This window comes from Amblyomma maculatum, chromosome 3, assembly GCF_055883805.1.
Source record: "Amblyomma maculatum isolate TAMU_Amacu chromosome 3, ASM5588380v1, whole genome shotgun sequence".
Taxonomy (NCBI): Eukaryota; Metazoa; Arthropoda; class Arachnida; order Ixodida; family Ixodidae; genus Amblyomma; species Amblyomma maculatum.
This window is the reverse complement of record NC_139346.1, coordinates 40,699,857-40,771,945: the sequence shown is the minus strand read 5'-3', so window position 1 is coordinate 40,771,945 and position 72,089 is coordinate 40,699,857. Positions and strand designations below refer to the sequence as shown.

The 72,089-nt window shown below is 46.8% G+C and overlaps 1 non-coding gene across 1 annotated transcript; it reads left to right on the top strand.

The window, feature by feature from the left end:
• Nucleotides 1-50,880: 50,880 nt before the first annotated feature.
• Nucleotides 50,881-50,953, top strand: TRNAK-CUU (transfer RNA lysine (anticodon CUU)). The gene has a single exon. It is a non-coding gene; the product is annotated as a tRNA-Lys (tRNA).
• The last annotated feature ends 21,136 nt before the right edge of the window (nt 50,954-72,089 follow it).

Here is a 72,089-nt window from a genome sequence, read left to right as displayed (position 1 = left end):
CATTTCAACAGGTCGGCATGGACTTACTGGGCCCATTTCCGAAGTCCTCCATGGGTAACAGGTATATAGCGGTTGCCACTGACTACCATAGCCGCTACTGTGAGACCAAGGCCATTCCCCGTGGTACCGCAGATGAAGTTGCGCATTTCTTCATTCACAACATTGTACTCCGTCATGGTGCGCCAACAGTCGTCTTAACTGACAGAGGAACCTCGTTTACGTCGGCACTCACGAGTGAGGTACTTCGACTCAGTGGCACCGCCCACCGCAAGACAACAGCCTATCATCCTCAAACTAATGGACTGACTGAGCGGCTTAACAAGACAATTGCCGATATCATTTCTATGTATGTAGACGACGATCATGGGAACTGGGACCGAATTCTGCCGTACATCACGTTCGCATACAACACTGCACTCCAGGAAACAACACGCTTCACTCCATTTCGTTTGGTTCATGGACGCGAACCCTTGACTATGCTGGATGCCATGCTTCTTCCATTTCTGCTCCCTCCACTGTCGTGGGGGCTGACGAATTTATTCGTGACGCAGAAGCTGCACGCCAGCTTGCCCGACAGCGAATTCGGCACCAACAAGTACACGACGCCCAGCGCTACAACCTGCGACACCGAGAGGTGACTTACACGCCCGGCGACCAAGTCTGGGTGAGGAGCCCAATACGGTTGCGAGGGCGCTCTGAAAAGCTTCTGCGGCGATGCTTTGGACCTTACGAGGTGCTCCGCCGCCTCAGCGCAGTGAACTACGAGGTGCTACCACAAGGCACTGTACGCTCCTCTCGGCAGCCGAAATCTGAAATAGTTCACGTTGCCAGAATGAAGCCATATTACAATCGTTAAAGCATTTCAGGGTCCAAACCAGAGCCAGAGACTTTCCCGTATAACTTGCCCCGCTTTTCGACTATTCCCCTACGATTGCGGCATCGGGTCGATGCCCCTTGGAAGGGGGGCAATGCCACACCGCTGACCATCTTCTGGCGCCACCAAGTGGCCGAATATCTTGGCACGTGGCTAAGCGTCATCCTCGTCTCTCTCGAGTTTTCGCTTGATTAAAAAGGGCCAGCTCGGCTGTTGTGCTGCTTGCTACGTGTGTTGGTGACAATATAATATGGGAGTGTTTGCATTGCCCAGACAGGGCAAACAAAATTGGTAGCAGGCAAGCCTGGGAGGATTTGCTGGAGAGCCCAACCACGGAACACCAGCTACTAGGGGTTCGACTGGCTGAAAAAGCCGCAGAGATCCAGGGGATTTTGGCCAGCATCTGAAGCAAATTTTCACCTACCCCCAGGCGCCTCTCCTCTAGACGAGAGCACCTTGGGTGGAAAAGAGCCTTTTTTGTCAGACAATAAAGTTGATTCCCACACTCACTCGTGAGCTTCTGGAGGAAGTTGGAATTCTCTCCTTTCCTCGCATAAGCCAAAGCCAGAATTATGTAGAGAGCGAAGGTGCCTGGCAGCGGTCTCTTAAAGGGTGCATGGCGGCTGACTCATTTCTGTGGTAGGATTGCTGCTGAGGTTGCTCATATAAGCCAATGGAAGCTTTAGCCTTTTGATGTTACTCACTGACGCCACGAACTGGCATGGTGGGGTCAAATTTGGTCGCGTGAAAGAATTGTCCACTCAAAAGCCCCTCAAAAGATGGATAATTTTTTCACGGCTTTGTCGACAATTCACGCAAGTACTACCGAATGATTGGCATTCGGAGTACCTGATACTGCCTGCCCTCTCTCACCAGCTCCATCTTTAGGCGGCCATGCTGCCTGAAATTATTTCCTTAATATTATCGCTTTGAGAATGAAATCTTTGCCGTTCATGGAGTACAGGTATCTTATTTAAATGCGGTTAAGTTTCAACATCGTAGTTTAGTAGTTTTAGCATTGATAGAAATCGCCTCATCCTGTCCTGTTTTTGTAGTGAGAGCTACAATGACCACAAAGTCGCGTTTTCGCTGTAGCGGTGGCCGCCCTTTGATCGCAACGGTCCTCTCGCCGTTGCCTAGGAACCGCTGCATCACATTCTGTCATGACGTCAGGGGAGAGCGCCGCGCCTCGCAATCCGGCAAGCTACATCAGTCGTGTAGTACTAATGACTAATTGCTAATTACACACCATCTAGTGCTTGGAATGGGAGCAGTTAGGGATAAGGGTAGATGGAGAATACCTCAGTAATCTGCGATTTGCTGATGACATTGCCTTGCTAAGCAACTCGGGAGATGAACTGCAAATAATGATTGATGACCTAGACAGGAAAAGTAGAAAGGTAGGCTTGAAAATCAATATGCAGAAGACTAAGGTAATGTTCAACAGCTTCGGGAAGGAACAGGAGTTTACATTAGGTAGCGAAATACTGGAAGTAGTTGGCGAATATATCTACTTAGGACAGGTAGTAACCGCAGATCCGGATCATGAAAAGGAAATAACAAGAAGAATAAGATTGGGATGGAGCGCATTTGGCAAGCACTCGCAGATTATGACTAGCAGCTTACCGGTATCGCTCAAGAGGAAAGTATACAACAGTTGCATCTTGCCTGTACTCACCTATGGGGCTGAAACGTGGAGGCTAACCAAGAGAGTTCTACTTAAGTTGAGGACAACCCAGAGGGCTATGGAACGAAAAATGGTAGGGGTAACATTAAGAGATAGAAAGCGTGCAGAGTGGGTCAGAGAAATAACTCAAGTTAACGACATTCTAGTGGAAATTAAGAAGAAGAAATGGACATGGGCAGGACATGTAGTGCGAAGAGAGGATAACCGATGGTCGCTGAGGGTAACAAACTGGATTCCAAGGGAAGGAAAGCGTAGCAGGGGGCGGCAGAAAGTTAGGTGGGTGGATGAGATTAAGAAGTTCGCAGGGGTCAAGTGGATGCAGCTAGCACAGAACCGGGTTAAGTGGAGAGATATGGGAGAGGCCTTCGCCCTGCAGTGGGTATAATCAGGCTGATGATGATGATGAGTGCTAATAATGGCAGAGTCGTTCCTAACCATGCAGTACTAATAACTTGTCGCTAACTAGTACTAATCAGTCATTAGTTGCCATTACTCTTGACAGCGTTGTTATTACTAATAGTCATGGGCAATGACAATGACTGGCTGTGATCATTACACGATGATGTCATTGGCTGTGACGGCATTATCGGATGTGTGGTCATCATGACGTAAAAACAAACCATGTTTAATGACTAGAAGCGGCGTCATGATGACGTCCGGACTGCTGATGATGTCACCAGGCGAAGCCGCGAAGTTGCCTACGTAGACGCTGCAAGCGGCCAATAAGGGGCGGCAGTCGCCGCGGCAGTCGATGGTAGCGGCGCACCAGTCTCCGCCACCATCCGAAGCAGAAACATAGACACGGCTGAAGAGGTCGCAATAGCGCTCGCTTGCGTCGGAACGAAGGCTAGATTGATCTTTAGCGACAGTAAAACTGCTCTCTGGAGTATCGGAAAAGGCAGGGTCTCGCAAGAAGCCGCCCGAATTCTAAAAGCTGCAGCTAAACTCGATCGCAAAATCACCCGAATTTGGCTCCCAGCACACACGTCCACCCCCGGCAACGAGGCGGCCCTTGATTTAGCCCGAGATCTCTACTTCCGGGCAAACGCGGAGCCGCCCGACTGCCAGGCGATGGACGAACGTTTTCAAACCTATAAAGAAATAATCGAAAATTATAGATTAGGAAAACGTCTGATGCCGCCACCGGATCCTAGCTTAAATAATAAAGAGGCCATAGCCTGGCGGCGATTAGAAGCCGGAAATTTCCCGAACCCTGTCTGGTTGTTTCACACCCAGATAGATGAGAGACAAAAGGATAAATGTAAAGCCTGCGAAGCGAGGGGCACCCTCGACCGTATACTTTGGGAATGCCCTAAGTCTCCGGGCGCTAGGGACAACATTAAAAGTAGAGAAGCCTGTGTAATCCTGCTGCGAAGCGACGTCCCCGCTGATCAGCAGAAAGCCGTCCGCCTGACGGCTGAGGCCGCGAATAACTAATGTATATTCGCCAGTCCTTAGTTGCGGAGGTTCCAGCCCCCGTTCCTCAGGCCTGCGTTCCAGGAGAGGGGAGTAGGGGGCCTCCTAAATCGGTGGAAATTAAAGTTTTAATAAATCAATCCATCCCCGAAGAACCAAGACCTACTTGCTTGGTTCTAATTGCGGAACGTCCAGCCCCGTCCCTTAGGCTTCAGTGCCGGGTGCGGAGACTAGGAGTCCTCCTTATCTGGTGGAAGAATAAAGTTATCATAACGCCAGGTGTTCATGCGGCGCAATTATTGTGGACTTCGTCGGACGCCTGACCACACACCATATACAAGCAGACTCAGTGCGGCAGGCATCAGTAGCGTTTGAAGTTAGTTAGAGGACCCCCGGCTACTAAGAAGGAGATCGAGATAAAACAGCAAGGACTGCCACCACTTCACAGCCAAAGAGGGGGACTTCCCAAGGCTGGAGGAAGGAGCCACCGCCAACTCTACGCGACGCCGCTCGAGCTCCGGTACCAGGAATCGTTCCAGCTCTGGACGAAGCCGCTCCAGTTCGAGGACCTTGGCCGACTCATCCACTGCCAGCAGCTCCGGGTGCTTTACACGGGACCCCAAGACGTCGTGGGGACCACCTGCACTCAGACGCAGTCCGAGCGAAGATCGAAAAACGGTAAGCTTCACGGTTAGCAGTTCCCAGGTAAATAGGGAGGCAGACGAGAGAACTAAAAAACTAGAAAAAGAGAATCGAGAGCTCAAGAGCATGCTCAGCACGCTCACTACAGAGATTCAAAATTTAAGAATGGAAAAGAGTACCCCCCCTCCTCCACCGAGGAACCAACTGGTACCCCAAAAACAGGTACAGAAACAGATGCCCTCTTCCCCGCCTACAAAGGTCGTAGTCGCGCGCCCTGAGCAGAGGGATAATGAAGAGGAGAAAATGATTACTGAAACAATCAGGCCACCCCCGCAAAAACGTAAAGGGAACGAGACGGATCCGCTGGTGGCATTAGAAAGGAGACTGGACGCTAAATACGAAGCAAGATTTGAAAGAATCGAGACCCTCCTCACCCAATTAATGGGTGCGGTAAATCAAATGCAGACGCAATTCACCGCGATGCAGAACGCCTTCACCGAGAGGCTAACTACATTTGAAAAGACTGTGACCCCAATTCAACAAAATGGACAGGCGCAGTAAAAATGAAGACTCTCTGGTGTGGCAGTGGAACTGCCGCGGTTTCCAACGAAAGCGAGCGCTCTTGCAACAGCACTTAGAGCAGAGCGCAGAAAAACCTTTAGCTATAGCCCTTCAGGAAACAGGAAAAGGTCTACCAAAATTATCTGGATATCAGGCGTTCCACGGTGACCGGGGAGAAATATCCCGCGTCTCCACGCTAGTTAAAAGACACATAGCGGTAGTCGAGCATGAGGTCAACTCACGAGACATCGAAGCTGTATTAATAGAAATTATCACTGGTCGCAAGGAAGAAGCTAGTCTCTTCATCTTAAATGTGTACAGCACCCCCCAGCAGAGAAAGGTACGTTTCCGCGCCTTCTTCCGCAAAGCGATCAAAACAGCAGGAAGCAATACTCTTATAATTCTAGGAGACTTCAATGCCGCCCACCAAGAATGGGGCTACAATAGACACGATCCCAAGGGTAGGCAACTGTGGGAGGACATACATGAGCTCGGCCTCACCCTGCTGACGGACCCTAGCTGTCCGTCCAGGATGGGAAACAGCGTCTGTGCAGACACCACCCCGGACCTTACCTTAGGAAAAAACACGGGAGACGCAGTCTGGAAAAACACAGCTCAAAATTTTGGCAGCGACCACTTTGTTCTGGCTCTCACCCTCAGCAAGGGCGTCAAAAAGCGTCGCCTCAAAAAACCCAAAATCACCGATTGGGACAGGTTTAGGCAAATCAGAGAAAACTGCGAATCGGGAGATGAAATCCAAAACATAGAGCAATGGGCAGAGACGCTTAAGAAACAAGTAGAGAAAGCAACCACGACCCTACGGGAGGACGATGCGCCGGTGACGGTTGATAGCAAACTCCTTCATATGTGGGAAGCAAAATGCGGCATGGAGAGGCAACTCCGGTCGCAAAGATGGAACAGGAACCTTAGGAGAAGGATAGCAAGATATAACAAAGAGATTGAAGATTACGCAGTCAAACTTTGCGAACAAAACTGGTGTAGTAGGTGTGACGAGATGGAAGGGAACATGAGCCTTGCTAATACGTGGAGCCTACTCAGACACCTACTTGATCCTGACAATTCGAAAACTCAATCGGGCATGAGACTGACGAAAGCCAGACACGCGTTCGAGGGCACGGACGGGGAACTCATGGCGAAACTAATTAACATGTACGTAGGCGACACGCAAACCTTAGCCCTGCCGGATTACGAAGGACCCTTAAACGAGGCCCTAGACGCGCCGATCACGGAGGCGGAGGTTCGCGCAGAAATATTAGGCCTAAAAACAAAATCGGCTCCCGGCCCAGACGGAATCACAAACAAGGTTCTCCGAAATTTGGACGATAATTCCATCCGCGCGCTCACCAAGTACATGAGAATCGTATGGGACAGAGGCCGCCTTCCACAACAGTGGAAGACGGCAAACGTAATTTTGATACCGAAGCCAGGCAAACCCCCTAAACTAGAGAACTTACGACCAATCTCTCTAACATCCTGTATAGGGAAATTGATGGAGCGGGTAGTCCAAACGCGACTAACGCGTTTCATGGAGCTTAACGACCTGTGGCCACACGAAATGGTTGGGTTCCGGCCCGGCCTGTGCACACAGGACGTAATGCTCCGCTTGAGACACGATATCATAGAAAGCGAAACCAGGGACGCGAGGGTACTACTAGGTCTAGACCTGACAAAGGCGTTCGATAACGTAAAACACGCGGCAATTCTTTCTGGTCTCCAAGAATTGGGGGTCGGAAAGAAAACGTACGACTACGTAAAAGACTTCCTGTCGGGTAGAACGATAAAGTTTCAGGATATTGAATCCTCCACCGTCAAACTAGGAAGCAGGGGTACGCCACAGGGTTCGGTGCTGTCCCCGTTCCTCTTTATTGTTGCCATGCTAAACCTCCCGGCAGAACTGAGGAAAGTGGAAAACTTGAAATTCAGTATGTACGCGGACGACGTCAACCTGTGGGCTACCCAGGGGAGTGACGCGAGCATCGAGGAGCGCTTGCAAGCGGCGGCGGACACCGTCCTGTCCTACGAGGCCGAAAGGGGCCTCTCGTGCTCTCCACAAAAATCGGAACTGTTTATCTACAACCCGAAGGCACTCAGGTGTAAACGCCAGATAAACATCAGCGTAACAGTAGACGGCCAAATAGTGCCAAAAGTCGAACAAATTCGGATCTTGGGGCTGTTTCTACAAGCAGATGGGTACAACGATACAACGGTAAAGAAACTGAACGCGTACGCCACGCAAGTCACGGGTCTGTTCAGGAGAATCGCACTAAAGGGTCGGGGCCTTAAGGAACGAAGCCTCCTGAAACTAATGCAGGTTTACATCACTAGCCGCATATGTTACGCCACACCATTCCTAAACATTAGATCAGACGAAAGGCAGAGAATAGACGCACTCATCAGACGACGCGCGAAGAGGGCTCTGGGACTACCCATCTCGAGCTCGACTGAACGCCTCCTCGAAATGGGGGTGCACAACAATTGGACGGAACTAGCGGAGGCTGTGCGCATGGCGCAACTAGAAAGATTGAGCAGAACCATCCTCGGCTGGGTGGGACTGCAGTCAGATAGAGGAACAAGCCACAAAGTACACATTCCACGAGAGTGTCGCGAATATATAATAGTGCCCCCCCCCCCCCCCCCTACCTAAAAACATGCACCCTACGTACAACAAGGAGAGGAGACAAAAGAGGGCCGAGACGCTCGCAAAGAAAGCGGGGAAAATGAAGCCGGGGGAGGTCGCCTACGTGGACGCGGCTAGCGGGAAGTCGGGGGCGGCGGTGGCTGTGGTCGTCAACGGCCGCGGCGTGCCCGCCGCCGCCGCGTCCGTTAGAAGCCGAAATGTGGACACGGCTGAAGAAGTTGCAATAGCGCTCGCTTGCTTTGGAACGGAAGCCAGCATAGTTATTAGTGACAGCAAAACAGCTGTCTGGAACTTTGGAAAAGGGAGGGTCTCGACGGAAGCAGCCAAAATTTTAGAGAAAGGAAAACTTGAAAGAAAGATTCGAATTATTTGGACCCCCGCGCACGAGTCCGTCCCCGGCAACGAGGCGGCGCACGAGCTAGCCCGAGCTCTCTACTTCCGGGCAGCCGTAGAGCCGCCTGATTGCGATGGGATGGACGAGAGGCTGCAAACTTATAGAAATTTTAGAACACTACAGACTTAGCAGAAGGTCCCTGCCACCACCGGACCGAACGCTAACTAACAAGGAGGCCGTCGCTTGGCGGCGCCTGCAAGGTGGTAATTTCCCAAGTCCTGTCTGGCTTTTCCACACGCAAGTGGAGGAAAAGGCGGACGATAAATGCGAAATCTGCGGAGAAAGGGGTACTCTTGATCACATAATCTGGCAATGCCCTGATTCCCCTGGCGCCAAGGAAAACATAAACAGTAGAGAAGCCTGGGAACTGCTACTGCGGAGCGAGTCCCCCGCCAACCAGCAGCAAGCTGTCCGCCTGGCGGCTGAAGCCGCGAAGAAACACTGTCACTTCGCCTGTCTTTAGTCGCGGAGGCCCCGGCCTCCGTCCCATAGGCCTGCGTGCCGGGGGCGGGGAGTAGGGGGCCTCCTACATCGGTGGAAAAATAAAGTTCGTAACAACAACAACAACGAAGTTAGTTTACAGGAAAGAAAAGGCGCAGTATGTGTCGCTGTTGTTGTGGCTAAAGGAAGAAGGAAAAGAAAATGCACGAGCCTGCTACTGGATCTGCAGCTAAGCCACTTTCTCCACCTCGTGCGGACAGAATAGAGAAAGTAGAAAAGGAAAGAAAAAGAAGAGGGAGACAAAGACCCGCGCCGCAACAACCGTCGTCCACTACCTAAGCGGTGGCGGTTGCAATGACGGCTACAACAGAAAGAAAATCGGTGGCTGGCTAGCCCCCGCCGCAAGCAGCACTGACCTACCAGTCCTAGCCCCGTAGGGCCAGGAACGGCCACCCTCATCCGCCTCCTCACAATTCTCCGCAGACTCTTTACCCGAGTCGTAAAGAAAAGGAGGAAGGTGGAAGTGAAAGTAGAGAGAAAGAATTGCCGTAGTGCAGGGCTTCAGACTAAAGCGCAAACGCGCCACTTCGCCTCATCGCAGTTTTGTTGTGCAAAGTGGCCCCTATAGCATAAATAAAGCTGTTTCTCATTGCTGAACATGTGTTAACACAACAAGCTCAGCCTGGGGAATGTACAGCCTTTGTCAAAAGTTTAGAGCCAGAGTGCTTGCTTTTGAGCCGTACGTTATAACTTCTTTAATAATCGCAGAAGTTCTAGCCATTGGAGAGGGTAGGAGGAAAACTATTCTTGTTTTCAGCAAGTTTAGAAGCCTAGGAATGCATTACGAGCCATATAGTATAGCTCAAACGTTCAGCCCCTGGGCTCTAAACAATTGACAAGGGCTGTACTTCTCGCTATGTATATCCTGACATAATTGAGCTAAGCCACACCTAAAAAATTGCAAGGGTTAAACGCTGCTGAACCAAATATTGAGCGAAAGGATTAGCTGCGGGTGACCGAGCGTTCGTCTTCTCTTTTTGATCTTCCTCTGCCCACATATAAAGCAAAGCTTTAACCAGAGCTGCTGAACGTGCCTTAGTGGCCTATAGGGGTAACGTGAATGTCAGGGTCTCAGCATGCTGATTTTGATATAACCGTCCCCTGTGAAACGAGAGACCCAAGTTGCAGAGACACATAAAGCTCCCTTTAATCAAGCCGTATGAAAGTGCCTAACGTCAGGTATCACGTGAACAACAGCTGCGCCTCTAGCGCGCCACACCGACCGCTTTTGTGTCACGTGGGGTGTGACGTCACGCGCTGCGCGTGGCTGCGACCGCGCTACGCTGATCGTTTGAGTTGGTAGGTCAGCTCTCACCCTAGTGTCACGTGATGTGTGACGTCACAGCGTCACGTGGATGAGTCCGCGCGAAGCTGCAGGCTAGAAATCTAGAGTAGTATTGATTTCGCAATAATATTTGATCTAAACATTTATGGGGGGCACTTATAGGCTCCATATACAGGGTGGCCAAGCTAACTTTAGCCAAGGGCTAAAATTTGAAGCATTTGAGAAAGGCCAGACAAACCACCTGTGTACAGCTACCAGCCATCTGACGCTCCATCGGCAATTTTTTGTTTTGCAATTAAGCAATTAGTAATTAAGATATATTTTCTAATTTAGTAACTATTGCCTTTAGACAACAGATGTGATTTGCAGAGTTAGCGAACATCTTCTAAACCCCCATTCTATCTATTTCCGATAAATATAGCCTCACGTGTATCGACAATGATAACATGATAGCCTCACGTGAGGCGCCACGATTGTGGTGCTTTCAATCGTGGCTCGAGTGAGCGAAATCAGTTGCGGCCGTGACTCGACAGCCCAATCCCAGCGTCAGGCTGATAAGTTGGCGTTGGTTGAAGCCGGCGCTGAGACCTCGTTGCGACTTGCATCGTCACGCGCGCCGACTGCGTGAATCGGACGAAGAACCACCGCAGACATATCTGCCTGCCGCTCAACGGGGTCGTGGCAATCTCTTTCTCTATGGTCGTGGATCCAATGCCGCCGCTGATTTCGTTCACTGAAAGCCAGGTTGAGAGCAGCGCAATCGTGGCGCACGAATGCGCCTGTCACGCGATATTTTTTGTATTTCGAGGGCTTTCGTTAAGGATTGGAAGAACGATACACGTGAGGCTTTCTTTGTCGGAAATAGATGGAATGGGGGTTTTAGAAGATGCTCTCAACTCTGCATATCACATTTGTTGTCTAAAAGCAATAATTATTAAATTAGAAAATTATCCTAATTATAATTATTAAATTGCAAAACAAAAAATTGCCTGCGGTGCACCAGATAGCTAGCAGCTGTATACAGGTAGTTTGGCCTATCTCAAATGTTTCATTATTTCGACCCATGACTAAAGTTAGCTTGGACACCTTGTATATACCACATGACACATAAAGCTCCGGTTTAACCAAACCAAATGAACGTGCCTGCATGGTCTGGCATGGTTTAGAGCCGTGTGGGCCAATACGTAGCTAACGTGTCTTATTTTTCGTAACCTATAGAAATGAATGTTTGAATCGACAATTATGACAAAAAAAACATGGCCGCATGGCTTAGAGGTAACATGAAACCAAGAATCCTGGCAGGATGATTCTGCCATTCTCGCATATGAAAGGAGAGGCCCGAGTGGACAGCTCCTGCCAAACTTGAGGTCAAGCAATACGCCTATTCTGTGCTCGTCTGATGATGATGATGTACTCAGTCACAGAAACAGACAAGGTCACTCGGGAAGACTGACTCCATCATTCTCACCTTCCTCATCCATCTGCTATCGGTGTGTGTGTGTGTGTGTGTGTGCGTGTGTGTGTGTGTGTGTGTGTGTGTGTGTGTGTGTGTGTGTGTGTGTGTGTGTGTGTGTGTGTGTGTGTGTGTGTGTGTGTGTGTGTGTGTGTGTGGGTGTGTGTGTATGTGTGTGTGTACGTGCGTGTATGCGTGTGTGTGTGTTTGTGCTTGTGTGTGTGTGTACGTGCGTGTGTGTGTGTGTGTGTCAGCTGTCAGCTATCTCTTGAAAGCGCCATGCTCATGATTTTTCGCCTACAACGCCGGAGCGTTTGGTACAGGACATTTAGGGCGATCGCGTTAAAAGCACTAGCGTGCGGGCGGCACATTGTAGAGACCTATAAGCTTACTATGTGTTACGTATAAGATATTTACTAAGGTAATCGCTAATCGAATCGGGATAACCTTAGTCTTCAATCAAGCAAGATCAAGCAGGCTTTCGGAACGTTTACTGTACTACCGGTCATATCCATATCATCAACCAGGAGATAGAAAAATGCTCTGAATGTAGCCATTCATTATACAAGGCATTAACTGATATCGAAAAATCATTTCACTGTATAGAAATTACGGCGGCCATGCAGGCTATGTAAAATCAAGGTGTAGACGAGCCGTATTTGAAAATACGGGAAGATATATATTTATAGAGGCTGGGAAGAGAACACTACTTCATGTATAAAAAAGTAACAAAGTTCTCACGAAGAAAGGTTGTAGGCAAGGAAACGCGATCTCCTCAGTATTATTCAAGCTTGCTTAGAGGAAGTATTCAGAGACTCGGAATGGTAGCAGTTAGCGATTATGGTAAACGGAGCATATCTGAGTAATCTGGAATTCGCAGAGGATATCGCCTTGCTAAGTAACTCGGGGGATGAACTGCAAATAATGATTAGTGACCCAGATAGGAAAACCAGAAAGGTAGGCTTGAAAATCAATATGCAGAAGACAATAGCCTCGGGAAGGGACTGCAGTGTAAGTTAGGTAGCGAAGCACGGGAAGTATTACGTGGATATGTCTTAAGCTGAAGACAACGCAGAGGGCTAAGAGAAGAAAAATAGTAGGGGTAAAATTAAGAGATAGGAAGCGTTTAGCGTGCGTCAGAAAAATAACTCAAGTTAGACATTCTAGTGGAAATCATCAATAATAAATGGACATGGACAGGACATGTAGTGCGAAGAGAAGAAAACAGATGATCGATTAGGATAACAAATTGGATTCCAAGGAAGGGAAGCGCAGCGGGGGCGGCAGAAAGTTAAGTGGGTGGATGAGGTTATTAAGTTCGCAGGGGTCAAGTGAGTGCAGCTGGCGGAGGACCGGGTGAACTGGAAGAATATGAGAGAGATCACCCTGCAGTGGGTGTAGTTGGGCTTATGATGATGACGACAACGATGATGATGATAATTGTCTATCGGTGATTGTTGGCCAATTTGTATGATGCTACAAGAACACGTGTGACGGTTGAGTGAGGAGCAGCGGACAACTTGGGTAGAACGTCCTTGTAGTTCAAATTAGGGTGAACTAGAATATGTTCAATATAGCTAGAATCCTACACTCCGACACTCCATGACGCTTGGATCCTGAGTTCACTCCACGCTATTCCTAGACCACGCAGGCACATGTGCACGGCTTTGTTAAAGCGGAAACTGATATCTTCGTCCGGTGCTTTTCACAAATTGTTATAACTTAAAACTGTATGCTAATGAATATGTGTGAAGTAAAACGAATGGTAGAAGTTGAAAGCATTTGCATTCAGTATGATACACGATGCTTTTGCTTGCAAATGGAAGTTGATGGACGCGAAACCTTGGAATGCTCAGCTCGAGTGTGTTGCAGTCTGCACGAGGGGTGACCGATTGTGGCGAAGATGCGACATTCTTTACTCGACTGCTATGAGAAATGCTTCGGTTTGAATCCTCTCCTCTCTGACGGCTTTATGGGAAGTGTGGAAGCAGTGCAAGCTTAAATACAAGCGTTAGATGATTTTGCTTAAGCTCTATCTCGTGCTCAAACCGGTCAAAATGATAATGCCGCGTGAAAGCACTCTTTGAATTACCCGCGCCTTGGCAAGCAGTCAGTGACGTCATGATGTAGCCGCTCAGTCAGGAGTCGGGCACACGCAAGATCGTTGCTCGGTCTGACTATCGTTTCAGTGCTTTTGCAGTTATAGATGCACGTGGTGAGTGAGTAGTGATTCAGCGATCATGGAAAGTCCATATAGTACGCCACGTAGGCTATGAAGGAGAGCCGCATACGCAATAAGTTCTTTTCTGCGCGTCATGCATCTAGATACGAAGCTTATGTGCATCTCAAACTATTCGCATCGCTGAACGTTCCTCTTTGTATTATCGTAAGAAAACGAGTGAGCACCATTTTGAGATACTTTTATATCTGATGTCCTCCGACTGAGTATTAGCGTATATTGAATCTTAAAAACCATTCAGACTGGAACAAGACGTTGGTGAATGTATTCTGGACATATTTATACGATGATGGTATTTAATTAAAGCTTAGGCACACCAAACTTTGTACACAAAGGTTAGGTGCCGCTCAAAAGAAAAAAAAAAAACACGACTGAATGTTACGCACAATTCCGGTGGAGGAGCTCGATTTTGACTGTGAAAATATATAATATGTGAGTGGAAACCTGCGAAGCTGTCCTTGGAAGAGAAAAAGCGAGCCTGCGAGCTTGAAAAAGTGTGGTTGGTGGTCTAGCAGGATACGTCGCCGGGCAAGTTGGTTCGTAACGATAGCAATCTATGTTGCTCAAAAAAAGACAATCACCAGTGAAGATACGACAGAACTGTCGCAGTGTTTTATTGTTTTATGCTGTGACTTGTCGGGTCACGCGCTAGAAAGGGGTCGGAACTGCTAATCTCCTAGCCACCGGGGAGTTCTAACCCAAATATTTATGTTGCAATTTCAGAGTGATTTATTGCTTTAGACGTTTATGTGTTAAAGGGGACAAATAAAAATTGGTAAGGTGTGAAACGTTAATTTTGTTTACAAAAGTGCTATTTCTGACAGTGCGTTTCTTCTGAAATGTAATCTTAACAGCAAACATAAAGTCGATATCCGCCTTTGGCAATGAGCGACATTTGGAATTGCAGGATTACAGGAAATAGGAAATGCATAGATAGCCAACCGAACCCGCATGGTACTTCCTTGCCACCTGTGATTTCACGCTAACAGGTGCTAGGTGGTTGGCCCCACTCCTTGACCTGTGTTAGTACAATAACTTTGAAACCATCTTTGACGTAAAGATTTGGTTTTGGCGATAAACCGTAAACGGTTATTATAAAGCCCTCCAGTCTCCCTTTATAGCGGGTGGTCTATTATGTTCTCGGCCCGCTTACTATGAGTCCCTTTTTCAGTAACTTAACTAAGGATATAAAACCATCTGTCACACTGGTCGGATGCACAGGTGCTATGAAAGCCTTACAGATACTTCCCTTCATTTCATGTCTGTTTGCTTTTTGCCGCAGGTGCCGTGTTCATAAAAGCAAAAATGTGGAACTTTGTCACACGCGCCTGAGTGGTCACAGGTGCCCAGTATCCTTTTCCATGATTTTTCCACTTGATAATTCACGTGTAAACATTGAATTTATACTTCCGGTACCAAAAACGCATTTTACACCCGATCACAGGCTCTTCACATTTGCCTCTTAAGGACGTATTTTGTGTCGGGTAGTAGAACTTAGGTGCGTCGATACTTATGGTCGCCGAATTGATGTAGATCGTAATCTTTACTATGCAAGGAGATACTTCCACAGCCGGTATGACTCAGGCAATTGATGCGCGAGCAGGTAGAAGATGAAGAAAAAGAGAAGCCGCTAAATTGAGCCCGATTTCATGGTGGGGCAGGTATTGCCTACGAATGTTTGGTTTGAGGTTTAACGTCCCGACGCGACTCGGGCTATGAGAGATGCGGTAGTAGAGGGCTCCGAAAATTTTGATCGCCCGGCGTTCTTTAACGTACGCTGGCATCGCGCAGCACACGGGCGCCTTGCTTTTCGCCGCCATTGAAAAGCGGTCGCCAAGGCCGGGATTTGATCCTGAGTAGTGGATCGCCCTAACAACTGCGGCACCCCAGCGGGGTTTGCCTAGGAATGTGGTACGCAAAATTCTGAGAAACGACCTTGTTGACAATGCTAAGTATTCACATGTCATGTAAGCTTGCCTCCTGTGTGGAAGTTGGCTATCAGGTTGCATGTGTGAGACAAAAAAAAATTGATTACTGCTGTCAGCAAACTAGAAGACAGAGCTCCTGCACCTTGCTTTGATATACTTTGGTTGGCATGGGTAGCTATTACTGCGCTTTTTATGAACAATTTGGTTCCCTAATTTTGATTTATGAGCCTTGCTATGCCGATACACTGCCTGCGTGTGGCTGGTCAGCCTATGTTCACTTTTCTTGAAACTTCTTTCTCTAGGGCGTCCTCGGAACTTCCTATACTTTCCACCCTCCGGAACGGATTTCAAGAACCGGCCTGGCTGATGTTTTCAGCTCCAAAATAAGGCGTTTTTCCTTATTGCAAACTCCGTTTTAATCTAGAAAGGCTGCTTGAAATTCCTCCCACTCAGAGATATCCGTAGTTTGTGCGAACCCGGAGGATGGTTAGCGTTTAGCGATACCCTATTGACAGGCCCACTTAAATGCTCTCACTCGCCAAATTAAACGGCTCGTAAATCTCCAGTTCTAGACTGAAAACATCTTATTCAACCCACATATCCATTTGCCTTTGCCAGCAGTTGGAGAAAAAGGTGTAAGGACAAAATAATTATTTTTATTGGGATGAGTAGCGACAGTGAGCGATCGACCAACAACTATTTATTGACGGCGACGAAGAATGTAGTTTTGGCCTCCTTCATTTGTTCATGAAGCGGTTCCACCAACTGTTGATGGCAGGTAGTCTGCAGCAGCACGGACAATACGCCGCTGACTGAGTGAGACGCACTTCGGTTCAAGTCCTAGTTTAGGGCCTTTGTTGCAGCGCACGATTCCGAGCCCGATCTATTCGGTCGTTCCAGCTGCTATTGGTGGCGCGGCGGCAGCACGACATGGCGGCTGAGTCGGTGATAACGCCGCTGCCATAGAGCGCACATTTTGACAAGCGGGCCTGCTTCTTGATGTTAAGGCATCGTTCGTGTGAGATATGGCATTTAAATAGGCAGCAGTATGTCATATCAGTCATAAATACGAAGTTATCTATGAGTTTGGATGCACTATAGTTTCAAAATGAACGTTCGTTGATACGAGTGCGCATGGATTCGCTAGCTCAGAAGTGAAAACTCCGTCGGTATTGCTGCGTGTACTAAACGTGCGCAATAAAGAGCGGCAGTTTTTCGGATACTCACATTTTATTTTATGGCATGTCTCAGAGCAGCCATTGAGCGTATATATTGTTCGCATGCTCAATACCGAGTTTATAACAGCATTTTTGTCTCCAGCGTATATCATTAGGCAGTCTGAGGTAAATGTATGCTACTGTTCTGAATAGTAGCAAAACGGCCATTTTAGCTTAATGAAACAGCCGAAATGAACACTCGAGGCGTGTTCTTTGCACTACCGAGAGAAAAGCGCATGATCATGCAGGTAGAAGGCTGTAAAGAAATGATTGCGTTTGTTCAGATCCAATGCTCCCCCCATCCGCAAAATGATAATGCGACTAAAAAGTGCATAATCATCATCATCATCATCATCATCCTGACTATACCCACTGCAGGGCGAAGGCCTCTCCCATATTTCTCCACTTAACCCGGTTCTGTGCTAGCTGCCTCCACTTGACCCCTGCGAACTTCTTAACCTCATCCGCCCACCTAACTTTCTGCCGCCCACTGCTACGCTTTCCTTGCCTTGGAATCCAGTTTGTTAACCTAAGCGACCATCGGTTATCCTCGTTTCGCACTACATGTCCTGCCCATGCCCATTTCTTCCTCTTAATTTCCACTAGTATGTCGGTAACCTGAGTTATTTCTCTGACACACTCTGCACGCTTCCTATCTCTTAATGTTACCCCTACCATTTTTCGTTCCATAGCCCTCTGGGTTATCCTCAACTTAAGTAGAGCTCTCTTGGTTAGCCTCCACGTTTCAGCCCCATAGGTGAGTACAGGTAAGATGCAACTGTTATATACTTTCCTCTTTAGCGATACCGGTAAGCTGCTAGTCATAATCTGTGAGTGCTTGCCAAATGCGCTCCATCCCAATCTTATTCTTCTTGTTATTTCCTTTTCATGGTCCGGATCTGCGGTTACTACCTGTCCTAAGTAGACATATTCGCCTATTACTTCCAGTACTTCGCTACCTAATGTAAACTGCTGTTCCTTTCTGAGGCTGTTGAACATTACCTTAGTCTTCTGCATATTGATTTTCAAGCCTACATTTCTACTTTTCCTGTCTAGGTCACCAATCATTATTTTGCAGTTCATCCCCCGAGTTGCTTAGCAAGGCAATGTCATCAGCAAATCGCAGATTACTGAGGTATTCTCCATCTACCCTTATCCCTAACTGCTCCCTAAAAAGTTAACGCATTTCAAATATATCGCTTCCATTTACTCCGTTGAAAAATGAAAATACATCTGAAAAATGTGCGCATTTCATATCGTTGTGTCAACGCGGTATGGCCAGGAAGTCACGTTTATACATCTTATCCTTCATTTTTACTTTTTTTTTCACTTAGCCTCGTGGTGATGAATCAGAATAAACTAAAGCATATATATATTGTAACGTAACGTTACACAGAAGGCGTTCTGGCACTCTGACACCGAAGGACACCAACAGCCAGTCAGGGCAGCACGAAAGCGGAGCACTGTTTCGCTTCGTCGTCTTCTCCGAATCGCCGGTTCAAATCTTCGTCGCCTATGAATGGCATGTGTCATTGCCCCCCTTCTTGGCAGCATCGCCTCGATGCTGCAAATGCTGCTTGATGCGATGAGCTGACAGATGTTATGCTAGGTTGGTGTGGGATACCACAACACAAAACGGGGCACCATCAGTCTCAAGAATAGTCAGCGGGGCGATCGTGGTAGGGTTTCATCCGGACGACGTGTACAACATCAGTGAACTTGCGTCGTCTGCGGCTCGAGGGATCTTGGGTCGCGGATTCAACTTCGTAAGTAACGTCGCTGAGGCGGCGGAGGACACGATATGGGCCGAAGTACCGGCGCAGCAATTTTTCAGACAGCCCACGATGACGAACGGGCGTCCAAATCCAGACATAGTCTCCAGGCTCGTAGGCAGCGAAGCGCCGTCCCTTGTTGTAACGGTCAGCGTCTAGTTGCTGTTGTAGGTATATGCGCTGCCTTGCCAGCTGCCGTGCTTCTTCCGCACGCTGGGTAAAACTAGCGATGTCCAGGTCAAGCTCATCTTCGTCGTCGGTGTATACGGGCAGCATTGTATCCAGTGGAGTGGTCACTCGACGGCCGAAGACAAGCTCGAAGGGTGTGAGCCGCGTCGTCTCCTGAAGTGCCGTATTATATGCGAACGTGGCATATGGGAGGATTTTATCCCAGGTCTTATGCTCTATATCCACTTACATAGACAGCATGTCAGCCAGAGTTCTGTTTAGCCTTTCCACCAAGCCATTAGTTTGTGGGTGGTATGCCGTGGCCCGTCTATGGCTAGTGTGTGTAAGGTTCAGTACAGCCTTAGTCAGGCGGGCCGTAAAAGCTGCCCCGCGATCGGTAATGATAACAGCCGGAGCGCCATGACGCAACACAATGTCGTGGACAAAAAACTCTGCGACTTCGGCGGCAGTTCCATTTGTGAGCGACGCGGTCTCAGCATATCGGGTCAAGTAGTCCGTCGCGACAACAATCCAACGCTTTCCATTACTTGACTTCGGGAAAGGACCAAGAAGATCCATCCCCACTTGTTGGAAAGGAGTTTTCGGTGGAGCGATCGGCTGAAGAAATCCAGCTGGTTTCACGAGTGGAGTCTTTCGGCGTTGACAATCACGGCAGGTTTTTACGTAAGATCGTACTGAAGGTAATAATTTCGGCCAATAGTATTTCTCCCGAATTCTTGCAAGCGTACGACTAACTCCCAAGTGGCCGGAGGACGGTTCGTCGTGACAAGCGCTTAAGATGTCAGGCCGTAGGTGCGTAGGCACTACGAGTAGAAATGTCTCTTTGGATGCCACATGCCATTCATAGGCGACGAAGATTTGAACCGGCGATTCGGAGAAGACGACGAAGCGAAACAGTGCTCCGCTTTCGTGCTGCCCTGACTGGCTGTTGGTGTCCTTCGGTGTCAGAGTGCCAGAACGCCTTCTGTGTAACGTTACGTTACAAATCTGGTGGAGGAATCGCCAGGTATTGATCCAGTCCTGCAGAATCAACCTGCCAATACGGAGCTTACCCCCGTACATCAACGCCTCGGCCGCCGCCTACGTGGAGAGCCCCCTGAATTCGGACCCCTTCCGGCTGCTACCAGAACGACGCATCCTCAGACGGCCGTCGAACCTGCTGCAATGACATCTGAGAGCAGGCTTCCCACCCACATCCTGTGTCATCAGCCGCGAACACCCCCCTCCTTTCATGGCGACGTGTTCGAGGACGCCGAGGACTGGCTTGAGAACTACGAGCGAGTTGCTCGTTACAACGGGTGGACTGATGAGCGCAAGCTCCACAACGTGTACTTCGCCCTTGAAGAGTCTGCACGGACATGGTTTGAAAACCATGAGGCTGCCTTCCCATCCTGGGCAGCCTTCTGTCGTGATTTCAAAGCCACCTTTCCTAGCGCCGACCGCCGGGAGCGAGCAGAAGCTGCGCTACACTCGCGCAATCAGCGCCCGAACGAGAGCGTGCGTATGTTCTTTGAGGACATGACACGCCTTTTCAAGCGTGCAGACCCACAAATGCCTGAAGATAAGAAACTGCGTCACCTGATGCGGGGCGTTAAACAAGAACTTTTCGCCGGACTGGTGCGCAGTCCACCGCGCACTGTGGCGGAGTTTCTCAGCGAGGCAGCGACCATGGAGACAACGCTGCAACACCGAGCCCGTCAGTACAACCGTGACGTGAACATCATTGGGTCCGACGCACCTCCTGTGCATATCGGCAGCGACATGGACGCGCTACGAAATCTCATCCGTTCTGTCGTGCGGGAGAAACTGCAAGCGCTCCGGCTGGCTGAAGTCGTCCGGGACGAGGTGCGTATGGCAGCTCAGCAAGTTGCTGACATTCCCCAGCAGCGCGTTCCCCACCAGACGATCGACGCGAGGCCCACCTACGCGTCCGTATTACGTAGGGCTCCCCCGCCGGATCATAGTATCAACGCCGCAGCTCCAGCAATGGAGCCGCAGGGTCCTCGCATGGAGGGACTCGCATGGAGCCGCATGGGGCCTCACTACTCCCCTCCGCCAATCTACCAGCGACCCCGTCAAGTATGGCGGCCCCGGGACCGTCGCCCCCTGTGCTATCATTGCGGGGAAGCCAGTCACCTTTACCGGGCGTGCCCGTACCGCCGCGTCAACATGCAGGGTTTCGCCTCGGAGGAACTGCACCCTCGGAATGACGAACGGCCTACTGAAATTGCAAGCGACCTTGCAGCGCGACAGTATCCAGTAACGTCCGGTTACCAAGAGCGTCGGTCTACGTCCCCGACGAGCTACCGCTCTACAAGTCCCCATACTTCCCGACGCCGCTCCTCTCCCAGCCCTAGCCGGGAAAACTAATACCAGCGGCCTTCGGAGGCAGGGTCGCTGATGTCGGGAAATGTGAAGATCCTCCGTCATCGTCAGGCCGACCCGACGAGATTTCGCTTGTGTCAGGTAGCGACAGCATCCGGCATACTACCTCCGATTTATGTGTAACGATTGATGGAGTGGATGTCACCGCGTTACTCGAGACTGGTGCCGATTATTCAGTAATGAGCCGTATTCTCGCCCGAGAATTGAAGAAAGTTTTGACACATTGGTCCGGCCCGAAAATTCGCACGGCGGGAAGTCACTTGATCGAACCTGCAGGCAAGTGCACAGCGCGGGTCGGCATCCGTGGTTTTGTGTATGTCGGAGAATTTATCGTGCTTCCTGAGTGTTCGAAAGACTTGATCCTCGGTCTAGACTTCCTGCAGACCAACGGCGCTGTCATTGACCTGAAAGAAGCGCGTGTTCCCTTTTCGACGAAACGAGCCGTGGCGCGCATTGAAAACGAAGATCCGGGTCTGAACGTTTTGCGTATAGTCGACGATGACGTGAGGGTTCCGGCACGTTCTAGTGTGTTGGTTCTTGTAAAGCATGACTTATTCCACGATTACGAGGGCATCGCGGATGGGCACCTTCCGCTACTACTCGAGAAGGAATTAGCCGTTGCTCGAGGACTCGTACAACTCCAGAACAGTTGTGCTACTGTCCTCCTGACAAATTTTGCTAAGGAGATGCGGCATCTCGCCAAGGACACGGCTGTTGCCGTCCTTCACGATGTTACTGCCTTGCCCCATTTATGCACCACCGGAGCGAACCCTAAAGAGGAGGCCGCACCTTGTCATGCTCTGCAGACCGTTAAAATTAACCCCGACTTGAGGCCCGATCAGAGGAATCTTCTTTCGGCTCTTCTGAGCGATTTCGCAGACTGCTTCGCCACAGGCTCTAAGGTTGGTCGTACTCCTGTCGCCAAGCACCGAATCATCACCGATGAGACCACGTTACCGGTATGCCAGCGCCCGTACCGGGTTTCTCCTAAAGAACGTGACGCCATTAAAATGCAAGTGGATGAAATGCTTGCGGACGACGTGATCCAGCCTTCGACGAGCCCATGGGCATCGCCAGTGGTCCTTGTCAAAAAGAAAGATGGCACCTTGAGATTCTGTGTCGATTACCGAAAGTTAAATAACGTGACTAAAAAGGACGTCTATCCGCTGCCCAGGATTGATGATGCCCTCGACCGACTACGCGACGCCAGGTACTTCTCCTCATTAGACCTCAAAAGCGGAGCACTGTTTCGCTTCGTCGTCTTCTCCGAATCGCCGGTTCAAATCTTCGTCGCCTATGAATGGCATGTGTCAATATATATATATATATATATATATATATATATATATATATATATATATATATATATATATATATATATATATATATATATATTTATATATATATATATATTGTTACGGGGATGTACTTGATGTAACAGCACTGCGATGGGCTGAACTCGACGCTGAGACTTCAGTAGCCGTGCAGTGTCCACTCCTTCAGAGTCGTCCTCTTTCTCAACGCTTTGTCGTGCCAGTGTTCCAGGGTCGTCGTCTTCGTCAGCGAGCACATCACTTTGGTATCGCGTTTCCAGGCGCAGCTGGTTGGAATGGCGCGAGTGATCACGTACCGCGTGGCATAATCGGTGGCCACAGCGATCCATTTGTTTCCCGACAAGGACTCGGGGAAGGGCCCTAGGAGGTCAAGGCCAGCACGAGAAAATGGCTCAGTCGGAATAGCAATCGGCTGCAGGTGTCCAGGTGGTAGCACAGGGGGTTTCTTGCGGCGTTGAGAGAGGTCGCAAGCGGCTACATAACGTTGGACAGAGCGGTAGAGTCCAGGCCAGAAGAAACGTCGGCGCACGTGGTCGTACGTGCGTGAGAGGCCAAGATGACCAGCTGTAGGGGCGTCGTGCATTTGTTCGAGAACGGCAGAGCGTAGGTGTTGGGGAACGACCAGCAAGTGCTCAGCGCCATCAGGTCGCATGTTGCGGCGGTATAGCGTATTCCCATGAAGGAAGAACAGGGCGAGGGAAGAGTCACGGCTGTGTGTGCGGAGGCGGTCGATAAGAGAACTGAGGGTTGGGTCCAACCGCTGTTCGTTGGTTACGTGGGAAAAGTGCGATATAGAGAAGACACAAGGGTCCGACTCATGGTCAGTACAGGAAGGGGGATCGACGGGATAACGGGACAGACAGTGCATCCTGGTGAAGCCGACCGGATTTGTATACAACGGAAAAGGTATACTCCTGCAAGCGCAGTGCCCAGTGGCCGAGGCGGCCAGCAGGATCCTTGAGGGAAGAGGGCCAACATAAGGCGTGGTGATCGGTAATTACAGTGAAGGGTCGGCCAAACAAGTAGGGTCTGAATTTTCCAACGGCCCAAACGAGAGCCAGGCACTCCCGTTCCGTAATGGAATAGCTCAGTTCTGCTGATGACAGGAGACGACTGGCGTAGGCAATAACGCAGTGTTGGTCGCGTTGTCGCTGTGCAAGAATGGCACCAATCCCGTGGCCACTGGCGTCGGTGCGAAGTTCCGTCGGGGCAGACGGGTCGAAATGGGCCAACACAGGAGGATTGGTGAGAATAGCGATGAGGGTGGAGAATGCGTTAGCCGGCTCTGGTCCCCATGAGAAAGGAACGCCTTTCTTCAGCAGATTGGTGAGAGGACGAGCAACAGCGGCAAAGTTCTGGACGAACCGGCGAAAATAAGAACACAGTCCTATAAAGCTGCGGACATCACGGGGTGAACGGGTACATGGAAACGACTGACAGCGTGAACTTTGTCAGGATCGGGTTGCACGCCGGTGGCATTCACCAAATGGCTAAGCACTTTAAGTTCGCGGCGACCAAAACTGCACTTTTTTGAGTTCGGTTGAAGTCCGGCACGGCGGAAAAGTGCCAAGATGGAAGGAAGGCGACGAAGATGGCTTTCTAACGAGGGCGAGAAGACAATCACATCATCCAAGTAACATAGACAAGTCGTCCATTTGAAGCCGCGTAGTAAGGAATCCATCATTCGTTCAAACGTAGCAGGGGCGTTGAAAAGTCCAAAAGGCATAACCTTAAATTGGTAAAGTCCATCGGGTGTGACAAAAGCTGTCTTCTCGCGGTCTTGTTCGTCAACAGAGATCTGCCAGTAGCCGCTACGAAGGTCGATGGAGGAAAAGTAGCGGGCTCCATGTAAACAGTCCAAGGCATCGTCTATTCGCGGCAGCGGGTAAACATCTTTCCTAGTAATCTTGTTCAGATGTCGATAGTCAACACAAAAGCGCCAGCTGTTGTCTTTCTTTCTAACGAGCACGACAGGAGATGCCCAGGGGCTGTTCGAAGGTTCGATTATATCGTTGCCCAACATCTTGTCGACCTCCTGCTGGATGACTTGGCGCTCAGAAAGGCACACACGATAAGGCCTCCGATGTACAGGCTTTGCATCGCCGGTGTCAATGCGGTGAGTCACAACTGATGTTTGGCCCAGAGAACCGGCAGCAAAGTCAAAAATGTCGGAGAAGGATAACAAAAGGTTGCGCAGGTCCTGAGCGTGTTCGGGGCTGAGGTCAGAGGCAATCATTGCGGAAATAGGGTCGGTAATTGTGGTGGAGAGTACGGGTGTTGGAAGGACGCTTGAATGGGGGCCAGGAGTGAGTGCACAAATGATACAGTCTGTGAGAGGGGACAAGGTAGCAAGGGATATTCCTTCGGGGAGAACTTGGGGTGACAGACTGAAGTTCAGGATAGGAAGGTAGGTGCTGTTCTGTGTAACGCGTACGATGAGATGAGGAAGAACGACGTTGCGGTCAAGAAAGACCTCTGTGATAGGGCAAGCAAGATAGTCACCGTCAGGCACAGGCGGGAAAGGTGACAGAGGTAGGCAAACAGCAGAGTCAGGGGGCAGGCGAGCGAACTCAGTGGAGCGAAGGCGGGGTGCAGATGGAGGATGTTCTGAGCAGGCAGGTAGGTCCAAACGGAGAAGGCCGGTGGAACAGTCGATAAGGGCAGAGTGGGCCGTAAAAAAGTCAAGGCCGAGGATCACATTGTGAGGGCACTGGTTGAGGACAGTGAACAAAACAGGGATGTGATGACCGGCAAGGGTGACTCGGGCAGTGCACTGCCCAGTGACGGCAGCAGTACTGCCATCGGCAACACGAACGGTGGGGGAAGCGGCGGGGGTCTGTACTTTCTTGAGGCGGCGGAAAAACGATGAGCTCATGATCGAGACTTGGGCACCAGTGTCAATGAGGGAAGAAACGGGAACACCATCCACGAACAGGGACAGGAGGTTATAGGGCGAAGAAATGGGCAGTAGAGGATTTCCAGGTCGGGGTACCATGGCAGCGTCACCTCCGGGAGCTGCATTGGCTAGTTTCCCGTGAAGCGGCCGGCAGAGGACGGCGAGGAACTGCAGCCAGGAAGAGGTGAACGGGAACGGCGGGCTGGCGGGGAAGGAGACCGACTGGACACAGGAGGAAGCGGAGTAGTATCGGTGCGGGGCGGCTTATAACGAGGCGTGAAACGGGGGTGACCGTAATTGGAGTAGCGGTCAACGTAAGGAAAACGTCGAGGTGGGGATGTCCAGCGGCTGCGGCAGTGGCGAGCGATGTGGCCAATACGCGAGCACGTGAAACAGATCGGCCTGTCGTCAGGGGTGCGCCACTCATCAGGATTGCGGTATTGGTAGCGTGGCGCGTAGGTGTTGCGGGGTGTAGCGGTGGCGACCATGGGAGGGACGGGGCTCGAACTGTGGTGTTCCACGGTATGGCTACAGGGGACGCCCAAGTTGACAACCTCTTGACGAACGACGGCTTGTATGAGGGATATCGTCGCTAGGTTGCTGTCCGAGGAGGGCGGGTTGGATGCAGCAGGAGCGAGCGCTTCTAGTTCACGACGCACAATGCGTGTCACATTTTCAGTGTTGGAAGGTTTGCCTTAGGGTCGGCAGATCCTCGCAAGTGGAGGTAGGGGCAGTGTTGGGGAGCCGATCGAAGCGATGTGCAATGCGTCTGTGTTTGGCCTTCTCGAAATGTCGACAAACCTGCAAAACGGAGTCAACCGTAGCACAGTCCCGACAGAGTAGAAAATTGAAGGCATCGTCGGCTATGCCTTTGAGGATGTGCCCCACCTCATCAGGTTCTGGCATGTCTTTATCAACTTTTCGGCAGAGGGCCAGAACGTCTTGTATATACGTAATATAAGGCTCCGTAGATGTCTGGGCACGTTTGGCGAGGTCCCTCTTGGCGGCGAGTTGACGGCCAACCGGTTTTCCGAACAGGTCACGCAGTTTTTGTTTGCAAATATCCCAGGAGGGTATTTCTGCTTCATGCGTTTCGAACCAAACGCCTGCCGTGCCAGTAAGGTAGAAGATGACATTGGCCAGCATCAGCGTGGCGTCCCACATGTTGTGCTGGCTAACACGCTCATAAAGCGAAAGCCAGTCCTCGGCATCGACCTCATCTGTACCGCAGAATGAGCCAGGGTCACGGGGGTGGGCTACGACGAATGTTGGAGTTGCGGAGGTAGATGGAGCCGCGTCGGTTGTCTTCGTGACGGTTCCCAGGTGACGGCCACTGCGGAGATCCAGCGTCAGATTGTGTCGAACCCGCGACCTCCCCCAAGATGTTACGGGGATGTACTTGATGTAACAGCACTGCGATGGGCTGAACTCGACGCTGAGACTTCAGTAGCCGTGCAGTGTCCACTCTGTCAGAGTCGTCCTCTTTCTGAACGCTTTATCGTGCACTGTTCCAGGGTCGTCGTCTTCGTCAGTGAGCACATCACTTTGGTATCGCGTTTCCAGGTAACAATATATATATATATATATATATATATATATATATATATATATATATATATATATATATATATATATATATATATATATATATATAATAAAGAAAATAATGAACGAACAGCTGCACGCGGAGAAATATAGAGATATAAGAGAAAGGGCTCCCTCTTTTGCACGTCCACCTTAAAAGATATCACCCCACGTTTCATATCAGCTTGGTATTTAAACAATGCAGCACTTTCGTGCAGCTGCGATGGCATGATATTAAGCCCAAATTTAATGCGATTCGTGAGCATGAATGCACTGATGACGCGGCTTTTGTCCTCAACAAAATATGTCGCTCAGAATCCGCATGGGTCCAGTCAAAACGTCGTACAAACCGGCCCAGCGAACCAAAACGTTGCTTTTCACACATTTGCTCCGTTGAAAGAACAACATATATTTGCTTCGTCAAACAGTTTACTGATTTGTACATCTCGGAATCGCAAAAATATTCGTTTTCTGCTCGCATCTCCACGCTATAAACCAATGCGGTCGCCCGCTCCGCGAAGAGCTACCACCGGCTCACTGGTTCAAAAACAGGCCGCGTGGTACCGTCACCGTCGCTGAAACGACCGAATGGCCCGTGCCTCGCGTCGCTCTTGGTCTCCGAGTTTAATTAAAAAGTTATGCATAAGCATTTATTCTAGTGAGGCGAAAGTTAAAACCTAGTCCGATCCTTGAACGTGCATTTTCTCATTCCTTATAACTTTGTTGCATTAGCTATCCACAAGAGTTTCCGTACCAAGCATTAACCATGACGGCTGGAACAACGTCGGCTTATAAGGAAACGGCCACTCTCTGCACAACCGAGAAAGTAACTCGTTAATCTTAAAGACCGTTAACTTACACGGTCTTTAAGGTCAACTGACGTGTTGCTCGCTCAAGGAAGGAAATTGGGGATCGAAATACGGATACGAAAGATGTAGTAGAGTGGGAAAAAAACTAAAATAACAAGGTCATCAAATGTAAGTGGAAATGCATTGAAATGGCAGGTTCGAAAATAAGAGCAGTCCTAAAACACGGCTGGTAACGACTAATGCCTACAGATTGTGCACTGGCAAGCGTTTTAAATGTATAAAAGTTTGTCTGGGAAGCGAACATTATATAGACAGGAAAGTACAATTGCGTTGTGAATTTATGCAGGCTATGGGACCAAATAAACTATAACCTCTCGGCGGCACTTGAGTGAGCGTCTTTATCAAACGTTCGTACTCTGCACGTTCGCCGGCATACTCTAAGCACTTGAACAGAAGAGGCTGCATTGTTGCCTCTAATCTATAGTAGTGACAAAAGAAAGCATTTACGTCGAAATGGAGCCCGACGAGTTTTGTGAACAGAGCCTTTCAATAAACTTCACAGTAATCAAGTTTCGAGATTGCCAGGATGACAGTAATAAAAAAGAAGAACCGAACAAGGGTAAATAGGGTACGCCTCAGGTCGCAGATGAGCCAACGTTTCGACAAGTGGACTTGTCTTCGAAGACAAGTCCACTTGTCGAAACGTTGGCTCATCTGCGACCTGAGGCGTACCCTATTTACCCTTGTTCGGTTCCAAGTCCACTTGTCGAAACGTAGACAAGTCCACTTGTCGAAACGTTGGCTCATCTGCGACCTGAGGCGTACCCTATTTACCCTTGTTCGGTTCTTCTTTTTTATACCGTGCAAACCATCTTCTTCCTTTCGTTCTACCAGGATGACAGTAAGGAAGACTAGATCAGAGGTGTGACACAATAGAAATAATTAATGGGCAATATTTTGCCACCAAGTTCCCACCATGTTCACCGTTGATTGCGTGTCGACGCAGGCGTTAAATTTCAGCCCATCGCTGCATTCCTAAAATATTGCGGATTTACCCTCAATTTCTGTAGCCTCTACTGAGGGCCACACGCCTTAATCTTTTGGCACGTTGGCTGGTTAGATCATCAGGCGTACAGGAGGTACAAACCCCCGCTTTCTGCCACAGCGTGTTTGCTCTGAAGAACTAGGGGCGCGTAACGCTATGTAGCTCCTTGGCAAGAAAATTGCCACCTTTGACAAAGCCTTCATCGTCATCTATTTTAACGCTTGCCATTTGCAGTCCGCATGGCGCTAGTTGAGCACGCGGGCTGTCAATAGAGCAGATGGACGTCTACTGCTTTCCGGCTTCCTTTGGCACACTTTCTAGAAACCGCGACCTCCAGTTACCTATTACCTGTCGTGTGGACATGCACTGCCTCCGGAAAGAGCCAGGGGTGGCTTAACTGGCAAGAAACCCAAGAAAACGAGGTACAAAAAACTTTGGATGAAGCCTTGCCGGTGACAAGCACCGGTCTTTATCACTTGGCATATAAAAATTCAAAATAATGTTTATCCCAGGTTGACTGATATATATCCAATATTCAGTCTGTTAATGTGTCCTTGCTTTGAAGATACTAGCCGTCGTAGGATTTACCATCCGGAATATAGTGACGTCTGTGCGGGATGGTAACCACAGGAAGAAAGTCAAGCTTCTCTGTGGAACTTTCGGAGAACGCACGGAATTGTTTCTTGCTGAAGAACAAAAATAACAATTACTGTGATAACATTGGCTGGCAGTGTTTGGCATGGCTTTGATTATCGGCTTTCCCCTGTGACTCTGGTATAAAGCTTGGCAAAATGTTAAATCTCTTTAGTTGGTTTGTATTTTGGGAAAATCAAAGACTCTCTAACTGTCCCACTTTTCACTCGGTAGTTATCGTTACAAATTACCTTGTAAATTATTAGTAACCAGGCAGCAAGCATGAGGCAAGATTCTTGAGTTCATTCTGTGGTCCCATAACCCAGCACAACCGAGAATAGGTATATGAAATAAACATAAACGCCATCTATTGACTACAAACTGTAAAACCGGATGGAGAACGGGAATAAGGTTCGTAATGGTCAATAACATTAGCAGAGGTTTAGCCTAATTAAAATGGTAAGCTTCGCAGCATTGTTACGCTTAGTGGAACTCTTTAGAAGCCTGATTTAACTGCCGTCGCTCCGACGTGCTAAGCGGAACACCATCGCCACAGCGTCCATGGCTGGCTCTTCGTTCGTATACCCATCGATTGACGTCATGGCTGTTTCATTACACATCGAGGAAGATGAGAGACAAGAACCTAAATGCAAATATTGTGAAGAGAGAGGGACCCTAAACCACGTAATTTTGGAATGTGCTAGCTCCCCAGGGGTTAAGACAAAAATAGATAGTAGAGAATCCTGAGAAACCCTCTCTGAGGAGCGACGTCCCAACTCTGCAGAAGCCGCGATTAGCCAAGATCTCTTTGCATGCCCCTAATTGCGAAGGTCGCAGTTCCCGTCCCTGTGCCGGGGGCAGGGGATAGGGGGTCTCCATTCTGGTGGAAACAAAAGTAGTTCACACGCGCGCACACGCACACACACACAGACACACACATCGCGTTATAATGCGACAGGATGTCACCCACGCGATTAATTCCGTGCTCTACACCTTCCACTCTTACTTCCCCTCCAAATATGAACGGTCAAAAGTCAAGAGTAACCAAAAGCTGAAAGGTAACCCAACTATCAAAAGTTCAAGGTCAAGGTAGACAATAAGGCTAGACTTCCAGCTGTCAGATATTTTGACAAGGGAAGCTGCAGTATTTCTGGCCCCACTTTGTCCTATGGCCCCTTGGAAAGTCAATGGCTAGCCCCCGCCGACATTGTATCGGTTTAAGTGCTCTGCCCTTGATGGATTAAACGCATAGCAGTCAAGCGCAGAGGAATTAAAGAAATCTCATGAAAGTAGTACAAGCGTACGTCTTTAGCAGAATTAGCTACGCGACGCATTACTTGAATATAAAAGCGGCGGAGTAAAACACGATAGACGCTCTCATACGCAAATGCATCAAGAGAGCACTAGGGCTACTTATGTGTATTTCAACGGAGCAACTGCTCGCTTTGGCAGTACATAATATGCGGATGAGTTAGCAGAGGAGGTTAAAGTATATCGGCTCTACCGCGCAGTTAAGCGGCGGTAAGCAGCAGCTTTCACCGAAGCACGTCATGACGAGAGCACGCAGCTTATCGTATAGCCGGCAATTCGAGGCAGGGCGCGCGGTTCGGCACAGGAGGCCGGGTGGTAAGGTTTCAGAGAGGACTGCATGCTTGAACTGTTGGATGCTTGAACTACACCGTGGACTGACCAAGTTATTAACCTTATTCTGAAATGTTCTCGCACGATTGGCTGCGTTGCCAGAATTCATCTTGTTTAATTTTGAATAAACATATTATTGTAAAATTAGCTGTTTCCGTCGCGCTCAGTTTTGGACGCTGCTCTGGGCCACGGCAAGGCACGGAAGTATTAAGAAACTCTAACGTTTAAAGTACCACGAAGTTTACATAACAGGTATAGTCACTCCTTTTTTGCCCACTGCGCAGTTGTTGAGAACAACATTACAGCCTGCAGTCTTCATGCTCTTATATACGGGTATACGGATCTTGCATAACAGGTAAGAAATTACTAAAAAGCATAAACCATTAGTTGAAGCAGTGAAAGTTGCAACAGATCGCATTGTCTAGAGTAAGTGAAAATCCCAGATGATTTATACCGTATAAATTACGGGCAATAATGAAATTTCTCTATCCAGCTGTGCTGAAATTAGGAGATAAGATATTGCTGATCTATCACTCGGAGCATAAAGCCGTATATTTTCATAGGGTAAACAACACTGCGGTGTATTTTAACAATGCATGTAATCCCACTCCTGCCTAAGGCCTTCTGTGAAGGCTGGCAGTATTTCTGAAATAAATAAATAATGTGCATGCTAATACAGTTGGCTTTTTCAGCTTTTGCATGTAGTAGTAGAAGTATTCTCATTTCGCTCTGAGCTCGCACAATATACTTCCTGTACACATCACAGAGTGCGCATTTCGTATTTTACTGTGCTTCGTCGTCCTTAATTTAATTTCGCCGCCAGTGTGACGGGGCTGGAAATGAACTCTGTAAATATTTTCATTCCGGTTTGTTCCCGATAAGCGGGGTCTGCTGGCCTCGTTTTATGACATCTTTTTTATTCACAACACGTGCCTTAGTTTTCCGGGTGTTTACCAACATCCGTTCGCTTCAATGCCTAGAAAACAAATACACGGAAAGTGCGTAGTGTGCAAAACGAAACTCATTCAGCACCACAGCTGTGCGACCTAGCAGCTTGACGTTCGAATGCTTTGCAGCAAGCTTGGACCGTTTCAGCTATCATGAAGCGCATGCTTTGCATCTACCGAAATACCTTCCGCACCTTTTCCAGCATGGCTTGTTCGTTGAGAGCTTTTGAAGCTGCATAGAAACGGGGATGTGTTGGTCTTTAATTCTATTTACTTACGCCGAGATGCTTACACTGAGTTCTTTCGTTAACATTTAACGGCATATTAGCTGCAAAAATCGCATGCTATTTCCAGGGACTCGCACAACAAGAATTCAAGCATATTCACAATCGGCAGGCTGGATAACATGGCACGCTTTCAGGAGAGATCCTTGGCTGGAAGTAATGAACAGCAAGACGATCTTCTTGCAGAATGAACAGATGGCAATCAAGCAATCGAAGACGAGTCCACTTGTCGAAAAGTTGGCTAGACCTGCCAACTGAGGCTTCCCCCTTCTATTCTTGTTCAGTGCCTTCTTTTATATAGTGTAGTCATCTCCTTCTTCTAGTTCTACCGTAGCAATCAGTGGTAAGACTCCACTGCTCAATATTAACATCCAATAGTGTCTTGTACACAGTACTCATCATCCACGCAATAGGGGTCGCTTGATACGAACGGTTGAATAACCGGCCGGCCGCTGTGGAAGACCAATGGGATATACACTGGGAAGTTACTAGAGCATATCACCTTTTAGTTGTTCTCAGTGCACCAATCCTCATATCATAAGACGCCTCTTCACGATTTTGTATTATAACTTTGTATTTTTGTGATGTTTGCATTGGCTCCTCCAAACGCTATTCACAGTTTCAAAGTGACGCACTGTATAAAAAATAAGGCATCCGTACACAGTGCAATGTCAGTGAATGCCGAAAAAATCTAGGTGGTTTCTAGGTAGTCCAAACATCCTTAGAGGGACACTGCAGTGGTTTTCAAATGTGCCAATAGTATAGATTTTTTAAGTAGGTTATTTTTTTATCATGCCTGCGAAGTTATTTTTTCGATTATGTATAAAACACCTACGCAATCGCCGACTGAAAGCGCGCAATTCAAATTTCCCGCGCACCGCACGACTGCTACAGAGGAAGGAAAATGGAGAGAGAAACCTTGCTTCTCCGTCCGTCGTCACGTCACCGTGAAGAGACGGAGGCATTCAGAGTCAACGGAGGGTGGTTTCGGCGTGCACTGTTCCTCGTCTTGCGTGCGTTGCGGATGTACAAAACACATCGCCTTAGTGCTGTGCACCTGATACAACACAGATTTGCATGTGTTTGGATGCACTAATAGCTGTGGACGCGACGATTAATCTTCCATTGTGTTGAAAGCTCGCGACCCAATGCGACATTGCTGAGAAGAGAGATAAATTCAAGCGGAGCAAAGGAAACATTATACTCCAAGCATTTTTGTGACTGTGACTACATGCAGTTTGTTCCTAATGTGATTTCTATAGGACTTTCACAAAAAGGCATGACTGAACCATGACGCAGTTCCTTCTATTTTCTTGCACAAAAACGTCGAGACCGTCATCATCACCTAGAACCCGGTTATTGAAGGAAGAAAAGGGAGGCAAGGCTTGTACTTCGTAGTTCCATTACTTTCTGACTATTCAGGTTTCATTTGTATGTGAACCGTTACGTTTAGCGTTGACTGCGATGCGTTGACGGAGTGGAAACTCGCGATGGGAGGGGCAGACAGCATCGGGGCATGATTGAATTCGCGTCTCGTTTTTGTTTTGTTCTTTGCGCAGCGGCTTCTGTGCTAGACATGAGCAACTTATCAGCACGTGCAGCTGCGAACTAGCATATGATTAAGAAAAGCATACTGCTGTGTCGCAGCTAGGTTGTGAAGGCTCTGCGGGATCCTTTCCAGCACAGCACGGGCCTGATAGGTTCGTGGAACCCTTACAGGAGCATTACTAGAAGATAAGGAGTGTGCCGCTCAGCTGGCTGCGGGTGCATTCAGGTATGCAGCGCACGCACAGAGCGAAGTTTCCTTCGATGCGTCCAAGCAAGCAATCATCGAAGTCTCATATGCATATGTCTCATATGTCTCATATGCAAGCAATCATCATATGGCCTTGCGATTTGGCACCAGTCGCCATAGTCCTGTCTTGTTTGAGGATGCAAATTAAGTTGGAAATGAAAAGGACGAGACTTGTGAAAACACATTTCGGAACATGGTTTTCCCTTGAAGGTATGGGTGAGGAGGAGCTGCAACGTGGTTTTCAACATACGTCAGCCGTCAATTTACTAAACGTGTATTCTGAGAGTACGATAAAAACGGAAATAGTCTCCACGTCTGCTAAATCGCGTATGACTCAGGCAGCATTCTGCGTGAATTTGACTTTGTCTACAATGGCCCCGTCAATGCCTCGCATGCATTGCAGAGCTCGGCAACCGCGTTTCGCTTATTGTTCATTTGTCTGGTGGCAGCTGCGTAATGATTCACCTTTTCTATAACATTGTTCTTTTCCGCACGGTAGGGCGACTGGCACTTTGGGCAGGATTTGGTACACCAAGCCCTGGCTTCACTTTTCACAACAATGACCTTTCGTGTGCGGCGAGAGGCAAATTGGGACGGAGGTAGTCGGCTAGGGTTCGCTGCCCTTCCTCTCCAGGAATATACGCGCCGTGGTTTTGCTGAGGGCCGTATAGTTTCTGCTAAGAATAACACGCACAACTTTTCAAAATGTCTTACTCTAATCGAGGCAAGTTTTCATTCCAAACCTACGCTCCCCACAACGGAAGTACTGCATCGTTTGTGTACGCATCTAGTACGGGTATATGCGGTGAAAATCCCGATGGTGATTAGTGTGAAAATGGCATGCCATAGTGACATTCACAAAGCCGCAGAGAGCTGCGATCAGCACACATCGGAGCGAAGGAGCCGCATCGGCAGCTTCCCCGGTCCTCCAAATGTCGTCACTCGACGTCTTGGCCAATCAGAGGCGGCGGCGCGACCCGCGGTGAGCCCCGTCGAGCGGGCTGCGTATTCCTGCTGAAAAAAGGCTATTACTGCTTTCTTCTGCCTAATATCAGCCTGATATTCGAGTTCGCAGCACGAAAAACTGTGGGTTTCTGCTGAAAGCCGAATTTTCGCAAAAAGTGCTGCAGTGTTCCTTTAGACCTCCACCATGGCATTGATTATAGCCAGAGTCAATTTGGTACCTAAATCCTATAAATCAGAGCAAACATTTCTCAAAACTGTATTTGTGTATAAGCCATTATACATCTGTGCTAGAACAAAGACAAATGTAATGTGACTTACAGCTACAGCCCAGTGATAAATTCAAAATGCAGTGCGAATATACCCTTGGAACTTTATTCATGTTTTGTCACACCTGTTAAATCAAGCTTTACTTTTCAGCCACTACAGATTTGCTGCCTCCTGCAGTTTGTGTGGTAGGTCTACCTACGACTTGGAAAGCGCAACAGAGTAATGCCAAGCGATGTGGTAAAAGCGCCATGGGGCAGATTCCGTAAAGAGAATACACAGCATTTAGGCATCCCCGGTTTTATTAAACAAATCTCGCACAATAAAGGTATCTTTATTTCAAGTTGCCGTTTTTCTAGAAGACATTAAAAAGTGAAAAATATGAGTGGCATCAACAAAGGTACAGAGCAAACTATTATGAGGCATGCACAAAAAAGTATGCTCCACAAAGCACATCATATACTCAAGACATGTGAGGCTATGAAGGAACCAATGTCATAAAGCTAATATGAGTTAAATTGCATTCTTTGGCAAGGGAACCACCGCACAAGCAGACAGGCACGTAAAGTGTTAACCTGCCTGAAATTACTGAGCGCTGAAAAATCTCATTCTCTAGAATTTGTATTAGATAATGTTTGGTTAATGTACCGGCCAACTTCCCACTCGAGCGGACGTCCTACATTGCAGGGAAGGAAGTAAAGGGTAGCAATAAACCTCGCTCGTAACTTCTTGGTGCAGATGATTCCTTGTAGCCTTTTTCGTAACAGTATTCTCATTTTGGTGGCAAGAATGCGATGAAAAATTGCAAATGACTTTTTGTTCTTGCCTTTGTGATCTCCAGTGCTAAGTAGTTCGACCAAATACACCTTACTGTTTGTAGTACCGCGACTGAAGAAAAAATCCCTCTGTAGGCTGTCGTGTAGAAAACCAAAGTAGGCCGAATAAGTGCTGACACATACCAAATGGGTGCTGACAGACCGTAACTGTCCATGGGATCCGGGCTGTCGCTGAAATTACGCCACTGAGCCATAAGACACTACCAAGGCAAATATAAATGATCCCTCTAGGTGCATCAAGCTACATTACAATATTTCACACATAACAACCAAAATAATGTGCTTTTTTGCCGTTATAATTTTATTTTAATTTCACTGGTCACAACAAAGCACAGCAGCAGACCTTTATTAGCATTTTTTTTCTGAAACTCTTCGTCGAGATTTGATGTTGTAAACAACTCACTTTTTGGAAAGGTTTGCTCCGGAACCAATATGCCAATTAACAAGCTCATCACAGCAGGCGTTTGAAATGTAACTGCTGCAGTAGGATACACTAATTCATTACAATGATGCAAGCACAGCACAAAAATGCTAGGCATCATATTTCTGCACACAAGATAAGCTTTTAAATGGAATGACTAACAATATTAGCTATCTTCAGTGTTAGCAAAAAATGTATGCTGCCGAGTGTAGTAGTACAAAGGAAAAGGCACCACTCTCAGCCTGCAAAGTGCTTGGAACTTCATTGTGACTTTTATATATATACAAACATACACATGGTTAGTAGGGCCACTACATCCCTTTCTCCCAAACATCAATGCCTTGTCAAAAGTTTACAAATTCACTCTTCAGTGGGACGCTCCACCTTCTAGACCCCGGGGTCTTTATTGGGAGTTTGTTGGCCAAGGCTCTGGCGCTGCCCTTCAATGCTGCTCCTCCACAGCAAGTAGCCGGGGACATCCACCTTAGCGTTCCAAAACATAGCGCCGTCCATACAGGAACTGTTACTGGCCCGAAGAAATCTAAAGCAAAAGCATAGAAGACATCTACCTTAGCGTTCCAGAACATAGCGGCGTCCACACAAGAACTGTTACTGGCGCGAAGAAATCGAAAACGACAGCATGGAAGCAGGACAGGTTCCTTCTCAAAAAGCACCAGCTTCCACTGTTTGCGTGTAATAATACTAACACACCTGTGTGTCTCCACAATGAAAGATTGCAGCCACTGCGCTCTGCTGAGGTACTTAGCTTGCTTTTTCTTCGCAGTGCTGTCGTTTTGGAACATAACGCCTAATGGTGGAAGTTCTGGCGGCAGCTTGTCTGCAGTCCTGAGTACATGTGTTTGCAACACTACCACATCTCTTCAGCTATTCCATCAGTGCTTTCTGCTCTTGCTTCGAGACCGAACGGAACAAAACAGTATTCTGATACGAATGATTTCCATGTTGTAAATTGTGTGACAGCAACTGCCTTACAGACATGAAACCCAGATCGAGGCAGCATTGCCTTGCCAAGTAAATGCAAAGTACCTGTGACTGATTCTGTCTACACATATAATGCGTGACGGCATGCTCCATTATGGCACTCCCTGTCAACTGGTTTCAGACAGTAGCCACTGCTTTTTCGCCACAGTGGCTAATCAAAAATCTTCACAGATGGTGCATGCAATGTCTTAACCATATGCTCCTAAATATCCTCTTTATATACATAACCCCCCAAAACATGGGAATGAGATGTTAGCATACAAATTTTGAACTTCACCCACAATACTTGTATAGATGATTCTGCAGGTACTCTTACTTTTATCCGCACGGGACCCATTACTGTCCTTTATTCATGATGAAATAGTCATAGGCGTGCGCAGGGCTCTGCACTAGGAGGAGCGACGTTTCACCGCAGCGGCTTCACGCAACCCTGCGCCCACCTGCAGCAGGCCAAAGCGCAAACGAAATATGAGGATTTGTTATCAAAATTTTATTTTGATGTGGTGCAATTGAAACATAAAAAGAATTGTGTGCGCTTAAAATTAAAACAAGATACGCCATGGACACAGCATTGAAAAGTATGCGACGACGTGCTCTTACGACGGTTTGTTGAGTCCTCAGCTTTCCAGGGGTAGAGGTGGCAAGCCAGAAGTTCTTGTAATGCAACATGATGGGTCATCAACCCTCCCTATCGTGAAAACAACTGCATGCTATAAACTTCCACGTTGACAACTTGACGACACAAGTACGACAGAGTAAAAGTATGGGCGCCCTCTGAGAGGATTAAGGGGGCGTTCGCTCTCCCTGCCTCCCTGATTGGCCGCCTATGGCCATAGGCCAACTCAATGCCGGCCGAAGATTACCTGCTCTCAATTTCCGAATATTATCAGCAATGCTCTTACAACAGTGACCAACACGGTGTTCTCCAAAATTCCTTGTCTGAATCCCCTGGCATCTACCGCGCCGAGCAGGCATGAGTGAAAATATTTTGCCATGTCACACGAGCCCTTCGTTACCAATGACCAGCATCACATACAAGATTGAAACCCCACCTCCCTAATTCCTGTTCATCACACTGCCTTCAAAAATAGTGCCTGCGACTTGTCTCAAGCCTAAATTATTACTACACACCGCCTGCCTAGTACGCGTGATGGTTACTATGAAGGGAGGTATATAGATACCACTCCCTAACAAAGTGTATTGTGATGTTGAAGGTCTGTTTACTGACAGTGTGTGCTCATGAGCGGTCTTAGAATACTTGACAATGAGCGCCACCCAGCACAACACAGTTATTAGTAGAGCCCTCCCAATTAATTCAAATAAATATGATTTACAAAGATATACTAAACAATAAAATATAAATACCTGCTTCACATCAGGCATCGGCACTAATTTCTAGATGCGGTCGTACATCCACTTGGTGGAGCAGCTGATTCCAGCTTTCTCCAGCCACCGCAGAGACTGTGTGAAGATGCACGCAATAAATAAGGTGGCAGCAGCAATCTCAGTGTTGTTGAGAAGAAACTCTCTTCTCTTAGGCTGGCTATGCCACGTGTGTATGTACCCATCCTGAAAAGAGGATATTACCATGACAAGGTTATCACACCTGGAAAAGCAGATTTCGTGGAATACGCTGCCAGCTATGCTGCCAAACCCCACTTGACAGGGTGCGTCATAGGCAGCCTTCATATCCCCCTAAGGCACAACATTCACATTTGCGCATGCAGCGCAAATACAGTCACGTTACTGTGCAGCAGGTGAAACATGCCCTAATTATAAGTGTGTGAAAAGCCTGAATTGTACACAATCTTTGGTACATGAGTGTATTTAATACAGAAAATCGGTTTCACATTAAACCCATGTGCGTTTTATGGCAGTACTTTTACACCGGTGGACAGCCCGTCGCATTTTAGTTGGCAATCTTTTTCCCGAGATTAGTGCTTTAAATTGCTTGTGAGAGAAAATTCATGTGAAAGAAATTAACAAAAACGAAACAACAGACTTTGAGAGTTGCGCTAAGACACAAGATGAGGATATGACGACTTGACAGCGCACAATTACCCACATGGAAGGATGTAAAAGTTTGCCGTGCAATCATTATTTCATGCTCTCGCATAAAATATGAAGCTTTTAACGTTTTTTCCGATTGAATAATAGTTTTCTTCTGAAGAGAATACAAAAGATCTAATACATGTTCAAATAAGTGCATTGCCACAACTCGTAAAGGCAAATATGCACAAATGAAACAGTTGACGTGACAAGCTAGGGCCACCAGGATTGCAAAAACAAAGATCTCTTGAGCACCTCCACTGATGATTCTGCAGGAAGGTGACAGATTCGGCAATATTTTGTCAGCTCCAGTAAGCTCTGTGCACACACAATGAACTGGTGGAGGAAGGTTCACCTGACGACCTGCGAAGACAAAATATGTTGTAACCTTGCAGGCAAACCATAGCCTCACTGTGCGCTCCGAAATTTGTTTTGGAACCCTTCAAACATCTAACTTCCTGAAACCTAGTTTTGTCCCCATCTGGCTTCATGTTTACGCATCAATTGTTTTCAACTACATTCATAGATTCTATGGAGGGCGAGACACTTGTTACGTTATCAGCAAGCGAAATGTTCTCATGATGTGTTATATCAGGGTTCTTACCTCATGGTGGGCGGCAGTTGGGTCGCTGACCATCTCTCTGGTAAACCACTCACCTGTACAACCCCCTACCCACCACTGCCCACCTAAAGTTTAATTTCTATACTCGGGGGGAGGGGGGGGAGGGCACCTCCTTTTGTGAATTTATGTGGCCAGCCATGTCGCTTCAGACACTGCAGCGCACGCCAATGGCCTTTTATTAAGGACTGCATCAGGCCGTGAAAATTTTCGCATGCACATGGTTCCTCCGCTTGTGCGTAATCAAATTTCAGAGAAACCATTGTGTTTTTAGGATGCGTCACCACACAAGATCCTCAAAATGGAACAGGGCCATTTTTTTGTCGACGCATCATTGCTACTGGGTCACACTGCGAAAAGGGCTATGGTAGAAATTGAAACTTTTCATGAATTCTTCAATACTCTGAAGAGTGCGCGGAAAACAAAGCACTTCACAAAACCATGAAAAGCGTAGTTGTCACTCAGCTTTCATCTCAAATATATAGACAACCATGTTCCAGGTGTTTAATTAAAATTGCTGCAATGCAAACTGTTTTTGGTTCTGCTTCAAGGCCATCAATACCTTGAATGAATAATTCAATTATTTTCCTTGAAAGTAAAATTAACGATATTTTAGTTTATTGCAATGTTGCCTTCACTTTCGTTGTTTTACTTGACCTCAATATTGTTTGTTTCTGAAAAGCTGCATTTTCCTCTACGTAATACTGCTACTAGTGAAGTGCCTAATTACGTTCCACATATACACTTTCAAATGTTTTTTTTTTCCTAGTGGTGTGGTACTTAAAGTCAGTGCTTGGAAATGGCCAGTGTAAACCTCATAATCTCTTACAAGGCATTGATCTGCAAACAAAGCAAACACATTAGGTACATCACAGTGAACTGGAGATGGGTCCAAAAAGAACAGCTATGCAGCCATCTGTGCTGTTTTTAAGATGTCTGGTGGATGGTTATTCGGTAGGACCCCCCCCTCCCAGGGAACCCTGGTTATAATGGCATACAAAGACTTTCACGATAAAAGCAAAATATGCATTTAGGTCCCCCTTTATTGTTGTTGGTGACCTTCAAACAAGCAGCTTTAAGGCAATCAGGCAAAACTGTGGTATGTACTCTGTGGTTCTTATTGCCTTCAAGCCTTCTGTTGCATGCCAACGGCAGCAAATTATCCTGCTTCTAGGTCAGCTTACTGAGGAACAAAGCTTTTGTTGCAAAAACTGTTATAAGGTTGTCCACAAGCATGCCATAAATGTATGAGCATTACTCTGAAGAAACGTGCTGCCTATTTAAAGCTGAAGCCTAATCCAATTTAACTCAGTGCTGAGTATGGTACGGCAACAGGATTTGTAGTTGGAATAATGTTCAAAGGTTACTTACCAGGCAGAACTGTTCAGTGAAAGATGGTATGAAATATCACGAGGGTCATCCTGAAAATAAAACTCCATGAGCTGCAGTGTAGCCCTGTCATGAGGGACGCTTGCAGCAGCACAATGGTGGACAGATTACCAGTTTGGCATTCTGAAAATGCAGTCACATTATCAGTTTAGACGACACTCAAAGCATGACTTGTAAAAAACGGTTTACAGACTTAAGAAGTTAGGCGGCTCGGTGAGCTGGTTGCTTGTTGATGTGATATAAATGTTTTAATCAAAACATATTATCGAAAGCTGAGGCACAGCTTGCGGTACAGTCTAGCAAAAAATACACTACTCTTTTAATACAAAAACATGGGAAAATCTGTGCAACCATGCTTTTAGCAGAAATATACCAATGCTTAAAATGAGCCCCTTTAAAGTGAAATGCTGTCTTGCGTACCAGCATCATCCCACCGAAACTGCCTATGAACAACTACCTATTGCGATGTCGCTTTCACCTTTTTCGTATGAATGTATAGGCCATAAGAAAAAGAATTTCTCCTGTTCATTATTTTATTTTGCTGATGTTTTTGCCTAATGTTTACGCTTTTTGAAGTTTCTGCGGTTTTTCATGGTTAGTAGTTTTGACTCTGCTTTTATGGTAATTCAGAACTGCTGGTTACCTAAAATTTTTATTTCCCCTGAGGCATATAAGCTTGTTGACTGCCTCTGACATTCCATAGGTTGATAAGATAACTATGCTACTGGCAGTTATTGCAACTGTGGTTCGTGTTTTCTGATTACTGATGTTTCATTTCGAGTATAAAATATGGCCTGTCTTTCAAAAACTTCAGTTCGTAGCCTGCGCTAAGCCTGCGTTTCCTTGTTTCCTTTGCGCTGCTCTTCTCCATGTTTCCTAAGTTATTTGACTAGTCTTCGTAGTTACCCCAGACAAATGTCTGACGCCGCCCGATTCGACTCACAGCCGCAGCATAAGCTGTTTACCGAAAATTGTAGAATCCGTAACCAACAGGTTCCACGGCCCAATGAGAAAATTGAGTAAAGTGAACGGTCCGTTTAGGCCGAGTGGCAGATGCATACGCCGAGTCGTATACACCTGCAGCGAACAGCGCTTGAAACGCACAGCGCTCAGAGTTGAATCCAGCACAGGGCATTCAACCTAGGCTACCTCCTACCGTTGTGGCTACTCTGGCCTGGACGGGCACCAGCCGCCAGGTTGCTCCCCTGATTTTCACCGGCCTTCCAATTGACGATGTTGATGATCGGCTTGATAATTGCACCAGAGTCAGTGCGTTCGACCGCTGGGATGACTCCCAGAAGCTACTCAACGTCCAGTTCTATTTCACTGACACCGAAAAAAACATTATTCAGCGCTGTAGAATCTCCATTTGAATAACTCGAAAGAACGAATTTTGCTGTTGCTTGCTTCTCGTTGCATCTAGTTGATGCTAGTTGCTTAATTCACTGCTTGATTACCCATTTTAGGGTTTGGTACTTTTAAACTGAGCGCCAATCCCTTCCTATGCTCCTTTTTGGCTCTACTTCAGGTTTCGTAACGTCACGTCCACTGCGTCACATAAATTCACATCTTGTTTACCCATTTCAATCTTTGGTACTTTCTAGTTGCATGCAAATACCTTCCTATGCCCTTTTTGGCACTACTTCCTGTTGCTTGTTGTCACATCATTGACGTCACATTAATTCACATCTTGTTTACAGTATTTGGTACTTTCAAATTACGCGCCACTTCCTTCATATGCCCTTTTTCGGCTGTATTTCCAAATAAGGCACGTCACCTCCTTGACGTCACCCTGATTGATTGACTTAATTAACTAATTTATTCTTTGGTAGTTTCGAATTCCACTCCAATCCCCTGCTATGCCCTTTTTTGGCTCTAGAACAGGTTGCTTGAAGTCACACCTTGACGTCACCTTAATTGGCTGATTTATTTCTCTATTTTAGTATTTGATACATGCAGAGGCGGCACCAAGTCATTGGCTAATGAGAACATTTTTGAGTTTGCCTTTACATTGTTGCATAATTATTTACCCAATTACTGATTGGCCTGATCATTTCTGAACACAATATTACTTAAGCTTTTATCGACTGACACCGCACTTCTCAATTACTCAAAACTGCTGCGGACACGATTTTGCTTGTTTTCACTCTAATTAATTACGTACCTAACTTATCGGCCTATTTATTTTTTTCTGACACAAGTTACGTCACCCCCTATCCATTGACAAAACTCATTAACCTCTACCGCTTCTCAATTACTACATGTACATCTACGACTACATGTACGACTCGATCATAGACACCATCATCCCCATTCAAACAAGCAGAGCAGGCTTCAATTCCCCCGCAACCGATTGCGAACCCAACACATCCTAGGCACATGTAAGGGATAGTCGTAGGATATCTGAAGCCTTTGCATCAGTTCGTTTTACTAACATCAGAAGTGTTCTTAACAAATATAACTCCTTATCATAAGCTATAGACACGTGTTCTTCAAACATCATTGCTTTAATTGAAACTGGCTAACTGCATATGTTCGGGACATTGATATCTTTCTTAAAGCTCATCGTTTTTCATTCTTTCGCTGTTATCGTGGAACAAAGAAGGGCGGAGGAGCGCTGCTAGTAATTCCAAATGATATCACCTCATGTATACAGGTTCACACTGATTTAGAAATGGTATGGGCAACAGCTACGCTTAATTACCAGAAAGTTATAAAAGGAGTTTGTTGTCGCCCTCCATCTTCCTCTCCCACATTCTGCAATGAACGTTATGATGCAATTAATTCAGTTTCTGTATGCTTTCCGGCATCTCCAATATTTCTGCTCGGTGTTTCGATTTTACTAAGATTAAGCGGAGCTCTAATTTTCCGATTTTGTTATCGTTCTCGTCTCTAGCTAATGAATTTTTAGATACATGCTTAGGTTTCTCATTTCAGCAAATGTGCACGCAATTACAAGACTAGCTGCTAACGTTGCCAATACTCTTAATCTGATCCTGACTACTCGACTCGAGATAGTTTCACCTGTAGCTTATCTGCCAGGCCTCAATGATCACGTTCTCTTCAATTTTTCCATTAAGTTATCTAGTCGAAAGTGTAACAAAAAGCGTACTGTGATATGCGATTATAAACGAGCACATTTTCAGGCTATAACTCCGAACTGACTGTTTTTGTTGACAATTTTCTTGATGGCTTTGACGACCGCACTATTCAAAATAACTGGAACATATTTGCGGCCAAAGTAAATCTTCTTACTGGTGAGTTCATTCCTCAGCGCAACCACACTAGTGCTTTCTGGTACAGCAATCATATCAAGCGCTTATCTAACTAAAAGAAGCGACTCTATCATCGCTAAACTATCCCCTACAAGCGGACTTGGGGCATCCTACTCGACTGCATCCGAAGCCTACATACAGGCAATAAAAGACTGAAAGAAACACTTTCATTCACATACTCTTGCGTCATTGTTAACAACAAATATTAGACAATTCTGGCGCGTTATTAATCCGACGACTGATTAAAATATAACCTTAACCGACACTTCTAGTGACCCCATTTCTTCAGACTATGTTGCTTGACTTCTCAACCGTTCCTTTGCCGCGAACTTTTCAGTCATTTCTGATGCACACATGCCTATTACGCATAACCACAGCTGTGCAACTATGTCTCCATTAATATTTCATAGATTTGGTGTCATCAAACTCATTGATAATTTTAGTCTTCATTCCGCCCCAAGTTGTGATCGTATTCACTTTAGGTTTCTGAAAAACACTTCGGACTATGTTTCCAATATGATGACTAAACTTTTCAGCAATCATACGAACAATCTATACTGCCAAAATAATGGAAAATGGGGAAGTTTATTCGAGTGTGCAAGTGCGGTAGCAGAAAATCTCCATTGAACTATCGCACCATATCTCTTACTAGCACATGTTGTAAAATGATAGAACATATTTTTTCAAACCTTGTTAGTTTTCTTGAATCAAATGCTTTCTTCTGATCCGCACAAAACGGTTTTCGGAAATCATACTCATGTGAAACTCAACTAAAACATTTTGCACATGCTTTAGACCATATCCTTGACCAATCATCACTGCTATCGGAGTGCACATGCCTTCATTTTAGTAAAGCTTTTGACAAGGTATCTTATAGACTCCTATTATAAACACTCAGTAGTCTAAACCTTCACCCTAGTCCACTGAAATGGATTCAGTGCTTTCTTCTTAACAGATCGCAGTTTGTTACCGCCAACGGTTTTAATTCAGGTTTTACAGAAGTGAATTCAGGCATTCCCCAAGGTTCAGTCCTTCGGCCGCTTTTGTTCTTAGTCTACATCAATGATCTCCCTTCTCTTGTTAACTCTCATATTCTCCTTTTCGCGGTTCATTGCGTTATTTTTGGAGAAATAACAGATACTAACGATAGTTGTCTTCTTCAGTCTGACCTTACCACTATAGCTAACTGGTGCAAAAAATTGTTTATGCAACTAAATATTAACAAATTAAACTAATCTGTGTTTCAAGAAAATCTACTACCGCGCTTGCGTACCACATTGATAACATATCTGGAATCTGTAACATCATGTAAATATACTGGCTCTAAATTGCTGCTAACATAAATTGTATCTGCATATTGAGAACATAATCAACAACGCTAATCGCATGCTAGGTTATTTACGTCGAAACTTTTTCAACGTTCCTTTTTATTTGAAACTGCAGCTCTATAAACCACTAAATCGCTCCAAACTGGAGTATGCAACTCCAGTCTGGGATGCTTCTTATGACAGTCATATAACTGCTCTTGAGGTGGTCCAGAATACCTCGGTACGTCTCATTCTAACTAATTATAACCGCACAGCAAGCATAAGTAGTGTGAAATCTAGTCTTTCTCTTCCATCGCAGTCACTTCGTCGAAAACCATCTAGTATCGCATTGTTTCACAAATTGTACCATTATCACGTACTGCGCAATCACCTTATCCCTCAACCATTACATGTATCCCATCGTATTGACCATCCTCATAAACTAGGCTTTGATTCATTTAACATAAATCGTTTTTAATCATTCGCGCCACGTACCTCACGTGACTGGAATCACCTTCCAGCAGATATGCCATCATTATTATTTATGATATTTTTTGCGAAGCTATAGCTAGCACTGTATGCTCATGTGTTATTTAAAATTGGCTCTGTGTTGTATTTCCCAATTTATGTATCTCTGTGTTTTTCCCCTCCCCCTCGGTAATGCCTCTGGCCCTGAGGGTACAATAAATATATATATATATATATATATATATATATATATATATATATATATATATATATATATATATATATATATATATATATATATATATATATATATATATATATATATATACATATATATATATATATATTGGCCCTGAGGGTACAATAAATATATATATATATATATATATATATATATATATATATATATATATTGGCCCTGAGGGTACAATAAATATATATATATATATATATATATATATATATATATATATATATATATATATATATATATATTTATTTATTTATTTATTGTACCCTCAGGGCCAGAGGCATTACCGAGGGGGAGGGGAAAAACACAGAGATACATAAATTGGGAAATACAACACAGACCCAATTTTAAATAACACATGAGCATACAGTGCTAGCTATAGCTTCGCAAAAAATATCATAAATAATAATGCTGGCATATCTGCTGGAAGGTGATTCCAGTCACGTGAGGTACGTGGCGCGAATGATTAAAAACGATTTATGTTAAATAAATCAAAGCCTAGTTTATGAGGATGGTCAATACGATGGGATACAAGTAAACATAAAAAAAAGACATAAAGTACCATCCCCAACGCTTTCCTTGGCCTCGCCGACTGTTGGCTTCTTTCCTTCATGTATTATAACGAGCACCCTCATTTCCCCTTGATTGATCTGCTTGTAGCTTATGGGGGTCTCGTTTCTGGCAGTCTTGAAGCCATAGGTAGCTTAAGAGGGTTCTAGCACAGCTTTCGCCCTCGCTCTTGATCACGTTCTACGTGACGCAGGCGGTAACAAAGGACGTCCCACGTCCGCCGCTATGGCTGAGGGTGGCGCTGGTGAACACTCTCAAGGTTCGTATACAGACAACATAAATACCCAAGAAAGTAGCAGGGGGGACAGCGGCCGATGTAGCTCAGTTGGAAGAGCACCGGACGCGTTATTCGGAGGTCGTGGGTTCGGATCCCACCGTCGGCACGTTGTTTTTTCTTCTACTTTCTGTCTAATTATCTTCTCCCTTAACAGATTACATTACTAATTTCTGTGATTATCCAAGTAAACATAAAGAAAAAGACATAAAGTACCATCCCCAACGCTTTCCTTGGCCTCGCCGACTGTTGGCTTCTTTCCTTCATGTATTATAACGAGCACCCTCATTTCCCCTTGATTGATCTGCTTGTAGCTTACGGGGGTCTCGTTTCTGGCAGTCTTGAAACCATAGGTAGCGTAAGAGGGTTCTAGCACAGCTTTCGCCCTCGCTCTTGATCACGTTCTACGTGACGCAGGCGGTAACAAAGGACGTCCCACGTCCGCCGCTATGGCTGAGGGTGGCGCTGGTGAACACTATCAAGGTTCGTATACAGACAACATAAATACCCAAGAAAGTAGCAGGGGGGACAGCGGCCAATGTAGCTCAGTTGGAAGAGCACCGGACGCGTTATTCGGAGGTCGTGGGTTCGAATCCCACCGTCGGCACGTTGTTTTTTCTACTTTCTGTCTAATTATCTTCTCCCTTAACAGATTACATTACTAATTTCTGTGATTATCCAAGTAAACATAAAAAAAAAGACATAAAGTACCATCCCCAACGCTTTCCTTGGCCTCGCCGACTGTTGGCTTCTTTCCTTCATGTATTATAACGAGCACCCTCATTTCCCCTTGATTGATCTGCTTGTAGCTTACGGGGGTCTCGTTTCTGGCAGTCTTGAAGCCATAGGTAGCGTAAGAGGGTTCTAGCACAGCTTTCGCCCTCGCTCTTGATCACGTTCTACGTGACGCAGGCGGTAACAAAGGACGTCCCACGTCCGCCGCTATGGCTGAGGGTGGCGCTGGTGAACACTCTCAAGGTTCGTATACAGACAACATAAATACCCAAGAAAGTAGCAGGGGGGACAGCGGCCGATGTAGCTCAGTTGGAAGAGCACCGGACGCGTTATTCGGAGGTCGTGGGTTCGGATCCCACCGTCGGCACGTTGTTTTTTCTTCTACTTTCTGTCTAATTATCTTCTCCCTTAACAGATTACATTACTAATTTCTGTGATTATCCAAGTAAACATAAAAAAAAGACATAAAGTACCATCCCCAACGCTTTCCTTGGCCTCACCGACTGTTGGCTTCTTTCCTTCATGTATTATAACGAGCACCCTCATTTCCCCTTGATTGATCTGCTTGTAGCTTACGGGGGTCTTGTTTCTGGCAGTCTTGAAGCCATAGGTAGCGTAAGAGGGTTCTAGCACAGCTTTCGCCCTCGCTCTTGATCACGTTCTACGTGACGCAGGCGGTAACAAAGGACGTCCCACGTCCGCCGCTATGGCTGAGGGTGGCGCTGGTGAACACTCTCAAGGTTCGTATACAGACAACATAAATACCCAAGAAAGTAGCAGGGGGGACAGCGGCCGATGTAGCTCAGTTGGAAGAGCACCGGACGCGTTATTCGGAGGTCGTGGGTTCGGATCCCACCGTCGGCACGTTGTTTTTTCTTCTACTTTCTGTCTAATTATCTTCTCCCTTAACAGATTACATTACTAATTTCTGTGATTATCCAAGTAAACATAAAAAAAAAAGACATAAGGTACCATCCCCAACGCTTTCCTTGGCCTCGCCGACTGTTGGCTTCTTTCCTTCATGTATTATAACGAGCACCCTCATTTCCCCTTGATTGATCTGCTTGTAGCTTACGGGGGTCTCGTTTCTGGCAGTCTTGAAGCCATAGGTAGCGTAAGAGGGTTCTAGCACAGCTTTCGCCCTCGCTCTTGATCACGTTCTACGTGACGCAGGCGGTAACAAAGGACGTCCCACGTACGCCGCTATGGCTGAGGGTGGCGCTGGTGAACACTCTCAAGGTTCGTATACAGACAACATAAATACCCAAGAAAGTAGCAGGGGGGACAGCGGCCGATGTAGCTTAGTTGGAAGAGCACCGGACGCGTTATTCGGAGGTCGTGGGTTCGGATCCCACCGTCGGCACGTTGTTTTTTCTTCTACTTTCTGTCTAATTATCTTCTCCCTTAACAGATTACATTACTAATTTCTGTGATTATCCAAGTAAACATAAAAAAAAAGACATAAAGTACCATCCCCAACGCTTTCCTTGGCCTCGCCGACTGTTGCCTTCTTTCCTTCATGTATTATAACGAGCACCCTCATTTCCCCTTGATTGATCTGCTTGTAGCTTACGGGGGTCTTGTTTCTGGCAGTCTTGAAGCCATAGGTAGCGTAAGAGGGTTCTAGCACTGCTTTCGCCCTCGCTCTTGATCACGTTCTACGTGACGCAGGCGGTAACAAAGGACGTCCCACGTCCGCCGCTATGGCTGAGGGTGGCGCTGGTGAACACTCTCAAGGTTCGTATACAGACAACATAAATACCCAAGAAAGTAGCAGGGGGGACAGCGGCCGATGTAGCTCAGTTGGAAGAGCACCGGACGCGTTATTCGGAGGTCGTGGGTTCGGATCCCACCGTCGGCACGTTGTTTTTTCTTCTACTTTCTGTCTAATTATCTTCTCCCTTAACAGATTACATTACTAATTTCTGTGATTATCCAAGTAAACATAAAAAAAAGACATAAAGTACCATCCCCAACGCTTTCCTTGGCCTCGCCGACTGTTGGCTTCTTTCCTTCATGTATTATAACGAGCACCCTCATTTCCCCTTGATTGATCTGCTTGTAGCTTACGGGGATCTCGTTTCTGGCAGTCTTGAAGCCATAGGTAGCGTAAGAGGGTTCTAGCACAGCTTTCGCCCTCGCTCTTGATCACGTTCTACGTGACGCAGGCGGTAACAAAAGACGTCCCACGTCCGCCGCTATGGCTGAGGGTGGCGCTGGTGAACACTCTCAAGTTTCGTATACAGACAACATAAATACCCAAGAAAGTAGCAGGGGGGAAAGCGGCCGATGTAGCTCAGTTGGAAGAGCACCGGACGCTTTATTCGGAGGTCGTGGGTTCGGATCCCACCGTCGGCACGTTGTTTTTTCTTCTACTTTCTGTCTAATTATCTTCTCCCTTAACAGATTACATTACTAATTTCTGTGATTATCCAAGTAAACATAAAAAAAAGACATAAAGTACCATCCCCAACGCTTTCCTTGGCCTCGCCGACTGTTGGCTTCTTTCCTTCATGGATTATAACGAGCACCCTCATTTCCCCTTGATTGATCTGCTTGTAGCTTACGGGGGTCTCGTTTCTGGCAGTCTTGAAGCAATAGGTAGCGTAAGAGGGTTCTAGCACAGCTTTCGCCCTCGCTCTTGATCACGTTCTACGTGACGCAGGCGGTAACAAAGGACGTCCCACGTCCGCCGCTATGGCTGAGGGTGGCGCTGGTGAACACTCTCAAGGTTCGTATACAGACAACATAAATACCCAAGAAAGTAGCAGGGGGGACAGCGGCCGATGTAGCTCAGTTGGAAGAGCACCGGACGCGTTATTCGGAGGTCGTGGGTTCGGATCCCACCGTCGGCACGTTGTTTTTTCTACTTTCTGTCTAATTATCTTCTCCCTTAACAGATTACATTACTAATTTCTGTGATTATCCAAGTAAACATAAAAAAAGACATAAAGTACCATCCCCAACGCTTTCCTTGGCCTCGCCGACTGTTGGCTTCTTTCCTTCATGTATTATAACGAGCACCCTCATTTTGCCCTTGATTGATCTGCTTGTAGCTTACGGGGGTCTCGTTTCTGGCAGTCTTGAAGCCATAGGTAGCGTAAGAGGGTTCTAGCACAGCTTTCGCCCTCGCTCTTGATCACGTTCTACGTGACGCAGGCGGTAACAAAGGACGTCTCACGTCCGCCGCTATGGCTGAGGGTGGCGCTGGTGAACACTCTCAAGGTTCGTGTACAGACAACATAAATACCCAAGAAAGTAGCAGGGGTGACAGCGGCCGATGTACCTCAGTTGGAAGAGCACCGGACGCGTTATTCGGAGGTCGTGGGTTCGGATCCCACCGTCGGCACGTTGTTTTTTCTTCTACTTTCTGTCTAATTATCTTCTCCCTTAACAGATTACATTACTAATTTCTGTGATTATCCAAGTAAACATAAAAAAAAGACATAAAGTACCATCCCCAACGCTTTCCTTGGCCTCGCCGACTGTTGGCTTCTTTCCTTCATGTATTATAACGAGCACCCTCATTTCCCCTTGATTGATCTGCTTGTAGCTTACGGGGGTCTCGTTTCTGGCAGTCTTGAAGCCATAGGTAGCGTAAGAGGGTTCTAGCACAGCTTTCGCCCTCGCTCTTGATCACGTTCTACGTGACGCAGGCGGTAACAAAGGACGTCCCACGTCCGCCGCTATGGCTGAGGGTGGCGCTGGTGAACACTCTCAAGGTTCGTATACAGACAACATAAATACCCAAGAAAGTAGCAGGGGGCACAGCGGCCGATGTAGCTCAGTTGGAAGAGCACCGGACGCGTTATTCGGAGGTCGTGGGTTCGGATGCCACCGTCGGCACGTTGTTTTTTCTTCTACTTTCTGTCTAATTATCTTCTCCCTTAACAGATTACATTACTAATTTCTGTGATTATCCAAGTAAACATAAAAAAAAAGACATAAAGTACCATCCCCAACGCTTTCCTTGGCCTCGCCGACTGTTGCCTTCTTTCCTTCATGTATTATAACGAGCACCCTCATTTCCCCTTGATTGATCTGCTTGTAGCTTACGGGGGTCTCGTTTCTGGCAGTCTTGAAGCCATAGGTAGCGTAAGAGGGTTCTAGCACAGCTTTCGCCCTCGCTCTTGATCACGTTCTACGTGACGCAGGCGGTAACAAAGGACGTCCCACGTCCGCCGCTATGGCTGAGGGTGGCGCTGGTGAACACTCTCAAGGTTCGTATACAGACAACATAAATACCCAAGAAAGTAGCAGGGGGGACAGCGGCCGATGTAGCTCAGTTGGAAGAGCACCGGACGCGTTATTCGGAGGTCGTGGGTTCGGATCCCACCGTCGGCACGTTGTTTTTTCTTCTACTTTCTGTCTAATTATCTTCTCCCTTAACAGATTACATTACTAATTTCTGTGATTATCCAAGTAAACATAAAAAAAAGACATAAAGTACCATCCCCAACGCTTTCCTTGGCCTCGCCGACTGTTGGCTTCTTTCCTTCATGTATTATAACGAGCACCCTCATTTCCCCTTGATTGATCTGCTTGTAGCTTACGGGGGTCTCGTTTCTGGCAGTCTTGAAGCCATAGGTAGCGTAAGAGGGTTCTAGCACAGCTTTCGCCCTCGCTCTTGATCACGTTCTACGTGACGCAGGCGGTAACAAAGGACGTCCCACGTCCGCCGCTATGGCTGAGGGTGGCGCTGGTGAACACTCTCAAGGTTCGTATACAGACAACATAAATACCCAAGAAAGTAGCAGGGGGGACAGCGGCCGATGTAGCTCAGTTGGAAGAGCACCGGACGCGTTATTCGGAGGTCGTGGGTTCGGATCCCACCGTCGGCACGTTGTTTTTTCTTCTACTTTCTGTCTAATTATCTTCTCCCTTAACAGATTACATTACTAATTTCTGTGATTATCCAAGTAAACATAAAAAAAAGACATAAAGTACCATCCCCAATGCTTTCCTTGGCCTCGCCGACTGTTGGCTTCTTTCCTTCATGTATTATAACGAGCACCCTCATTTCCCCTTGATTGATCTGCTTGTAGCTTACGGGGGTCTCGTTTCTGGCAGTCTTGAAGCCATAGGTAGCGTAAGAGGGTTCTAGCACAGCTTTCGCCCTCGCTCTTGATCACGTTCTACGTGACGCAGGCGGTAACAAAGGACGACCCACGTCCGCCGCTATGGCTGAGGGTGGCGCTGGTGAACACTCTCAAGGTTCGTATACAGACAACATAAATACCCAAGAAAGTAGCAGGGGGGACAGCGGCCGATGTAGCTCAGTTGGAAGAGCACCGGACGCGTTATTCGGAGGTCGTGGGTTCGGATCCCACCGTCGGCACGTTGTTTTTTCTTCTACTTTCTGTCTAATTATCTTCTCCTTTAACAGATTACATTACTAATTTCTGTGATTATCCAAGTAAACATAAAAAAAAGACATAAAGTACCATCCCCAACGCTTTCCTTGGCCTCGCCGACTGTTGGCTTCTTTCCTTCATGTATTATAACGAGCACCCTCATTTCCCCTTGATTGATCTGCTTGTAGCTTACTGGGGTCTCGTTTCTGGCAGTCTTGAAGCCATAGGTAGCGTAAGAGGGTTCTAGCACAGCTTTCGCCCTCGCTCTTGATCACGTTCTACGTGACGCAGGCGGTAACAAAGGACGTCCCACGTCCGCCGCTATGGCTGAGGGTGGCGCTGGTGAACACTCTCAAGGTTCGTATACAGACAACATAAATACCCAAGAAAGTAGCAGGGGGGACAGCTGCCGATGTAGCTCAGTTGGAAGAGCACCGGTTGCGTTATTCGGAGGTCGTGAGTTCGGATCCCACCGTCGGCACGTTGTTTTTTCTTCTACTTTCTGTCTAATTATCTTCTCCCTTAACAGATTACATTACTAATTTCTGTGATTATCCAAGTAAACATAAAAAAAAGACATAAAGTACCATCCCCAACGCTTTCATTCGCCTCGACGACTGTTGGCTTCTTTCCTTCATAAATATATATATATATATATATAAACTTGAAGTAGGTGACACACGGTGCAAAAACAACACTTTAATCCAACACTTTAACCAACAACAAAAAACAACACTTTAACCGTGTGGCACCTAATTCAATTTATGACCTACCGGACCCATTCGAGCTTCAATATATATATATATATATATAAAGTAACAAGATTCGCATAAAGAAAGGTAGTAGGCAAGGAAACACAATCTCCCCAGTAATATTCACAGCTGGCTTAGAGGAAGTATTCAGAGACTTGGAGTGGGAGCAGTTAGGGTTAAGGGTAGATGGAGAATACCTCAGTAATCTGCGATTTGCTGATGACATTGCCTTGCTAAGCAACTCGGGGAATGAGATACAAATAATGATTGATGCCCTAGACAGGAAAAGTAGAAAGGTAGGCTTGAAAATCAATATGCAGACGACTAAGGTAATGTTGAACAGCCTCGGGAAGGAACAGCAGTTTACATTAGGTAGCGAAGTACTGGAAGAAGCAGGCGAATACATGTCTACTTAGGACAGGTTGTAGACGCAGATTCGGACTAGAAAAGGAAATAACAAGAATAAGATTGGGATGGAGCGTATTTAGCAAGCATTCGCAGATTATGACTAGTAGCTTGCCGGTATCGCTCAAGAGGAAAGTATACAACAGTTGCATCTTACCTGTACTGACCTATGGGGCTGAAACGTGGAGGCTAAGAGGGTTCTATTTAAGTTGAGGAGAACCCAGAGGGCTATGGAACGAAAAATGGTAGGGGTAACATTAAGAGATAGGAAGCGTACAGAGTGGGTCAGAGAAATGCCTCAAGTTACCGATATTCTAGGTGAAATTAAGAAGAACAAATGGGCATGGGCAGGACATGTAGTGCGAAGAGAGGCTAACCCATGGTCGTTTAGGGTAACAAACTTAATTCCAAGTTAAGGAAAGCGTAGCAGGGGGCGGTAGAAAGTTAGGTGGGCGGATGAGGTTAAGAAGTTCGCAGGGGTTAGGTGGATGCAGCTAGCACAGAACCGGGTAATTGGAGAAACATGGGAGAGGTCTTCGCAATGCAGTGGGAACAGTCAGGCCGATGATGATATATATATAAACTACGGACACGTTCTGTGGAAGCGGTATACGTACAGGAATCTTTGAACATACCGAAGTTATGCTTACCCATCAAAGCGTATTGTCTAAATCACACGAAACACATATTCCTGACTGACCAACATTCATCGTGTTCTGAGCTGGCTAAGAAGAAGCTCGCCGCCTTTCTTCAGCACCTGGTGAGTTTATGTACTTTATACATCGAGGACGTTTTGACCATTTTCCGCGGAGTCGGTGCTACAATGACAGTATATGGCCACGTTCGCCATATTTTTAAGTACATAGAAACCTTCGCTTTCAATACCTTGATGGCTCAGAGCCCCTACACTCTGTCAGACACTACCACAACTTTTCAATGCCTGGAAGAACTTCAGTCGTGCCGCGTCCAGCTAGACAACATCAATAAAGACGTTCTCGTTGACGGTAACCTGCGCTAATTATACGTGCCATTACATGACAGGAGCTCTCCCATCAAGCAAGTTCAGTTCTTAGAAGCTCGAACTCCTGCTAAGCTCCAGATTTGCGCAGCGTCGTCAGGGACTGGCCTTTTTCACATGTGCCGTGGCACCAGTTACGTCTGCACACCCTATCGCTCTCCGACCTATGTTTACATTGCTTTGAAGCTACCTGCCTTCATACCCCTTGTCCTGCACCTGTGCGTAGTCATGTGGTTGCCGTGGAACCCTGCTTTTAACCACTCCGTTATCTACAATCCTGCTCGTTTTCAGATTCTGCCTACTATTACTGCAGCCAGAGTTCTCGTGTCTGACGTAGGCGCCAGATTGCGCCTGTCTGAAGCTTCTACGATAGCACACTCCACTTCTTCCCGTCGCTACCTTTCGCCGCCGGATTAATAACACGTTTCCCTGCACTCTCGTTCTACCTGACGGCGCTCAACCTTGCGTTTCCACCGCCCATCTCCACTTCGCACGCTCTCCAAATCCGTCATTATTATTGCGAACAACTAATATAAGTAGTTTTTAGAGTGTAAGCTGCTTCCTCGACGAGCTATGCAATTCCTCCTGGATGTCCATCTAACACGTTGACAGTACTGACCGAAGGAGTATACGTTGAATCCTTCATCAATACGGGTGTCGCATATTCCGCCATTTATCGCAAATTGTGTTATCGTTTTCGCAAAGTGAGACCTCCATTCATCGCTCCCCCCCCCCCCCCCCCCAGTGCGGATAAATCTACAATCATCTTACCCATTGGTCAATGTAGAGCGCACGCTTTCATCGATGACCAGAACCATCATATTGACTTTGTGGAGATTTCGTCATGCCTTCATCAGCTGATGTTATGCTGGTACTTCTTATCGCTGCGCCTGTCCGCATCTCATGCAGGAACTGCTTCATTTACATAGCTGACAACGAGCTTGAACCCGATTCAACCTTCTCCCCCCTGCATGTACTCTCTGCTCTTGACTATGTTTTGAGCCCTGGCGGCCAAGCCCCTCATTACTGTTACCCTAGATTATGAATTTGGCGGCAATATTTTACTGATGACAGCACCACGGTATTCCTCCGATAACATAGCGCTTCCCTCCTGCCTCACCTGTTTCCACGTCGGGTGTGCGCTTTTCGCGGCGCATAACGTCCTACCCAACCGTTATTTGTACCAAAAAGAGAAACTTGGCTTTCATTTTAAAGAAGACCCCGTTCCCCACACCACGCTTTGCTGTGCTTCACCACCACCCGATGCTTTCACTCCAATCTCTTCCTCTGCACTCGCGGTAACAATCAGCACTGGCCTAACATCTGAACATTTCGCGGCATTAATCGAAGTCCTTCTGAAGCAGAACGTACCGTTTCATGTGTGCACCTCAGCTTTAGGCCACAGTTGTGCCGCCTTGCACTGCATAGAGATTTATGGCTTGATTATCATTCGTCGACGCCCCTATCACGTTTCCTTAACAGAACGGAAAATCATTGAAGATCAAGTTGCCAACATGCTCGCGCCAAACATCATTCTGCCATTCAGCAGCTCCTGATCCTCTCCTGTTTTCATCGGGAAAAAGGATGGTGCTGTGCTGTTCTTCGTGGACTAACGGGCACTCAACAAGATAACCTGTAAAGATGTTTGCCCGCTGCCTCGCATTCACAGCGCATTGGACAGCCTCCAAGGAGCTCGAGCCTCGACATGCGCTGGCCGTTTTTTGGTTTGTCCAGAAATTTCGGCCGCATTTGTACGGCCGCCACTTCATCGTCGGCGACCATCATGTGCGCTGCTGGTGTTCGTGTTTAAGAACCTATCAGGTATGCTGGGTCAAAAGGGTGGCATGATACGAGTAACGCATCCGCGCTATAGGAGCTGCCACCGTCTGAACGATGCCGGCGTACCGGAGGCAGATGCAAAAGGCAGCTTTCTATGGGCCTAATACAAATAGAAGTTCCGGACCTACGGAACTGTGAGGCACAATACATTTATGTTCGAAGGTTAATTTCGAAACGAGCCACAGGCATTTGTAAGCATTTAGTTGCGCAGAAATTATCTGCCCATGTGACATACAACGAGGGGGACGGGGCTGGGGCAAGGCGCCCCAGCCACGTCATTAATTTGAATCGTCGTTGGAGAGAGCGGCGGAAGGCACGGGCGGCCACCGCAAGTACAGCACGCCGTTAGGAAGTTTTTTTTTCGCGAAAAGTCTGCCACAAGGCATAGGTTGAGAAAGAGGAATGGGATGCAGGAAATAGAAAGTTAAAGGAAGGAAGTTTTTGAAAGTGAGAATTGAAAAGAAGCAACTTGATGGTCTAGTATTGTGTAAAAATAACTGTGCGACAGTACCGGCTACTAAGGATCGTGCGAATTTTACAGTTCCGGCTTACCAGAGGTATTTTTAATGCTTTATCTACAACGTTAGTAAGACCGTTACAACCGATAGCGGCACTGTTAGCTATCTTAGGCAGGTGACTGTTGCTACTTGAATCGGCTACGAAAGACCATTCAGAATTGTGTTACTGTGCTTTCGTTAAGTGAGATTTCTTGTATGCTCACTAATATCTTTGGTAACACGATTACACTGAAAAGGCGGTCGTGGTGAATTTCGTCAGATCAGGCCTTTTGTTGTGAATGCACATAAGTTAGGCACTGTCGTCATGCTACTGTTGCGAAAACGCGTCATGTTTGTACGTGCAATGTCGAGATATGTTTTTTTTTTAATAAGGTATGGATTTATTTCGAATATTTGGTGTTGCTGCATGGAGAGCGCTCGACAGCTTTCGCGGGTGCGCTGCGCGCCAAGGCACATTCTGCTACAGCTCCACTAACGCGCCTAAGGTGCTACAAAAGAATTATCGATACGTACGAGATCTGGGTGCTTAACAAAATGTGCGCAAGCACTGCGTGGAGCAGCACGTGACAAAGCGGCAGCGGTAAAAGTGCGGTAGGCGCTCTCAACGCGCCGCTGCTGTAACGGATTGGATAGGCTTGTTGCGGCAAGAGTGACTTGCGCAATTTTGAAGCGAGCATCAATGCGTTTCAATTGCAGATAAAGCCGAGGTTTTTATCTGTAGTACACATTGTAAATAAATATTTGAGCGGTAATATTGGCAAATATAGCAATGTAATGCATTATATATCTTGTTATACTCCCGGGCGCGTGCGAATGCATTTTAGCGATCCAACAGTTTTCAGCCGAACAATCAGGAGCCGCTAGTGGCGCCAACGATTTCTCCGCTCCATTGCTTGTATGGGAGTGTCGTCCCACTGTCTAGATCGCCGGGGGCTACGTTTACAACAGCAAACCATGACCAACAGCTCCAAATACATACGAAAACAGCTAGACGCTGTCGTCCTCTCTTGTTACCCGCTGCCCTATACGACCACGAACACCCATGTGTCCTCTACACTCCGCCCCTCACGTCAGACTTTTGATGATCATCTGGATGTTACCTCCATTGATATGGTTCCGCTGGATATCCTCACTGACGATACCACTGTGGCCATATAGGCCAACACAAGATGTACAATCATATAAAAAGCCTATCTTTTTGTCGCAAGTTTATACCAGCGTCACCATAAAACTATCATCTTGCCGGCATCATAAGCGATAAAGGACTCCTCCTGCCGGCTCCTGCAGCCTCCTAATTACCCAACCATGCCTTTCGAGTCTGTCGTCATTGGTTTATTCTGCCCTCTACCTCTCACATCCGCCACTCAACGCTTGTTTGCAAAAACTATTGACTATCTGATGCGTACACTGAAACAGACCATATTATCTCCGGGGCCTCTTCGGAAAATGGCGAGTTTTTTCTGCGGCTGAACGTCGTGCACCACGATGGTTCTTTTATCCTGATCGGAGACAGTACGAAGAAAGCATTTTTCGCGGGTCCTTGCGGACGTACGCGCCGTCAACTCCGTCCAAAAGACATCCTCTAGCTATCATCCTCAGACCAAAGGCCTCATCGAACGCTTTCACCGCACTTTGTCCGATATGATTTCTTTTATGCTCGTAGCGTGGGAGTGCCGTGAGCGAGGAACTTCTCCTCAACTGGGTTGATAGATACGGCTGCTGATTTATTGTACTTTGAAAGAGAGGGAAAGAAAGAAATGCGAGCACTAATGAAGCATTGCTTCTCGTGCTTTGGTCGCGCTAACGGTCGGAGGACGGTCGACATCCAAAGAATCTACAGCTCAGGTTTCTTTGACAGTGTTTCGTCATCGTCGCAGATATAAGGTCCCCGGCTCGTCTCTTTGAAGCTGTCGGCTTGCGCGTGCGAAGGAGGCATTGCAGCTAGAGCGGTCATGCATCCGTCGGCTACGAGGCAGGGTGGTTGTGCGTCGACTCGCGTAGACAACAATTTCCGTGTACGTAAGCGCTGATATTAAGAGGTGGGACACCGTTTGGCCTTTGTTACCTATGCATATAGTTACATCGTTGAAAGCATCAATGGTTACAGCTCTTGCTTAGTTTATGGCCGTCAACCCATAACAATTAGTTTAGGATTCGACGGAAACGTGTCCGCCGTGAATAAAGTATATTGGAGAACAACTGCACTTGTTGAGGTAACAGAGGGGAAAACATACAGATCTGAAGACATTAATATTTCGGCACAGCTGCGGGTGCCTTGTTTCCCGCTCTTCAGATTTCATGCTTGCTTCGCCGGCTGATTGTGCAGCATGGAAAACGGGTGAACTAGTCTTGCGAGCATACCGACTCCGGGAGAGTGGGCAGATCAGGTGGATAGCGAAGACGTGTTCAAACTCACCAAGCAGCGCATCCTATGACGCAGGGTCTCCCGAAACTGAGAGTCCATCCTCCTAGTGTTCACGGACAGCCAGCCTACTTGCAATCAACGCCAGCGACCATACCACCCACCAGCAAGCGATAATGATGCGTCTGGGACATTTCAGACATCCAAAAAAGCTCGTGTAAACTCTCGCGAGCGGGTCAGTGCTGAGGGTGAGTTCTCTGACGAGATATATTTTTGAATTTCCGGAGGGCAAGATGGTGGCGCTCTTCCTCCCTAAATTCATGTTCTTTAACATACGCTGATCTTTCAAGGTTTTCAGAACCCGGACAAACAACGTGAGGTTGCCCACTTTGCACGATCCCAGAAGATTGACTTACTTTTCCTACAGAAGTGTAATTTGCGTAACCAGCATGAAGTGCATGAGTTTAGTGACCGATTTTCTGTTAAGAGTTTCTTTTCATTTAGTTATTCCCAAAGTCGTGGTGTGGGGGTGGTCACTTTCAGGCGCAGTCTGCTGCTTGTGTCTTCGATACAGAGGGCAGATTAATCGCGTTTGATTTCTTCTACGGCCAGCGGAAGATTCGTGTCATTACTCTGTATGCGCCGTTAGACCACTCAAAATCGAATTACTTCAACGCATCTCTTTCACCTTTTCTGTTGGAGAGTCACCCATTCTTGCTTATTGGAGATTTTATTTATGTCCTGGACCTCGACAAAGGTATACGCTCACTAACAGACGTCCGACGGATAATGACGCACACTGCAGAGTTGCAGCGCATTTTATTACAGTTTGACTTGCATGACGCGTGGTGTCATTTACATGGATATTCTTTTGGCTTTACTCGGAAGGCCAGGCTACGTTGCAGCAGACTTGATTGGGTCAATGTTCCTGGCAAGCTTTTGATTGCAGTGGTCCAATGTCGAGTACTGGACATTCCAGCGGATGCCGGTTAGGTTTCAGACCACCGCCCAGTTTCTGTGGCGCTTTACCTACCCAGTCGACCGGGAGAATTAGTGATATCTGGCGTTTTGATGCTTCACTTCTGCAAATCTGGACGCTTCACATAAGGTTAGAGACGCGATCACGGCGTCGCTGGCAAAACCTGAACTACGACGCCGTGACTGGGACACGCTCAATGAGGAATAGTGTGACGCGTGCGTTAGGGCAGGCCGCCGCATACACGAACGCGAAGCGGTCCTTTTCAAGGACTGTTTAAGGCGCATCCGCATGGTTAAGTTAGGCGGCTCTAGGACTCCAGAGACCCAGGCCTACTTGCAGTTCCAGCGTGATCGGTACTCGCGTCTGTTGTGTCTACATACACGCACCGCAGAACGCATGGAAGATCAAAAGTGACGCATCTCCGATTCTGATGTATTGCGCCTAGCACGGGACGCGAGCGCGACCGGAAAGTTGCCGACATACGTTGCTAGCGTGTACGTAGAGAATGGCCAAGAGAGCACTCAACAACGTGACATTGAGCGCATGTTTTGGAATTACTTTTTTGATCTGTTCACTTCCGAGCTACACACTACAAACCAGGAATACAACACGCGTGCCAACAAGTTTGACTCCTTCCTCCCGCGACTTAATGATGACGGCTCGGCCTCTCTCACGCGTCTGACCACTACAGGCGTCTGACCACTACTAACACTACATACTTCTGTAGGAAAAGTAAGTCAATCTTATGGGATCGTGCAAAGTGGGCAACCTCACTTTGTTTGTCCGGGTTCTGAAAACCTTGAACGATCAGCGTGAGTATGTTAAAGAACATGAATTTAAGGAGGAACAGCGCCATTATCTTGCCCTCCGGAAATTCAAAAATATATCTCGTCAGAGCTCACCCTCAGCAGTGACCCGTTCGTGCTAGTTTATACGAGATTTTTTAGGAGTCTGAAATGTCCCAGACGCATCATTATCGCTTGCTGGTGGGTGGTGTGGTCGCTGGCGTTGGCTGCAAGTAGGCTGGCTGTCCGTGAACGCTAGGAGGATGGACTGTCCGTTTCGGGAGACCCTGTGTCGTAGGATGCGCTGCTTGGTGAGTTTGAACACGTCTTCGCTTTCCACCTGATCTGCCCACTCTCCCGGAGTCGGCATGCTCGCAAGACTAGTTCACCCGTTTTCCATGCTGCAAAATCAGCCGGCGAAGCAAGCATGAAATCTGAAGAGCGGGAAACAAGGCACCCGCAGCTGTGCCGAAATAATAATGTCTTCATATTTGTATGTTTTCCCCTGTGTTACCTCAACAAGTGCAGTTTTTCTCCAATATGCAAACGTTTTTCACGCCGGACACGTTTCCGTCGAATCCTAAACTAATTGTTATGGGTTGACGGCAATAAACTAAGAAAGAGCTGTAACCAGTGATGCTTTGAACGATGGAACTATATGCATAGGTAACAAAGGCGAAACGGTGTTCCACCGCTTAATATCAGCGCTTACGTACATGGAAATTGCTGTCTACGCGAGCCGACGCACAACCACCCTGCCTCCTAGCCGACGGAGGCATGGCCGCTCTAGCTGCAATGCCTCCTTCGCACACGCAAGCCGACAGCTTCAAAGAGACGAGCCGGGGACCCCTATATTGGCGACGATGACGAAGCACTGCCAATGAAACCTGAGCTTTACGATTCCTTGGATGTCGACCGTCCTCCGACCGTAGGCCTCGACCAAAGCACGAGAAGCAATGCTTCACTAGTGCTCGCATTTCTTTCTTTCCCTCTCTTCCAAGGTACAATAAACCAGCAGCCGTATCTATCAACCGAGTTGAGGAGAAGTTCCTTGCTCACAACACTCAAAGGCTCCGAGCATAAAAGAAATCACATCGGACAAAGCGCGGTGAAAGCGTTCGATGAGGCCTTTGGTCTCAGGATGATAGCTGGAGGATGTCTTGTGGACGGAGTTGACGGCGCGTACGTCCGCAAGGACCCGCGAAAAATCCTTTCTTCGCACCGTCACCAATGTGGATAAAAGGAGCATCGTGGTGCACGACGTTCACCCGCAGAAAAAACTCGCCATTTTCCGAAGCGGCCCCGGAGAGAAGAGGGACTGTTTCAGCGTGCGCATCAGATAGTCAATAGCGGTTCCAAATCAGCGTTGAGTGCCGGATGTGAGAGGTAGAGGGCGGAATAAACCAATGACGACAGACTCTAAAGGCATGGTTGGGTAATTAAGAAGCTGCGGGAGCCGGCAGGAAGAGTTCTTTATCGCTTATGATGCTGGCAAGACGCACAGGATATTTCTTTGGTGACGTTGGTATAAACCGGGAACAAAAGATAGGCTTTTTATATGATTGTACATTTTGTGGTGGCCTATATGGCCTCAGTGGTATCGTCAGTGCGGATATCCAGCGGAACCATATCAATGGAGGTAACATCCAGATGATCATCAAAAGTCTGACGTGAGGGGCGGAGTGTAGAGGACACATGGGTGTTCGTGGTCGTATAGGGCAGCGGGTAACAAGAGAGGACGACAGCGTCTAGCTGTTTTCGTATGTATTTGGAGCTGTTGGTCATGGTTTGCTGTTGTAAACGTAGCCCCCGGCGATCTAGACAGTGGGACGACACTCCCATAGAAGCAATGGAGCAGAGAAATCGTTGGCGCCACTAGCGGCTCCTGATTTTTCGGCTGAAAACAGTTGGATCGCTAAAATGCATTCGTACACGCCCGGGAGTATCACAAGGTATATAATGCATTACATTGCTATATTTGCCAATATTAGCGCTCAAATAATTATTACCAATGTGTACTACCGATAAAAACCTCGGCTTTACCGGCAATTGAAACGCATTGATGCTCGCTTCAAAATTGCGCAAGTCACTCTTGCCGCAACAAGCCCATCCAATCCGTTACAGCAGCGGCGCGTTGAGAGCGCCTACCGCACTTTTCCCGCTACCGCTTGTTTTTTAATAAGTTTTGTCACGTGCTACTCCACCCAGTGCTAGCGCATATTTTGTTAAGCACCCAGATCTCGTGCGTATCGATTCTTCTTTTGTAGCACCTTAGGGGCGTTAGTGGAACTGTAGCAGAATGTGCGTTGGCGCGCAGTGCACCTGCGAAAGCTGTCGAGCGCTTTCCATGCAGCAACACAAAATATTCGAAATAAATACCTACCTTATTCAAACAAAATATATCTCGACATTGCACGTACAAACATGACGCGTTTTCGCAACAGTAGCACGACGACAGTGCCTAACTTATGTGCATTCACAACAAAAGGCCTGATCTGATGAAATTCACCATCACCGCCTTTTCAGTGTAATCGTGTTACCAAAGATATTAGTGAAGCATACAAAAAATCTCACTTAACGAAAGCACAGTAACACAATTCTGAATGGTCTTTCGTAGCCGATTCAAGTAGCAACAGTCACCTGCCTAAGATAGCTAACAGTGCCGCTATCGGTTGTAACGGTCTTACTAACGTTGTAGATAAAGCATTAAAAATACCTCTGGTAAGCCGGAACTGTAAAATTCGCACGATCCTTAGTAGCCGGTACTGTCGCACAGTTATTTTTACACAATACTAGACCATCAAGTTGCTTCTTTTCAATTCTCACTTTCAAAAACTTCCTTCCTTTAACTTTCTATTTCCTGCATCCCATTCCTTTCTCAACGTATGCCTTGTGGCAGACTTTTCGCGAAAAAAAAACTTCCTAATGGCATGCTGTACTTGCGGTGGCCGCCCGTGCCTGCCGCCGCTCTCTCCAACGACGATTCAAATTAATGACGTGGCTGGGGCGCCTTGCCCCAGCCCCGTCCCCCTCGTTGTATGTCACATGGGCAGATAATTTCTGCGCAACTAAATGCTTACAAATGCCTGTGGCTCGTTTCGAAATTAACCTTCGAACATAAATGTATTGTGCCTCACAGTTCCGTAGGTCCGGAACTTCTATTTGTATTAGGCCCATAGAAAGCTGCGTTTTGCATCTGCCTCCGGTACGCCGGCATCGTTCAGACGGTGGCAGCTCCTATAGCGCGGATGCGTTACTCGTATCATGCCACCCTTTTGGCCCAGCATACCTGATAGGTTCTTAAACACGAACACCAGCAGCGCATATGATGGTCGCCGACGATGAAGTGGCGGCCGTACAAATGCGGCCGAAATTTCTGGACAAACCAAAAAACTGCCAGACATTTGTGCTCCGTAATGTTGTATTTACGCAGAGCTGTTGTGAGAGAACGGCTGGCGTATGCAACAAATTGCTCTTCAGACGCGGCATTGTGTCGCAAAAGCGCCGCACATATGCCTTGTCCACTGGCATCACTATGAAGAATGGTGGGCGCTGTGTCATGTAAATGTTGAAGCACACGAGATGAAGTGAGAGCTTCCTTAAGGAATTTAAAGCCTGTTCATAGTCATTGGGCTACAAGAAAGGGGCCGCAATTGAATCAAATTTTCCAATAAAATGACGGAAGTACGACGAAACCCATGGAAGCGGTGGAGTTGTTTCTTGCGTTTGGGCAGAGAAAGGTTCACAGCTGCATGTTGTCGGGATCGAGCTAGATGCCCCGCAGCATGGCATCGATCATGCGTAAAACTGTGATAGGAGGGTTCCACAATCCCAAAGGCACCATATTCGATTCTTAAAGACCGCCGGGGGTAGCAAAGGCGGTTTGCCCTTCTGGGATTTTCGCATGAGATTTTGCCCGTAACCCGAGCGCTTGTCGAGGTTCGAGCTCCTTGGAGGCCGTCAGATGCGATGTCAATGCGAGGCAGCGAGCAAACATCTTTACAGGTTATCTTGTTCAGTGCCCGTTAATCCACGAAGAACCGCACAGCACCACCCTTTTTCCCGACGAAAACAGGAGAGCATCAGCAGCTGCTCAAAGGCAGGATGATGTTTGGCGCGAGCTTGTTGGTAACTTGATCTTCAATGATTTTCCGTTCTGATAAGGAAACGTGATAGGGGCGTCGACGAACGATAATCGAGCCATCAATCTCTATGCAGTGCAAGTCGGCACAACTGCGGCCTAAAGCTGAGGGGCACACATCAAAAGATTCTTTCTGCTTGTGGACTTCGATTAATGCCGCCAACTGTTCAGATGTTAAGTCAGTGCTGATTGTTATCTCGAGTGCAGAGGAATAGATTCGAGTGAAAGCATCGGGTGGTGGTGAAGCACAGCAAAGCGTGGTGTGGAGAACGAGATCTTCTTTAAAAAGAAAGCCAAGTTTCTCTTTTTGGTACAAATAACGGTTGTGTACGATGTTAAGCGCCGTGAAAAGCGCACACCCGCCGTGGAAGCAGGTGAGGCAGGAGGCAAGCGCTATGTTATCGGAGGAACACCGTGGTGTTGTCATCACTAAAACATCGCCGCTAATTGCATAATCTAGGGTAACTGTAATGAGGTGCTGGCCGCCATGACTCAAAACATAATCAAAGGCAGAGAGTACATGCAGGGGGGAGAAGGTTGAATCGGGTTAAAGCTCGTTGTCAGCTATGTAAATGAAGCAGTTCGTGCATGAGATGAGGACAGGCGCAGCGATAAGAAGTACCAGCATAACATCAGCTTATGAAGGCATGACGAAATCTCCGCAAAGTCAATATGATGGTTCTGGTAATCGATGAAAGCGTGCGCTGTGAATTCGCAATGGGTAAGATGATTGTAGATTTATCTGCAGAGAGGGGGACCGATGAACGGAAGTCTCACTTTGCGTTGACGATAACACAATTTGCGATAAATGACGGAATATGCGACACCCGTATTGATGAAGGATTCAACGTATACTCCTTCGGTCAGTACTGTCAACGTGTTAGATCGACATCCATGAGGAATTGCATAGCTCGTCGAGGAAGCAGCTTGCCCTCTAAAAACTGCTTCTCTTAGTTGTTCGCAATAAGAATGAAGAATTTGGAGAGCCTGCGAAGTGGAGATGGGCGGTGGAAACGCAAGGACGAGCGCCGTCAGGTAGAACGAGTCTGCAGGGAAACGTCTTATTAATCCGGCGGCGAAAGGGAGCGACGGGAAGAAGTGGAGTGTGGCATCGTAGAAGCTTTAAACAGGCGCAAACTGGCGCCTACGGCAGACACGAGAACTCTAGCTGCAGTAATAGTAGACAGTATTTGGAAACGAGCAGGATTGTAGATAACGGAGTGGTTAAAAGCAGGGTTCCACGGCAACCACATGACTACGCACAGGTGCAGGACAAGGGGAATGAAGGCAGGTAGATTCAAAGCAATGTAAACATAGGCCGGAGAGCGATAGGTTGTGCAGACGTAACTGGTGCCACGGCACATGTGAAAAAGGCCAGTCAATCCCTGACGACGCTGCGCAAATCTGGAGCTTAGCAGGAGTTCGAGCTTCTAAGAACTGAACTTGCTTGACCAGAGAGCTCCTGTCATATAATGGCACGTATACTTGAGCGCAGGTTACCGTCAACGAGAACGTATTTATTGATGTTGTCTTGCTGGACGCGGCACGACTGAACTTCTTCCAGGCATTGAAAAGTTGTGGTAATGTCTGACACAGTGTAGGGGCTCTGAGCCAGCAAGGTATTGAAAGCGAAGGTTTCTATGCACTTAAAAATATGGCGAACGTGGCCATATACTGTCATAGTAGCACCGACTCGGTGCAAAATGGCCAAACCGTCCTCGATGTATAAAGTGCATAAACTCACCAGGCGCTGAAAAAAGGCGGCGAGCTTCTTCTTAGCCAGTTCAGAACACGATGAATGTTGATCAGTCAGGATTATGTGTTTCGTGTGATTTAGACTACGTTTTAATGGGTAAGCATAACTTCGGTATGTTCACAGATTCCTGTACGTAGACCGCGTCTACAGAACGTGTGCGTAGTTTATATATATATCATCATCGGCCTGACTGTTCCCACTGCAGGGCGAGACCTCTCCCATATTTCTCCAATTACCCGGTTCTGTGCTAGCTGCATCCACTTAACCCCTGCGAACTTCTTAACATCATCCGCCCAACTAACTTTCTACCGCCCCTGCTACGCTTTCCTTAACTTGGAATCCAGTTTGTTACCCTAAGCGACCATCGGTTAGCCTCTCTTCGCACTACATGTCCTGCTCATGCCCAGTTGGTCTTCTTAATTTCACCTAGAATATCGGTAACTTGAGGTATTTCTCTGACCCACTCTGTACGCTTCCTATATCTCAATGTTACCCTTACCATTTTTCTTTCCATAGCCCTCTGGGTTCACCTCAACTTATATAGAACCCTCTTAGTTAGCTTCCACGTTTTGAGCCCCATAGGTGAGTACAGGTAAGATGCAACTTTTGTATACTTTCCTCTTGAGCGATACCGGTAAGCTACTAGACATAATCTGCGAATTCTTGCCAAATGCGCGCCATCCCAATCTTATTCTTCTTGTTATTTCCTTTTCATGTCCGAATCTGCGTCTACTGCCTGTCCTAAGTAGACATACTCGCCTGCTGTAAACTGCTGTTCCTAAACCTAATGTAAACTGCTGTTCCTTCCCGAGGCTGTTCAACATTACCATAGTATTCTGCGTATTGATTTTCAAGCCTACCTTTCTACTTTTCCTGTCTAGGTCATCAATCATTATTTGCAGTTCATTCCCTGAGTTGCTTAGCAAGGCAATGTCATCAGCAAATCGCAGATTACTGAGGTATTCTCCACTTACCCTTATCCCTAACATCTCCCATTCCAAGTTTCTGAATACTTCCTCTAAGCCAGCTGTGAATATTACTGGGGAGATTGTGTTTCCTTGCCTACTACCTTTCTTTATGCGAATCTTGTTACTTCATATATATATTTATTGTACCCCTCAGGGCCAGAGGCATCTCAGAGGGGGAGTGGAAAAACACAAAAATACATAAATTGGGAAATATAGCGCAGAGTCAAATTTAAATAACACCTGAGCATACAATGCTACCTATAGCTTCGCAAAAATTACCATAATTAATAATGATGGCTTATCTGCTGCAACGTGATTCCAGTCACGTGAGGTTCGTGGCACGAATGATTAAAAAAAAACGATTTATATTGAATGATTCAAAACCTAGTTTATGAGGATGGTCAATACGATGGGATACATAAAATGGTTGAGGGATAAGGTGATTGCGCAGTACGTTATAATGGTACAGTTTGTGAAACAATGTGATACTAGATGCTTTTCGACAAAGTGACTGCGATGGAAGGGAAAGACTAGATTTTATACTACTTATGCTTGCTGTGCGGTTATAATTAGTTAGAATGAGACGTACCGAGGTATTCTGGACCACCTCAAGAGCAGTTATATGACTGTCATAAGAAGCATCCCAGACTGGAGTTGCGTACTCCAGTTTGGAGCGATTTAGTGTTTTATAGAGCAGAAGTTTCAAATAAGAAGGAACGTTTAAAGAGTTGCGACGTAAATAACCTAGCTTGCGATTAGCGTTGTTGATTATGTTCTCAATTTGCAGAGACAATTTATGTTAGCAGCCATGTAGAGCCAATATATTTACATGATGTTACAGATTCCAGATATGTTATCAATGTGGTACGCAAGCGCGGTAGTAGATTTTCTTGAAACACAGCTTAGTTTTATTTGTTAATATTTAGTTGCATAAAACATTCTTTGCACCAGTTAGCTATAGTGGTAAGATCAGACTGAAGAAGACAAGTATCGTTAGTATCTGCTATTTCTCCAAAAAAGCGCAATGAACCACGAAAAGGAGAATATGAGAGTTAACAAGAGAAGGGAGATCATTGATGTAGACTAAGAACAAAAGCGGCCCAAGGACTGAACCTTGGGGAATGCCTGAATGCACTTCTGTAAAACCTGAATTAAAACTATTGGCGATAACAAACTGCGATCTGTTAAGAAGAAAGCTCAAAATCCATTTCAGCGGACTAGGGTGAAGGTTTAGACTACTGAGTTTTTATAATAGGGGTCTATAAGATACCTTGTCAAAAGCTTTACTAAAATCAAGGAATGTGCAATTCGATAGTGATGATTGGTCAAGGATATGGTTTAAAGCATGTGCAAAATGTTTTAGTTGAGTTTCACATGAGTATGATTTCCGAAAGCCGTTTTGTGCGGATCAGAAGAAAGCATTCGATTCAAGAAAATTAACAAGGTTTGAAAATATATGTTCTAACATTTTACAACATGTGCTAGTAAGAGATATGGTGCGATAGTTCAATGGAGATTTTCTGCTACCGCACTTGCACACTCGAATCAACTTCCCAATTTTTCATTACTTTGGCAGTATAGATTGTTAGTATGATTGCTGAAAAAGTTTAGTCACCATATTGGAAACATAGTCCGAAGTGTTTTTCAGAAACTTAGAATGAATACGATCACAACTTGGGGCGGAATGAAGACTAAGATTATCAATGAGTTTGATGACACCAAATCTATGAAATATTAATGGAGACATAGTTGCACAGCTGTGGTTATGCGTAATAGGCATGTGTGCATCAGAAATGACTGAAAAGTTCTCGGCAAAGGAACGGTTGAGAACTGAAGCAACATGGTCTGAAGAAATGGGGTCACCGGAAGTGTCAGTTAAGGTAATATTTTAATCAGTCGTCGGATTAATAACGCGCCAGAATTGTCTAATATTTGTTGTTAACAATGACGCAAGAGTATGTGAATGAAAGTGTTTCTTTGAGTCTTTTATTGCCTGTATGTAGGCTTCGGATGCAGTCGAGTATAATGCCCTAAGTCCGCTTGTAGGGGATAGTTTAGCGATGATAGAGTCGCTTCTTTTTGTTAGATAAGCGCTTGATATGATTGCTGTACCAGAAAGCATTGGTGTGGTTGCGCTGAGGAATGAACTCACCAATAAGAAGATTTACTTTGGTCGCAAATATGTTCCAGTTATTTTGAATATGCGGTCGTCAAAGCCATCAAGAAAATTGTCAACAACAACAGTTAGTTCGGAGTTACAGCCTGAAAATGTGCTCGTTTATAATCGCATATCACAGTACGCTTTTTGTTACACTTTCGACTAGTTAACTTAATGGAAAAATTGAGGAGGACGTGATCATTGAGGCCTGGCAGGTAAGCTACAGGTGAAACTATCTCGAGTCGAGTAGTCAGGATCAGATTAAGAGTATTGGCAACGTTAGCAGATAGTCTTGTAATTGCGTGCACATTTGCTGAAATGAGAAACCTAAGCATGTATCTAAAAAATGATTAGCTAGAGACGAGAACGATAACAAAATCGGAATATCAGAGCTCCACTTAATCGTAGAAAAATTGAAATCACCGACTAGAAATATCTGAGATGCCGGAAAGCATACAG